The sequence below is a fragment of the Bombina bombina genome, chromosome 4 (genome assembly GCF_027579735.1).
Source record: "Bombina bombina isolate aBomBom1 chromosome 4, aBomBom1.pri, whole genome shotgun sequence".
In the NCBI taxonomy this organism is placed as follows: Eukaryota; Metazoa; Chordata; class Amphibia; order Anura; family Bombinatoridae; genus Bombina; species Bombina bombina.
The window spans coordinates 287,910,958-287,983,046 of NC_069502.1; positions in this window are offsets into that span (position 1 = coordinate 287,910,958).

Consider the following 72,089-nt stretch of genomic DNA (forward strand, 5'->3'; position numbering starts at 1 on the left):
TTTTTTTTTAATGCTTTAAATTGGCTAATCTAGCAAATTAAAGGGACAGGTCTACACCAGTATTTTTTATTGTTTTAAAATATAGATAATACCTTTATTACCCATTCCCCAGTTTTGCATAAACAACACAGTTATATTAATATACTTTTAACCTCTTGTCGTATTATCTTGTTATCCAAGCCTCTGCAAACTGCCCCTTATATTCAGTTCTTTTGACAGACTTGCAGTTTTAGCCAATCAGTGCCTGCTCCCAGTTAACATCACATGCACGAGCACAGTGTTATCTATATGAAATACATAAACTAACACCCTCTAGTGGTTAAAATGCATTCTGAAAATGAGGTGGGCTTTCAAGGTCTAAGAAATTAGCATATTAACGCTCGCTAGGTTAGCTTTCAACTAAGAATACCAAGAGAACAAAGCAAAATTGGTGATAAAAGTAAATTGGAAAATGTTTAAAATTACATGCCCTATCTGAATCATGGAAAGTTTATTTTGGCCTAGACTGTCCCTTTAATTTGCAGCTTTTGAAGAAACCCAATTTTACATAATTTTGCTTCAGGGAATATGGGAAAACACAACAGGTGTTCAGTGTCCCTTTAAAGGATAGAAAAGTAAAAAATGATGGGTACTTGTTTTAAGCAAAAATACTTCTAGTTTTAATGTATTACTGTTTTCCTGCGGCATATGAGGGGCTGTGCACTAATATTCAAAGTCCCCACGGGAATAGGGCCCTCAATATCCTCCTCTATGTGTTTGTAAATGTTATCCTGTTTTCTTACAAGTTTTATATTCATTGTTTTTATTTATATGAATTGAATCCATAAACAGCGCTAGCGGAATATGTTTGCGCTTCATAAATAAATATCATAAAAATAATGCAGCGCAATGAGCTTGCAGTGGTGCGTATTTCTTCTGTGAAGATAATAATTTGTGTCATACAAGCCACCGCTGACTCTCTGCAAAGGGTGTAGTGTTTGAATCTTCATGCTCAGCTTTTTTGTCTAATGGAAGTATATTGCAAAATGCTTTTATTTCAAATTGAAGTGTACCCAAGCACATTTAAATTTGGCATTTCTATCCCTTTAAATAAGCACTTACATCTCTGAAAGTGGAACAATGAGTTGTGGGCAGATGAAGTATAAGGTTCAAATAGCAGATACTGTATATAGGAGAACAGGGATTTAATGATTAGGGTGATCTGTGCCAGTGTGAGCTGTCTGGAAGAGTTGGGGTTTTACGAGAGTAGAAAATAGTTCTGGGAAGAGTTATTAATGGTGACTGTACAGGAAAATTCATAGAAAGAGCACGATTTTTTTTGTGTATTATTTTTAGGTCTCAAGTCAGTGATATAAATAAATACATCTGGGCGCTCTTTAAAGCATATTAAACACTAAATACACGCTAAACACAAAAAAGAAAGGCAAACTTTGGCTGGGGAGAGGGAAGTTAGGAGAGAGGGAGGGGGCATACTTTTTTCCTATACAGTGTTTTTTCCATAAAAATAATAAAGGTTTTGGGCATTTTATGACACAATCTCAGCATATTTTTAGTTTGCAAGATAAACACAGCGGGATCTGTAGTGGGAAAATGTTTGGAGAATGCAAGTCAAACATTTGTCAGACTGGTTGATACATTTCAGCTATACCTATAAGAACGCCCCTGTTCTGCCCTCTAGCATATTATAAATATAAATTTCACAACATGTTTTGCATGTTGCATTGCAGTTGTATTATGATTTCTAGCTGTGCTCCTAAAATAGCTTTTTCCTGGCATAATTTCAATGCGACTTTTACATTATTTCCATAAAATACTTTTTTTTGCAGACAAAAATTGTTTAGGGATTTTAAAGAGAATATACAATACAATGTTTTACTGAATTTTTTTATTTCAATATTTAATTTTAGATTATTTTATAGGACACACTCAGCAAGATTACGAGTTGTTGCGTTATGAGTAAAAAAGCATCGTTATGGCTCTTTTTCACTACCGCTGCTATTAACGAGTTTTTGTAGGTATAGCTGTACCGCACACCTTTTCGGGCCGTCACGCAACATAAGTACCTGCACTTTTAAAAAAGAGTCCTATTCAATGGGACTTCCAGAAGCGCCGGTATTACGAGTTTTGCCTGGGAGGTCAAAAAGTGAGCGGTACAGCCTATTTGACTTTCATCCTATTGGCTGATCCAGTCAGCCAATAGATTGAGCTCTCATTCTATTTGGCTGATTGGAATAGACAATAGAATGCAAGCTCAATCCTATTGGCTGATCCAGGCTTTTTTTAGCCGCTTCTCCCATTGATCTCTATGGGGAAATCATGCACGAGCACGTCAAAACACTGCTTGTATTTGGGTGGCGGTATTGGAGCTCAAACGCAACCATATCGCCCACACAAACCATTTTTTGCAAACCTGTAATAGCAGCGCTATTAAAGGTGAGCGGTGACAATAACTTGCAAGTTATTAGTGAGCCAGCCATAACGCAAAACTCATAATCTGCTGACTGTTCTCAAAGTAAAAATTTGCCTTTATAGAATGAGATCAGGGGGCTTCACAATACTGGTCAATTTCTTATAGAATCTTAAAACCTCAGAGAGCTTAAAGAGACATGAAACCCAAATGATTTCTTTCATGATTTAGAAAGAGCAATTTTAAACAATATCAGGGCACACTGTGCACAGTGGGGAAAGAGAAAACAATTTAAGATAACAATAAAAAAGAAGGTGTGGTTAAATCCACATATAGTTCCCTTTGTCCGGCACCAAAATATATATGGTTAAACATCTAACTAAATAGTAAAATTAACAGGGGTAGGACTTACAGGTATAGTATCTAAATATGCAGAAAAGAAACACCCAGTGCATCATATAAAACACTATAATAGGTTAATCTTATAGGACTAAATGATACTTTATTGCCACCTTAAATACAACAACACAAATGTGGGCCCACTTATATAGATTACTAGAGTTATTCTGTGTTCATTAGATACTGAGAGACCAATAGTGTCAGTCCTGAATCAAAGGAAAACATATTTTCAGGTGTTGTATAAAAGTCTCTGACAGACAGTTCACAATAGAACACGGGCATAAAACATTCCATTGAGTGGGAGATGTATCAAGGCTGTCTACTCACAGGGTTAATTGCGACATATCAAGGGTTACTGATTTTAACAGTTACTGCAGGAGTATGTTATAAAATCGGCTGATTTCTGTGTGATGCAACCCTATCACCTCCAAGGTTTTACGGCTAGAAGGAAGTTTTACGCCTACCTCACCAGGTGAGATATACCATATCGCCATCAAACAACACATAGAATCTCAGTTGAATTTCTGATTGCTTCTACACCCAGGGAACATACCACAGCTCTATATTTAGCAGGTAGGTTTATATATATAAATATATATATATATATATATATATATATATATATATATATATATATAAAAATAAATCTTTCTATATATCTACAGTGAGGGAAAAAACATTTGATCCCCTGCTGATTTTGTACGTTTGCCCACTGACAAAGAAATGATCAGTCTATAACTTAGGTAGGTTTATTTGAACAGTAAAAGCCAGAATAACACCAAAAAAAACAGAAAAACGCATTTCAAAAAAGTTATAAATCGATTTGCATTTTAATGAGTGAAATAAGTATTTGATCCCCTATCAATCAGCAAGATTTCTGGCTCCCAGGTGTCTTTTATACAGGTAACATGCTCCTAATCTCAACTTGTTACCTGTATAAAAGACATCTGTCCACAGAAGCAATCAATCAGATTCCAAACTCTCCACCAAGACCAAAGAGCTGACCAAGGATGTCAGGGACAAGATTGTAGACCTACACAAGGCTGGAATGGGCTACAAGACCATCGCCAAGCAGCTTGGTGAGAAGGTGACAACAGTTGGTGCGATTATTCGCAAATGGAAGAAACACAAAATAAATGTCAATCTGCCTTGGCCTGGGGCTCCGTGCAAGTCCTTACCTCGTGGAGTTCCAATGATCATGAGAACGGTGAGGAATCAGCCCAGAACTACACGGGACGATCTTGTCAATTATCTCAAGGCAGCTGGGACCATAGTCACCAAGAAAACAATTAGTAACACATTACGCCGTAAAGGACTGAAATCCTGCAGCGCCAGCAAGTTCCCCCTGCTCAAGAAAGCACAAGTACAGTCCCATCTGAAGTTTGCCAGTGAACATCTGAATGATTCAGAGGAGAAGTGGGGGAAAGTGTTGTGTGGTCAGATGAGACTGAAATCAAGCTCTTTGGAATCAACTCAACTCGCCGTGTTTGGAGGAGGAGGAATGCGGCCTATGACCCCAAGAACACCATCCCCACGGTCAAAAATGGAGGTGGAAACATGCTTTGGGTTTTTTATGCTAAGGGGACAGGACAACTTCACTGCATCAAAGGGATGATGGATTGGGCCATGTACCTTCAAATCATGGGTTAGAACCTCCTTCCCTCAGCCAGGGCATTGAAAATGTGTTGTGGATGGGTATTCCAGCAAGACAATGACCCAAAATACTTGGTCAAGGCAACAAAGGAGTGGCTCAAGAAGAAGCACATTAAGGTCCTGGAGTGGCCTAGCTAGTGGCCTAGCTAGTCTACAGACCTTACTCCCAATCTGAGGAGGGAGCTGAAGGTTAGAGTTGCCAAACATCAGCCTCAAAACCTTAATGACTTGGAGACGATCTGCAAAGAGGAGTGGGACAAAATCCCTCCTGAGATGTGTGCAAACCTGGTGAATAGAATGCAAGCTCAATCCTATTGGCTGATTGCATCAACCAATAGGATTTTTCCTACCTTAATTCCGATTGGCTGATAGAATTCTATCAGCCAATCAGAATTGAAGGGACGCCATCTTGGATGATGTCATTTAAAGGAACCTTCATTCTGTTTGAAGACGTCAAAAGAAGAGGATGCTCCGCATCGGATGTCTTGAAGATGGAGCCGCTCCGCGCCGGATGGATGAAGATAGAAGATGCCGTCTGGATGAAGACTTCTGCCCATCTGGAGAACCTATTCTGCCTGGCTTGGATGAAGACTTCTGCCCGTCTGGAGGACCACTTCGCCCGGCTTGGATGAAGACTTCGGCCCGGTTGGGTGAAGACTTCTCAAGGTAGGGTGATCTTCAAGGGGTTAGTGTTAGTTTTTTTTTAGGGGGGATTGGGTGGGTTTTAGAATAGGGTTTGGTGTGTGGTGGTGGGTTTTAATGTTGGGGGGTATTGTACTTTTTTTCAGGTAAAAGAGCTGATTACTTTGGGGCAATGCCCCGCAAAAAACCCTTTTAAGGGCTATTTGTAATTTAGTATAGGGTAGGGCTTTTTATAATTTTTTTGGGGGGGTTATTTTATTAGGGGGATTAGAGTAGGTGTAATTAGTTTAAACATCTTGTAATTATTTTATTTTCTGTAATTTAGTGGATTTTTTTTTGGACTTTAGATAATTTTATTTAATTGTAGTTAATTGTAGTTAATGTAGGTAATTAATTTAATTTAATTATAGTGTAGTGTTAGGTGTAATTGTAACTTAGGTTAGGTTTTATTTTAGCTATCTAAGGGTTTAATTTATAGGAAAGTATTTAGTTTTAATTAGGAATAATTTATTTAGATGTATTTAAATTACATTTAAGTTAGGGAGTGATAGGGTTAGACTTAGGTTTAGGGGTTAATACATTTAATATAGTGGCGGCGTTGTAGGGGGCTCAGATTAGGGGTTAATAAATATAATGTAGGTGGCGGCGGTGTAGGGGGGGCAGATTAGGGGTTAATAAATATAATGTAGGTGGCGGTGGGCTCCGGGAGCGTCGGTTTAGGGGTTAAACACTTTATTTAGTTGCGGCGGGGTCCGGGAGCGGCAGTTTAGGGGTTAATACATTTATTAGAGTTGCGGTGGGCTCCGGGAGCGGTGGTATAGGGGTAAAACAGTATAGTATAGTGTGGGTGTTTAGTGACAGGGTACCAATAAAGCTGTAAAAAAGCCGAATAGCAGCAAGATGGCTGTTAGGTAACAACAGTCCGCTGCTTATCGCCCCGTACTTGGTGCGTGGCTTTTTGACAGCTTTTTTGGTAATTTTGGAGAACGTATTCAGGTTCGCGGCAGCAATGTTAGGGCGATCTTAGGCGAGCGAATAGGTGCCGGCGAATGCAAGAAAGTCGACGCTTTGATAAATAGATGACTATAACTTTAACAAGGAAAACTATTTAGCAATTAAAACACTGCAAAGTTGTATTAATGGACAAAAGGGGAGCAAAGAACACTTTTTCCAGTATGTTAGAAGTTACAGATATAGGCATGAATTTTGGAATGAAATGAATATATGCAGATCTGGTATTTAGTACTACAAAGCCCTGAGGTACACCATACAGATCACGTTTTACTAGATATTGTTAGTTGCCTTCCCTAATTCCATCAAATGTGATGTTTCAGCAAATCTCTAGCAATAATCTTGCAACCATAATAAATTACAGATGATATAATCACAAAACGGATATGTTGTAAAGCCTACAGGATAAGAATGGAAGGAAAGCCGGGTAGTTATAATATTCTAAATATTACAGCCCATCCAGTTCACACAGAAACCCTCACTTATTTCTATGGCCAGTGATCCTTCTTTTTTTTTAATTTCATTTTTATCCACTTGAAATACAACACAACATTCAGTTGCTTAATATTTTGCTAAACAAAATATCAATATACTTGTTTTTTTTTAAAAAAAAAAGGAAAAGAAAAAAGGTTCTGTTAATTTAGTTTTCTAACCTATGTAATTGGGTGAATATGCACCATGAGCAATTGTCCACCCAGCATGCGCATGATGTTGTATATACAGTGATCAGACACTTAGATATGCGTTAAGACTGTCACTTTGTTCACTCTTCTGTACTCTCAGTTAGAAAATAGCTATTGGATTATGATTTTTCTACACCGATTATATTGCATTTTTTTTACAAACTATTCTTGCGCTATATAGTGGAAAAATAGTTTTTGCTGGAATGAATCATGGACGCGGAGAGTTATAGATATTGCTGATAATATTGAAGATAATTAAATATCATACACACTGTGTTTCATCACACACATTAAACATAAAGTTTTACTTCATTCATAGACCTTTGAGTACACTCCATGGTATACTATCACCCTTGATTATAATCTCCATAGCAAATCATTTATATATAGATTATATTAAATATAATAGCTAGGATGCCCAGAGAACCATAACCTGGCTAAGTCTCTGCACCCTAAACCTATAGACTGTGAGCTCTCCGGAGCAGTGGCCCTCTCATCCTGTGCTAGATTTGTTTAGTCTTGTTATGTTTTTGTATGTATCACAGATCTTTGTCATTGTATACCCCCATCGTTGTACCCAGCGCTACGGAATTTGGCGGCGCTATACAAATAAATGATAATAATAATAATTGTACAGCTTCCCTTCCATATAGAACCAATGGACATAAATACAAGAATAACACTTACATACTCTGCACTACAAATATAATATTCTTTAAAGGGATACTAAACCCAATTGTTTTCTTTCATGATTCAGAATAGAGTATGCAATTTTAAGCAACTTCTAATTAACTCCTATTATCAAATTTTCTTCATTCTCGTTGTTATCTTTGTTTAAAAATCAGGATTGCAAAGTTAGGAGCAGGGCCCGTTTTGGGTTCAGACCGTGGGTTTTGCTTGCTTATTTGTTTGCTAAATGTAGCCACCAATAAGCAAGTGCTATCCAGGGTTCTGAATCTAAAATGGGCTGGCTCCTAAGCTTTACATTCATGCTTTTTAATTAGAGATAGCAAGAGAACGAAGAAAAAATGATAATAGGAGTATATTAGAAAGTTGCTTAAAATCGCAGTCCTCTATCTGAATTATGAAAGGAAAAAATTGGGTTTAGTATCCCTTTAACTATACTTCTTTTGCAATACTATTGAAAATAGCATGAATATTGGAATCCCTTGGATATCTAGTATGGTTTAGAATGACTTTACAATTTATAATTATTGTTTAGTTGACAGCAGAATATCTGTTATTGATCGTACATTATGGATCTATGTCGTGCTTAGGAGCTACAATTCCAACTTTAAGGAAACTTTAATTTTACAAAAAAAAGTATTGCGTAACTTAGAAGAGAAATGTGTTTTATAATATGCTACAGAGGAGAATAAAAATGTATCACATTTAGTTAAAATAAAAAACACATGTCAATTCTTCTTTATGGGGGAACATTCCTCTGTTATATGGGCTTAGGCTATTCTCCAGGGTTTTCAATTCCCAATAGACCTATTCAGAAGAACAGCAAAACAACTATCTGTAACAGATAAATCATGACAGTATCATACAGGGAGCAATTCATTTCTTCCTGTCCTCAAGAACTGTCAACGGTCTTCATTACTCTGTCAGCCATGAACATATGGTGGGGAAATGACTTTTTTTTTTGGATGGCCACAAACAAAATTAGAATTGGAAATCAGTTTCACATACAAATGTTCACAAGCTTATAACGGGTGAACTTCAACTATACATAAATTGTGTGTGGAAAATATTTCAGTTGCATCTCACACTACAATACAAACTGTATTCTGACCCATTACAGTAGTTAATCTGCTAAATGTATTACAGAATCATGAAACCCTCATGTTTCAGATAAAGCATACAGTTTTAAAACAAGTTTCTAATTACTTATGTATAACAAAATGTTCTTTCATTCCCTTGGTATCCTTTGTTGTAAGAAGCAGCATTGCACTACTGGGAGCTAGCTGAACTTATCAAGAGAATCAATGACAATAGGCAATATATGTGCAGCCACCAATCAGCACTAGTTCTCAATTGCATGTTATATCTAAATTGTGGAAGCTTAATATTGTCCCTTTAAGTTACTATTACGACCATGGTATTCCATATTGGTTTTTAATTCTTAAAGGCTTTCATTAACTTTATTGTGCAGATCCAATTTATTTCTGTAACGAATATCCAAAGGTTTCAACTTTACAAAATGTAACTACTCGCTAGCACATAATTTAATTTATGATGCTTTCTGTACATTAGTATCCTATAATGTAGAAATATAATGTAACAATATGTGTGTATACTTGTCCTTTTTGTAACAAAATATGTTAATCTGATCTATTTATTAGATTAACACAGTAGTTTATAGATTCAATTTCCCTTTATCTGGATAGGTGAAGGAAAACGGTTTATGTCAAGGGTAAAATAATATGTAGTTTAAGCTTTATATATACCCATCTTTTCACTGACTTCCTATCCCATTTATCTTTGAAGCAGTTCAATTACATGGTTATAAATGCTGCAGAATTTATATCTGAATGGGGTAGCTATCCCATAAATTCTCAAGATGTACACTGAAATGTATCAAGTAATATAAACAAAATTACATAGACACCAATTTCCATGCAGTTTGCAGGGATTTCACTAATATAATGGACTAAGCACATTTAAAGCAAACAGAACAATTGTAGTTTAATATTTCTAAATTAAAACTACCAGTAGATATTTTGTATTTGCTTTTTACATTGCAAACATATATATCTGAAAAGTTCTCAACGGAAAAAAGAGAGGAATTAACTTACTTAATCGGCCAGATTACGAGTTTTGCGTTATGAGCTGTGCGGTGCTAACGTGCAGTTTTTTTGTCACCACTCACTTACCTGCAGCGCTGGTAGTTACAGGTTTTTTATAAACCCGGCGTTAAAAAGGCAAGAAGTGAGGCGTAGAGGCAAAATTGTGCTCCATACCGCACTCCAATTACCAGCGCTGCTTAAGTCAGCGGTGAGCTGGTCGTACGTGCATTGTGCAGGATTCACCATAGACATTAATGGGGAGAGCCGGCTGAGAAAAAGTCTAACACCTGCCAAAAAGCAGCGTAAAACTCAGTAACGGCATCCCCATTGATTCCTATGGGGAAACACATTTTATGTTTACACCTAACACCTTCTAACATGAACCCCGAGTCTAAAACACCCCTAATCTTACACTTATTAACCCCTAATCTGCCGCCCCCAATGTCGCCGCCACTATATTAAAGTTATTAACCCCTAAACCTAAGTCTATACCCTAACACCCCCTAACTTAAATATAATTTTAAATAAATCTAAAAAAAAATTAATATTCATTAACTAAATTATTCCTATTTAAAACTAAATACAGGTGGCCCTCGTTTTACAACGGTTTAATTTACACCGTTTTCAGAATAACAACCTTTTTTTTCCAGTCATGTGACTGCTATTGGAAATGCATTGAGAAGCAGTGCATTTATTAAAATAGCCAGTAGGTGGAGCTGTCCGCTTGTGTTGCAGCAAAGCAAGTCAAGCTGAAATTAATCAGTTTAACCAGACCTGAGCTATCAAGCAGATTTCAAAGGAACAAGATCTTCCTGTCCTATATATCAGTCCAGATTGGAATGCTAGAAAGAGACTGTTTTGCAGAAAAATGCAAGTGAGATCTGTGTTGTGTGATTATTTATTAGGTTCATAATGCTGTTTAGCAAATGTTTTTTGTTCATTTAACTTAGTTTAATTATATATTCTGTTTTGTGTGATTATTTTATTAGGTTTATAATGCTGGTAAAGCATTTAACGTCTTAATTTTCAAAGCTTTAAAAATTAATGTATTAGGTTGTTACTTATGACAATTTTGAGAGGAGCCTGGAACCTACAGGGAGTGCAGAATATTAGCAAATGAGTATTTTGACCACATCATCCTCTTTATGCATGTTGTCTGACTCCAAGCTGTATAGGCTCGAAAGCCTACTACCAATTAAGCATTTTAGGTGATGTGCATCTCTGGTAATGAGAAGGGGTGTGGTCTAATGACATCAACACCCTATATCAGTGTTGCATAATTTATTAGGCAACTTCCTTCCTTTGGCAAAATGGGTCAAAAGAAGGACTTTGACAGCTCAGAAAAGTCAAAAATAGTGAGATATCTTGCAGAGGGGATGCAGCACTCTTAAAATTGCAAAGCTTCTGAAGCGTGATCATGCGAACAATCAAGCGTAGTCAACAGGGTCGCAAGAAGCGTGTTGGAAAAACCAAGGCGCAAAATAACTGCCCATGAAACTGAGAAAAGTCAAGGTGGAAGCTGCCATAGATGCCACTTTGCCACCAGTTTGGCCATAATTTCATAGCTGCAACATCACTGGAGTGCCCAAAAGCACAAGGTGTGCAATACTCAGAGACATGGCCAAGGTAAGAAAGGCTGAAAGGAATGACCACCACTGAACAAGACACACAAGTCTGAAACGTCAAGACTGGGCCAAGAAATATCTCAAGACTGATTTTTCTAAGGTTTTTATGGACTGATGAAATGAGAGTGAGTCTTGATGGTCCAGATGGATGGGCCCGTGGCTGATTGGTAAAGGGCAGAGAGCTCGAGTCCGACTCAGACGCCAGCAAGGGTGGTAGGTGGAGTACTGGTTTGGGCTGGTATCATCAAAGATGAGCTTGGTGGGGCTTTTTCGGGTTGAGGATGGAGTCAAGCTCAACTCCCAGTCCTACTGCCAGTTTCTGGAAGACACCTTCTTCAAGCATGTGGTACAGGAAGAAGTCTGCATCCTTCAAGAAAAACATGATTTTCATGCAGGACAATGCTCCATCACACGCGTCCAAGTACTCCACAGCGTGGCTGGCAAGAAAGGTGATAAAAGAAGAAAATCTAATGACATGGCCTCCTTGTTCACCTGATCTGAACCCCATTGAGAACCTGTGGTCCATCATCAAATGTGAGATTTACAAGGAGGGAAAACAGTACACCTCTCTGCACAGTGTCTGGGAGGCTTGTGGTTGCTGCTGCACGCAAGTTGATGGTGAACAGATCAAAACACTGACAGAATCCATGGATGGCAGGGCTTTTGAGTGGTCCTTTTGCGAAAGGAAAGGTTGCTATAATTGGGTCACTGATTTGTTTTTGTTTTGTTTTGAATGTCAGAAATGTATATTTGTGAATGTTGAGATGTTTATATTAAGTTTCACTGTTAAAAATAAATAAATGAAATGGGTATATATTTGTTTTTTTGTTAAGTTGCCTAATAATTATGCACAGTACTATCACCTGCACAAACAGATATCCCACTAAAATAGCTATAACTAAAACAAACTAAAAACTACTTCCAAAACTATTCAGCTTTGATATTAATGATTTTTTTGGGTTCATTGAGAACATGGTTGTTGTTTCAATAATAAAATGAATCCTCAAAAATACAACTTGCCTAATAATTCTGCACTCCCTGTATCTCCCTCACTTCCCATTGACTTACATTATAAACTGGGTTTTCAATTTACAACGGTTTCGATTTACAACCATTCCTTCTGGAACCTAACGCCCAGCTTAAACTGAGGGGCTACCTGTACTTACCTATAAAGATAAACCCCTAAGCTAGCTACAATATAACTAATAGTTACATTGTATCTAGCTTAGGGTTTATTTTTATTTTACAGACAAGTTTGTATTTATTTTAACTAAGTATACTAGGTATTAAATCAATTCCCTAAATTAAATACAATTAAATAAATTAAATTAGCTAAATCACAAACAAAAAAAAATGCCTGAAAAGGGCATTTGGATGGGCATTGCCCTTAAAAGGGCATTTTAGGCTCTATTGCAGCCCCAAAGCCCTAACCAAAAAAATAGTTACATTTAAATTTAGTTAATGATAGTAATTTTTATTTAGATTTATTTAAATTATATTTAAGCTAGGGGTTTTAGGTGGTTAGGGTTTAGACTTTAGTTTTAGGGGTTTAATAAATTTAAGTATAGTGGGTGGCAACGTTGGGGACGGCAGATTAGGGGTTAATAAATGTAGGAGTAGGTGGTGGTGATGGGGTTGGGGGCAGGCAGATTAGGGGTTAATAAATATAATGTAAGGTTTGCGGCGATGTCTGGAGCGGAAGGATTAGGGTTAATAAGTATAATGTAGGTGCGGCGATGTTAGGGGTGGCAGATTAGGGGTTAATAATATTTAACTAGTTTTTGCGAGGCGGGAATGCAGCGTATAGGGGTAATATGTTTATTATAGTGGTGGCGATGTCCTGAGCGGCAGATTAGGGGTTAAAAATTTTATTATAGTTGTTTTGCAGATGTGGGAGGGCCTCGGTTAGGGGGTTAATAGGTAGTCTATGGGTGTTTAGTGTACTTTTTAGCACTTAGTTATGATTTTTATGCTACGGCGTTGTAGTGTAAAACTCATAACGTACTGACTTTAGAAATCGATTAGGGATTCTTGTTCGGTATTGGGTGTACCACTCACTTTTTGGCCTCCCAGACAGACTCGTAATACCGGCGCTAATGGAAGTCCCATAGAAAAAAGGAGGTTTACAAAGTTTGCATAAGCCGGTTTGCGTGTAAGGCCAAACAAGTGTGCGGTAAACCTATACCTGCAAGTACTCGTAATACCAGCGGCCGTAAAAAAGCAGCATTACGACCTGTTAACGCTGCTTTTTTACCTTAACGCATAACTCGTAATCTAGCTGTTAGTTTTTTTCCTAGGTAATATGACCCAGTATACTAAATGTATAAAAACACAGCTATTGTCTGAATACATGCATCACATGTCATTATTTTGATATATTTATGCAAATAGCTCAAATTCATAAACAATACGTGGACATTTTATTCTAAATCTGACACTCCCTGAAATGTAATATTGGACGTACTATTACATTATTATTTAAAAACATTGTTAAAGGTACATTACTCATAATGGGAGCTTTTTTTCTAGCATTTGTTTTAAGAGGAAATAACACAGATGGCTATAGCATTTCAGAATTGTTAAAAAACAACAACTCTCAAGCAAAATAAAATTCAGACTATGGGGTATGGTGCAACGCCGCCACCTGCCAGCAGGGAAGTGTCAATCAACCCGATCGTACTTGATCGGGTTGATTTCCGGCGATTCCTGTCCGCCTCATCAGATCAGGGCTGACAGGGTTATAGAGCAGCGTTCTTTAGACCGCAGCTTCATAACTGCTGTTTGTTTCTGGCGAGTCTGAAGACTCGCCAGAAACACGGCCCACAAGCTCGTTCGGAGCTTGATAAAATTGGCCCCCACTTATTACGTTGTGATCTGACTTACTAAAATAGAAATTAGCTTCCATTCGTTTGCTTCTTTTCTAAAAGTTAATATAGTTGTTAGGGAATTAGTATGAAATCTAGGACATTGGCGCCTATCTTAAATATTAAGAAAAAATGTATCAGTAGGCAACCCCAATGCCAACACTGATGGTGATTTAGTAAATGAAGGACACTAACTCATCTCTAAAGTAAAAAACATAAATTCTACAGCTTTGTTTAAATTGAAAATTGTGAATAACCATTTATGGTTTTCTATACACTAGTTGAGTTCTCTTTAAACTTTTTTTCTCAAGACATAGTGTCATGATACTACATAATTTTGTGACCCTATTTCTAGTGCTTGGTTTCAAAATTTCTAAAGTAATATACAACAAAAATATGTTCATGCTTTATCCTGATTGTAGTCAAACTTGTAAGTGATGTATAAGCTAATAACACACACTCTCAATACAACAAACTTAACATACATCACACACACTCATATAACACACACACACCACACTCATACAGCCCTTACACACACACCTATATAAAACAAACCAGACACATATAACACATACACACACACCACACACTCATACAACAGACAAAACACACCACAAAAATGTATATATCACTGACACACACTCATATAAGACACACACACAGCACTCGTACAGCACACACATACACACTCCTACAACACAAACCAAACACTCATATAACACACACACACCACACTCATACAGACAACACCACACACTTATATAACCACACTCACAAACTCATATAACACATACCACACACACATCACACACTCATTACAACAAACACCACACACTCATATAACACACCACGCACTTATATAACACACACATAAGTTGCGACCAAGTAAACATGTGTTGCGACCAAGTAATGGGTCCGGACACATGAATTTGAAGTACCCTGGCTTAATGTATAATTGTTGCTATAAATAATAGCCCGAAATTGATATTTCCAGTGGCATGTATTTTAGAATTAGGAATTTTGAGACATCTTAAAGGGAAATTAAACACAAATTGAAATCTGCTTTCAAATCTTGAAACATATTGTGATGTATAATGCAGCTTTGTTACTAGCCAATCACAAGCATGCACTTGTAGTAAAAATGAATGAAAATGTATTATAGAACTCATGGGAAAGAGCGGAGAGAAGCCTTCTTCTTTTGTTCTCCGTTTAGGCAGTTAAGCACTGTGTTTGTTCAGTAATTATAATATATTGAATGCCTTTTTAGACAAACTGACACAATTTCATTCACCACTATAGATTTGTATATATTAGCATGTATAGCTTATATTTTAATCTTACATTTATATGACACAATTCATATTCTTAAAAAAACAGCTTGCCAGTTATTGTGGCCAGGACATACTGCTGATTTCTGGCTAATATCCTACAATAATATCCACAACTAAACAGCCTAGTATACTTTTGCAAAATAAGGATTTTGCTTGTTACAGCAGCGTTGATAATTCCTCGTAAGAAAAATACTTGCTGAGAAGGGAGTTAAATGTTTGTTAAATTAAGAATTTAAGTCCCAGCTTTTTCTTACTTGAGTGGAACATAATTTAGAGTAATTTACAGCATAATCAAGCAGCAATGTTGTTTCATTAGTTTAACGTTTTTGAGGTATGTTCAATGTAAGTTTATTTTAAAAAGTATTGACAATCATAAATAGTTTAAATTACAATTTAACAATAAGGGATATTATCCAATCAAAGCAAGTAAAAAAAAATAACAAGATATATTATTTAACGTTCATAAATAATTTCAGCTGAAGAGAACCCATGTTTGTCAAAAAGATGGAAACACATACGGCTATATTTAGAGTTCTGCGGCCAAAGGGGTGCGTTAGCTACGCGTGCTTTTTTTCTCCCGCATCTTTTAAATACCGCTGGTATTTAGAGTTCACAGAAGGGCTGCGTTAGGCTCCAAAAAAGGGAGCGTAGTGCATATTTACCGCCACTTCAACTCTCGATACCAGCGGTGCTTACGGACGCGGCCAGCTTCAAAAACGTGCTCGTGCACTATTCCCCCATAGGAAACAATGGGGCTGTTTGAGCTGAAAAACACCTAACACCTGCAGCCCCATTGTTTCCTATGGGGAAACACTTACTAAGTCTGCACCTAACACCCAAACATGTACCCCGAGTCTAAACACCCCTAACCTTACACTTATTAACCCCTAATCTGCCGCCCCCGCTATCGCTGACCCCTGCATATTATCATTAACCCCTAATCTGCCGCTCCGTACACCGCCGCAACCTACATTATACCTATGTACACCTAATCTGCTGCCCCTAACACCGCCGACCCATATATTATATTTATTAACCCCTAATCTGCCGACCGGCTAGCTCGCCGCTACTCTAATAAATGTATTAACTCCTAAAGCTAAGTCTAACCCTAACACTTACAACACCCCCCCTAAGTTAAATATAATTTAAATCTAAAGAAATAAATTAACTCTTATTAAATAAATTAATCCTATTTAAAGCTAAATACTTACCTATAAAATAAACCTAATATAGCTACTAATATAAATTATAATTATATTGTAGCTATTTTAGTATTAATATTTATTTTACATGCAACTATTGTAATTATTTTATCAACCAGGTACAATAGTTATTAAATAGTTAGTTACCTTGTTAAAATAATTACAAAATTACCTGTAAATAAATCCTAAGTTTACAATTAAGTTACAATTAAAACCTAACACTACACTATCAATAAATAAATTAAATAAAATACCTACAAATAAATACAATTAAATAAACAACTAAAGTGCATAAGAATAAAAAAGAACTAAGTTACAAAAAATAAAAAAATATTTACAAACATTAGAAAAATATTACAACAATTTTAAACTAATTACACCTACTCTAGAGCCCCCTAATAAAATAACAAAGCCCCCCAAAATAAAAAAATGCCCTACTCCTATTCTAAAATTAAAATAGAAAAGCTCTTTTACCTTACCGAGCCCTTAAAAGGGCCATTTGCGTGGGCATACCCCAAAGAATTCAGCTCTTTTGGCCTGGATAAAAAAAACATACAATAACCCCCCCAGACATTACAACCCACCACCCACATACCCCTAATCTAACCCAAACCCCCCTTAAATAAACCTAACACTAAGCCCCTGAAGATCTTCCTACCTTATCTTTACCACACCCGGGTATCACACCGATCCGTCCTGGCTCCGATGTCTTGATCCAAGCCCAAGCGGGGGGCTGAAGACATCCTTCCTCTGGCTGAAGTCTTGATCCAAGCGGGCAGGAAGAGGACATCCGGACCGGCAAACATCTGCATCCAAGCCGCATCTTCTATGTTCTTCCATCCGATGACGACCAGCTGATCTTCAAAGACCTCCACCGTGCAGATCCATCCTCTTCTTCCGACGACTAGACGACGAATGAAGGTTCCTTTAAGGGACTCATCCAAGATGGCGTCCCTCGAATTCCGATTGCTGATAGGATTCTATCAGCCAATCGGAATTAAGGTAGAAAAATTCAGATTGATTGATGAATCAGCCAATCAGATTCAAGTTCAATCCGATTTGGCTGATCCATCAGCCAATCAGATTGAGATCGCATTCTATTGGCTGATTGGAACAATCTGATTGGATCAGCCATCGGATTGAACTTGAATCAGATTGGCTGATTCCATCATCCAATCAGAATTTTCCTACCTTAATTCCGATTGGCTGATAGAATCCTATCAGCCAATCGAATTCGAGGGACGCCATCTTGGATGACATCCCTTAAAGGAAGCTTCATTCCATCGTCTAGTCGTCGAAGAAGAGGATGGATCCGCGGTGGAGGTCTTGAAGATCAGCCGGTCGTCATCGGGATGGTAGAACATAGAAGATGCGGCTTGGATGTTTGCCGGTCCTGATGTCCTCTTCTACCCGCTTGGATAAAGACTTCAGCCGATGGATGGATGTCTTCAGCCCCCCGCTTGGGCTTGGGATCAAGATATCGGAGCCAGGACGGATCGGTGTGATACCCGGTGTGTGAAGATAAGGTAGGAAGATCTTCAGGGGCTTAGTGTTAGGTTTATTTAAGGGGGGTTTGGGTTAGATTAGGGGGTATTGTGGGTGGTGGGTTTGTAATGTTGGGGGGGTATTGTATGTTTTTTTTTCTCCATGCAAAAGAGCTGAATTCTTTGGGGCATGCCCTGCAAATGGCCCTTTTAAGGGCTGGTAAGGCAAAAGAGCGTTTCTAATTTAATTTTAGAATAGGGGTAGGGCATTTTTTTTATTTTGGGGGGCTTTGTTATTTTATTAGGGGGCTAGAGTAGGTGTAATTAGTTTAAAATTGTTGTAATATTTTTCTAATGTTTGTAAATATTTCTTTTATTTTTTGTAAGCTTAGGTTATTAACTATTTAATATCTATTGTACCTAGATAATATAATTACAAAGTTGTCTGTAAAATAAATATTAATCCTAAAATAGCTGCAATATAATTTATATTTATATTGTAGCTATATTAGGGTTTATTTTACAGGTAGGTATTTAGATTTAAATAGGAATAATTTATTTAATAAGAGTTAATTTATTTGTTAGATTTAAATTATATTTAAACTTAGGGGGGTGTTAGTGTTAGGGTAGACTTAGCTTTAGGGGTTAATACATTTATTAGAGTAGGCGGTGAGATCCGGTTGGCAGATTAGGGGGTAATTATTGTAGTTGAGGTTGGAGGCGACATTGGTGTGCGGCAGATTAGGGGTTAATAAATATATTATAGGGGGTCGGCGGGTGTTAGGGGCATCAGATTAGGGGTACATAGGGATAACGAGGTTGCGTGCGGTGTATGGAGCGGCAGATTAGGGGGGTTAATAATAATATGCAGGGGGTCAGTGATAGCGTCGGGTGGCAGTATTAGGGGTTAATACATATAATAAAGGGGGTCGGCGGTATTTGGGGGCAGCAGGATTAGGGGTACATAGGGATAACGTAGGTGGCGCGGTGTGCGGGTCGTCAGATTAGGGCAGATTAGGGGTTAAACAATTTTAATAGAGTGGCAGCGATGTGGGGGGGACCTCGTTTAGGGGTACATAGGTAGTTTATGGGTGTAGTGTACTTTAGAGCACAGTAGTTAAGAGCTTTATAAACAGGCGTTAGCCCATAAAGCTCTTAACTACTGACTTTTTCTGCGGCTGGAGTTTTGACTTTAGATTTCTAAATGCACACTTCAGCCAGACTCTAAATACCAGCGTCAGAAAGATCCCATTGAAAAGATTGATTTCTATCTCTTCTGTTGTGTATCTTGAAAGTATTGGGGTAACCAGGAATTTAGGTTGGAACCAAAACATATTTAGCTATTACTTTCTAACACAATTTTGAGTTTTGAGAGGCTTTTTTGAAATACAGGGGTTAAAAGTGATACAGCTTTAAGGTGTTGCACAGGATAGCTTTGGAAAAAACACCTGTAAGCAATTAGGTATATGCATAAAAGAGGAAGTCCACTGAGGACTCTACATGCCCTGATGATCCCTGTTAACACAGTACTGGAGGTGGGGGGAGAAACGTGCGTTGCACTATGTGTTTATGAGAACCCAGGTACCTGTTGAATGTACCGTGGGCCAGGATTTCTAGTGCACCTGTCCAGGCCTATTCCCTGAATCGTCTTGTTTTTTCAGAGACATTTTTGGCTCTATACATGCAGCTTGTACCTTTAAAGTGTGCTACAAATCTTTCAGGTGTGACTCCGACAGTGGAGTAAGTGTTTGAGGGAGTGTGCTTATGGAGTGCAATGGAAGATGTGCCTATACGATAGGTGAAACTTATACATAACTTTGCGATACAGTCATTTGTCAAAGTTCTTGGCAAAACTTACAACGCAAAATTGAATTCAAATGGATCCTTCTGTCTATAGCCACTCATAGTCCCTGGTGACGAGATACCACTCCCACTGTTGCTGACGTCACACGCCAAGTAATCATCACAGGTGCTTGTAAGCAGAAGACAAGTGGAAACAACAAAAACCGGAGGACTTAAGCTAAGTATATGCTGTGTTTTCCAACTGAATTATTACACTTGCTAGAGACTCTTATCCAGCAGTACTATTTGTGGCACATTTATTTGCCTTAAGAGAAGATTCCCTGGTATATATAAAGAGGAAAAACAAGCGCTTTTGATACATAATATAGTTCACCTCTGTTTGGACTGCAGCCATATGTTTAACATGTATTTTGCCTACTTACTATATATGTCCTATAAACATTAGATTCAATGTAACATTCGTTATAAACATGAGTTTTCTGGTTACCCCTTATTGTTTATGATGTCTTTTTGTAATTTATAGCATAGGGAAAGTATTAGGTCTTAGTGCACTTTAAATGTTTTAGATTTTGCTGTCTTTAGTGGTAACTGATATTGACAGATAAGATATCGCTATATACTTAAGTGTATTTTTGGGAAATTATTATAAATAAATTTTTGAAAAGTCTTCTATGTGTGCCGTTTATTCCCTTGCTGTTCTAGGTAATCTCATATACCCTGGGTATTTTTTCTATCTTATTTTATATTTCACATTTATTAGAGTAGCAGTGAGATCCGGTTGGCAGATTAGGGGGTTAATTATTGTAGTTAGGTGGAGGCGACATTGGTGCGGCAAATTAGGGGTAATAAATATAATATAGGGGTCGGCGGTGTTAGGGGCAGCAGATTAGGGGTACATAGGGATAACGTAGGTTGCGGCGGTGTATGGAGCGTCAGATTAGGGGTAATAATAATATGCCAGGGGGTCAGCGATAGTGGGGGGGTGGCAAGATTAGGGTTTAATACATATAATATAGGGGTCGGCGGTATTAGGGGCAGCAGATTAGGGGTACATAGGGATAACGTAGGTGGCGGCGGTGTGCGGTCGGCAGATTAGGGGGTTTAAAAATTTTTAATATAGTGGCAGCGATGTGGGGGGACCTCGGTTTAGGGGGTACATAGGTAGTTTATGGGTGTTAGTGTACTTTAGAGCACAGTAGTTAAGAGCTTTATAAACAGGCGTTAGCCCATAAAGCTCTTAACTACTGACATTTTTTTCTGCGGCTGGAGTTTTTGTCGTTAGATTTCTAATGCACACTTCAGCCAAGACTCTAAATACCAGCGTCAGAAAGATCCCATTGAAAAGATTGGATACGCAAATGGCGTAGGGGGATCTGCGGTATGGAAAAGTCGCGGCTGCAAAGTGAGCGTTAGACCCTTTCCTGACTGACTCTAAATACCAGTGGTAGCCCAAAACCAGCGTTAGGAGCCTCTAACGCTGGTTTGTGACGGCTACCAGCAAACTCTAAATCTAGCCGATAGATTCAAATGTAAAAACATGCACAGATTTCCCTTGATTAAACTTGACTGACTTTGTGTTACATTGTAATTTTATTGGAATATATGAAATATAATGCACAGGGCTAAATCCTTCATTAGGTTATTTAGCTTAAAGGAATAGTCCTCATCAAAATTAAACTTTCATGATTCAGATAAAGAAATTTTAAGCAACTTTCTAATGTACTCCTATTATCAATTTTTCTTTGTTATCTTGGTATCTTATTTGAATATAAGCTTAGGAGCCAGCCCATTTTTTGTTCAGGCACCTGGGTAGCGCTTGCTGAATGGTTGGCTACATTTAGACACCAATCAGAAAGTTCTACCCAGGTCCTGAACCAAAAATGGGCTGGCTCCTAAGCTTACATTCCTGTTTTTTTTTTTGTTTTTTTTAAATAAAGATACCAAGGGAACAAAGAAAACTTGGTAAAAGGAGTAAATTAAAAAGTGGATTACAATTCCCTGCTCTAATCAGAATCATGAAAGTTTAATTTTGATTAGACGATTCATTTAAGGGAAAGAAGTGTCATCACAAAAAACATTGTATTCGCCATCTTCACTAAGAATCAATTAATATACCCTTTTAGAAATAGTGACTTTGTGACCTTAGGTTTACGGTAATGAAGAAGGTAATATGTAGTTGATGAGGAAGGAGCAGAAAGGGCCCCTTTTTTGTTGTTTATTTGTTTTGATTTTTTTTTTGAGAAAGAGAATGGAAGGGGGAAAAAAAATAAAAAAATTAGATGCTATAAGATTTTCTTTGTGCTTATTTATTGTGTAGTATTTGCCATTGAATATCTAGTGTCACTGATAAGTGCATACTGATTCTGTTGTAAATTTGTTTTATTTGTGTGATCTTATTTGTTCATACTCTGTGAAATATTAATAAAATACTTGATGACAAAAAAAAAGAAATAATATTTACTGGTCATACATTTCTGCATTCTCTACAACTGGTTGCCCAGTAGATTCAATCTTAAAATGTATTGGGGATTAGCAAAAACTTTTTAAGTTTATATGGGTTTGTGGGCAAACAATAATGTACACTAGTTGTGATATCAAAAGGCATTAGTAGATTGACCAATTAATAAATCTTTTAACCTTTGCTAGGTTTGATTTGAGTATAACCTTATTTCTGATAACAGATATTTATGTTTTGTTACTGTAAATCGGTTTTTTATTCCTCATTTTGTTTGTAAATAGCAGTAAAGTATGAAGCTATGTTAGCACTTCCCTACAGATGCTCGCTGCCAGCCTGGTTCTCCCAGACCAGATCCATAAACAAGAAATATTGAATGTGGTCGGCACTGTATCACCACAGGGGATTGCAAGCTGCTGTATTCATCTGTGAAACCTGCCTTCTTTCAACTCTAAAATAAAAATTTCACAATGGTGTAGCACGTTTCAAATAAAATGAAGGGGCACAAACAGGTAATACTCACAGGATTTCCCTTTTAAATCAGCCTTTTATTAAAATCATCACAAGGGTATCTTCAGATGCTGCTTCAGATTTTATTAAAATATAGCTCAACGCGTTTCGGCAAAACAAACCTTTCTCAAGTTGCTTTGACATGATTGTCAAGATGAGAAAGCCACGACAAGTGGTGAAACGCGTTGATGGTTGCCTCACGACACAAACATAACTTTGTCTAACCTTACAAACCTAAAGGGACTAAGGATACAAAGGATTGCATTGGCACTTTTTTCCCTTCTACAATATCCAACATACTCTGTGCAGAGTTGAAGTTCTCCCATCCGGACGGATCTACTTTCTGAAGAGGACGGACGGCGTGTGACGTCACTGACTATCCGTGGGGCTGCAATGATACCTGTGCCATACGGGTGAGTGGACGAGACATACCCACAAACGGACAGGTAGGCATCTAGAGGTAAAGTAGCCGATAGTATGAGTGAAACACACGACCCACCTACAAGCTATCACGTCTTGTTAAACAGGCTACCCTGTATTAACAGAAGAGTACGTGGGAAAATTACACCAGAAAGACTATCAACCACTACATGGGACAAGATATTTAGAACGAATTATCATATATACCACCAACTTTATCCAACAGTGTGACTTTTTGGATATTTGTGCAACACATCACGCACATTATATTAATATTTTTCGCTTAACGTGGAATGGTGATAAGTCTTATTAATATTTTATATATTCGAGAGTGGTGCACCGCTAATATTTGTGTCATAGCTAACGCTCCCTGAAGTTCATTATTAGGTACAATATCAATGCATTATCCATATATATTAATATATTGATATTATGTTTTGTTAATTTTATAGATTTTACTAGGAAGGCTTTTAAATTTTATATGACCGGTCATAGATTTGTAATATTGAACATCCTTTTGTTTATTATAATAAATGTTTAAATATTTTATCCATCAATTGATATATTCATTCTTTTTAAACAGAGTTTGATTCTATATAGAATTTGTCTTTTCTAATAGTTATATTTCAAACCCCTGTTGCTGCCAGCGCACTTTCACCAAATTTGTTACACTTCTTCTTTTTCCTTAATCTATCTGTTTTTGGGAGCAGATAGGTGTTTGTGCAATCTATTACTCCTGCATCTGAAGATACCCTTGTGATGGTTTTAATAAAAGGCTGATTTAAAACAGAAATCCTGTTGAGTATGACCTGTTTGTGCGCCTACCATTTTATTTGAAACGTGCTACACCATTGTGAGCTTTTTATTTTGGGGTTGAAAGAAGGCAGGATTCACAGAGGAAAAGAGCAGTTTGCATCCCTTGAGGTGACACAGCGCCGCCACATTCGATATTTCTTATTCCTCATTTTGTTAACAAACAAACCAACAACATAGTTTCGAAAACATTAAAAAATTTTTACTCCCCAAAAACTGATTTCATACAAAAAGTATTTAGAAGAGATGTGATTAATTTTAGTGGTGGAAAAATGCATATTTGTTGCATTCTCTTTATCTTACATAATTTTTTTAAATATAGATTTTACTTGAGTATTCTGTGAAAATGTACAGTCACCTTTATATAAAATAATCAAAACGTAAACATTTGAGCAAGTTGGTAATTTGCATAATAATTCAGATATGTTATAAAACTAAACTAAAATAAATAGAATAAGAGAATATATATATTTAAATATATATATATATATATATATATATATATATATATATACAGTATATATATATTATTCAATAGATAGCTAAATGGTATGTCCCTCACTAATGTTATATTTGGTGTAACATATAGTGTTAGATCCTACAACAGTACAAATACTTGTTTAAATACAATTATCCATTAAAGTGTAAGGTTTATTTTTATTGTCAAACATTTAAAGGGACAGTTTAGTCAAAATTAAACTTGCCTGATTAAGATAGGACATGCAATTTTAAACAACTTTCAATTTACTTTTATCATCAAATTTGCTTTTTTCTTTTGGAATTCTCTGTTGAAAGCTAAACCTAGATAGGCTCATATGCTAATTTCTAAAACCTTGAAGGCCACCTCTTATCTCAGTGCATTTTAACAGGTTTTTTTTAACAGCTAGACAGAGCTAATTTGTGTGTGCCATATAGATACAATTGTGCTCACCCCTGTGGAGTTACCTTTAATGTCAACACTGGTTGTCTAAAATGCAAGTCTGTCAAAAGAACTGAAATAAGGGGGGCAGTCAGCAGAGGCTTAGATACTAGATAATTACAGAGGTAAAACATATATTAATATAACTGTGTTGATTATGCAAAAACTGGGGAATGGGTAATAAAGGGATTTTCTTTTTCTTTTTAAACAAAAATTCTGGAGTAGACTGTCCCTTTAAATAAAATGTTCAACTGGAATAAAATGTATCCCAAAGTAAAAGCATTGTATCTAATTACAGAGGCTGACATTCTGTAAATGTTATTATACTAATGAATCAAATCTGTCAAAGGTATGAAGAAAAATGAAGTCTCTTTTTTTAAAAGGTACATACATTATACAACTTACAGCACTTTCTTAGACACAGAATTTTTTTTTCCATATAATAAATACATACCTCACTTAGGAGAGGAGATTCAAACAAGTGTAATATATGTTACTAAAATCCACAATTTTACAGAAGTACAGAAAATAAGAATACATGTAAAATTACTTCTTCCCTTTTGCTTAAAATTGTTTCAGAAAAAGACTTATTGTACTAATTAATGTACTGGAGTAATTCAAACTACAGGATTCACCAATCATAATAAATTCTAACTTTACTATAAAGATGGTTTGCATTTCCGGCAGTCAAAATACACTCTTACATCATGTACAGCACTATATTAGCCATACACTTAATTACAGTATTAAGTACAGAAAACTGGCAGATATTAATTTATGAACAGCACTGGCCAATCATTAGGTCAATTAACTGATTCCTAATCTGGCATACTTGGCAGAAAGAGTTTTGCAGAGCTGTAAAAAAGCCAGTCTGCAGTTCAAGTGATGGGCAGAAAGCTGCAAAACCCATATGCATTCCCCAGAGCTCAAATAAATTAATAGCTAAAGCACAAATATAATTCACAACTTTAACTTAAAGATATTATTGTACTTTTACTAGAGGGAAAAAAAACTTTATTTCATCATAATATATGCTTGTTGTTTGTTTTACAGATAAAAAAAGGAATAAGACATTTTACACCATTAGACTCTAATTAAATAACATCTGTTTTTACTGTTCAGTCCAAGTACTTAAGATAACCTTTTACATTATCGCCAGTCTTCTTTAGAAAAAAAAAAAAAAAAAAAAAAAAATGAAAAAAAACATTGCTTTAATGAATTGTTTTCCTGTAAAAAAGAATACAGCGACCAAATTGAAACAAAAGGGAAAAAATAAAACATCTAAACATTTATGCAAAATAATTTATCCTACATAAAGCCCTTTTAATGCCAATTCTGTACATTATAAACTATTTCAAATCAGCAGTGCAAATTTGTTAAAATCATGTTTTGAATAAACAATAAGAAAATGTGCTGGTTATTAGATTTTATTACATGAAATGCCCTGTAAATTGTTTTCTGTTAATGTTTTACAAGTCTAGATACAGTAGTTTGCACAGATTGAAGTGACTTCTTACCTCAACAAAACAGAACTCCACATTAACGTATCAAGTTACTTTCAGATTTCTGCTCAGATGGGGAAGTAAATAAAGCGTTATGTGGACATGCAGTGTTCATTTTTCTGATCCTCCTCAGCCAGCTGTTCTCAAGTCCACTTGAGCTCTGTGCCTTATCCTCCAGATCTTATGCTAGCCACGCCCCTACTGATCACATCTGACAGCCTGTAAAAAAAATGACATTAATAGAAGTGTAATAAAAATGCTCACCATTCTGTCTGTATGAGCAAGCCTAGTGATAATAAATATTAAGGATTAAGGCAAACACATAAATGCCTTATAATATGATGTAACATTTTTAATTGATGGGTAATTTATTTCCTCTAACTAATGGTGTTTTTTTTGTTAGTAATAATTACATCTGAAGAGATTACTGCCTGCCTGACTTATGAAGAATTATTACACAGGAAAATATTAATAACCTATTATAGTTTTGAAAAAAGTTAAGACGCAAGTAACTTATAAAAAGAAGACACTAGCCATGATCACGTACTGTTAGTTTGCAGAAGCATCCCACCACAGGGGGAAAAAAAGATTGTGCCATTTTTATAGTATAGCTGTAATTAAAGAGACATAAAGGCTGACGGTGACATTTTTAATCACATTGCTATTATTATGTATTCAATGCAGCTCTGGAAGCAAATAAGTTAAGTAGAAGACGTAATGCTTGCTGGATTTTTCTTACATATATATCACATATTATATATGTAAGAGTACCAGGAAATAGTGCTTATTGCATTTGCTATGCCCTGCTGTCCTCTCTCAGTAACAAACCCACCTTAGGGACAGAAACTTGAGCCTTTAGATTCATATCAACATCAGATCAAACACTATGACCCTGCAGCCCCCTTCTCAGCCATATAACCAAATCAGGTCAGACCCCTTGTACTGCTGCCTCTCTCTGTCAGTCCCAATAACACATCTGGTGGTCAGACTCTCAGCAATGCAGTCCCTCTGTAAAGCACAAATCCACCTCAGATCAGACCCCTTGTACTGCTGCCTCTCTGTCAGTCCCAATAGCACATCTGGTCAGACTCCCAGCAATGCAGTAACTCTGTGAAGCACAAAGCCACCTCAGATCAGACCCCCTTGTACTGCTGCCTCTCTGTCATTCCCAATAGCACATCTGGTCAGACTCCTGGCAATGCAGTAACTCGTGTCAGCATTCTACAATCTGCTGTTTCTGTCTTGCATGTGCACAGTTTGCTGTCTCTAAAACACAGTTGTGTGATGTCTTTCTGTGCAGGGGGGAGTGAGAGGAGTAGACTGCTTTTGTTATCTGCCACACTCCATGGCAGCCAGGCAAAAATGTGTCACAGGCAAGAATGTGACAAGAGACATGCTTATGCACACTCTGATTAACCCCCAAAAAAATAAAGAACTATGAAATTATGCCAGCATACCCTTGTAAAGATCTGCATCTTTTAAACACATGGAAGGTATTTTTACAGGGTAAAGCAAAAACTTTTGTGTTGAGTTTGAAGTCTATAAAAAACGGTTGTACTCATGCACTACCTCCATATCCCCTACTGCTATATTATGTAGTGGTGATGCTTCTCATGTTAAATTGAATTATCTGGATAGGAAGACATAGGTAAGACTTTCAGGTGTTGTTGATAAGGAGGATGTGTTGTAATTCAAAACACCCCATGAATAAAACATAGAAAAATAAACTTCAAATGATTTAATATTGTTTTAGACGTTCACGCCTACAAGCCCAAATAGTGACATATCAAACTAATGTTGTATGTTTTGCAGATAAAGTAAAATATAAGCAGCCTGTGAACAGAAATAATTAAGTAGTATACAAAAGATCAAACACATCATCATACCAGGATGAATATTTGAATGATTAAATGCATTTGATATGTGATACAGAAATTAAACTTTAATGAAACAGAGTGTACAGATTTTAAAATCTTTCCTATTTCTTTCTTTAATCAAATTTACATCTTTCTCTTCTGTAAATTCTGGAGAAAGTTTAGGAGGGTGCACATATCTTGGATCACATAATACTAAAGACATGGGCATGCTCCTTAGACTTCCTAAGAATGTGCTTTCAAATCAATAAAAGCTACCTAGAGTAAGAGCTAAATCTGAAATTTGATAATGGAAAGGTTTTTAAAGTTTAAAACTCTTTCTGGATTATAAAAGTTTAACATTCGATGGGGCCGATTTATCAATGTCTGTCCGACATGATGCGCTGTAGCATATCATGTCCGACAGACATTGCTGAATGCCGACAGCATACGCTGTCAGGCATTTATCATTGCACAATCGCCCGCTATCAGGGGGTGTCAATCAGCTTGATCGCATAGGATCGGGCAGATTACAGACCGCAGCCTCAGAGGCAGCAGACCATTTATGGAGCAGTGGTCTTTAGACCGTTTACTTCATAATTGCTGTTTCCGGCACGAAACAGGGACATCAAGCTCCATTCAAAGCTTAATAATTCGTCCCCGATTTCTCTTTAACATAAATAATAAAAATGAAAATAAAAATAAATTGTCAAATAAATGAAGTGGCAGAATAATACATATGATTGAAGATTTTTGCGCAATCCAATACAGACGCCCCATCATGTAACTGATCCTCTTCTCTCGTACAACCAATGAATCTAGAATTGTAGTTGTTTGGCTTTCATTGCATTTACACATACATTTTAACTCTTTTTTCTGTGAGGTACCCATACATATTATATGTCACTTTTTCACTAAAGCATTTTTAAAAAATAACTTTAGTTTGCAGCAATGTCATAATATGGGAAAACACCACCATATAAATGGTGTACATTAAATAGCAGCATGGATGGGAGTCATTATTTGTTAAATATTTCAAAAACACATTTTATTGTCCTACATTTAGCATCACTTCACCTTTCCAAAAAAGCAAAATTTATGATTTGATGCTTTTATGGTTCAATTAAAATAACAACTAAAAATATAGAAAAATATAAAAACAAAATTACTTTGCACAATTTTGCAATTTATCCAAAAATATGTAGGTATAAATATCTAACATACAAATATTACATACACTTAAAGGGTCTACTCCAGTTTTGCATAACTAACACGGTTATATTAATACTAGTTGATAAGCCTGCCCAGAGGGCAGTTTATGCATTAAAAATGTAACCCCCAAGCTACAAAAACTTAAAAAGTAAAAATACAGAAAAAAAAAATAAACAAAGCTATCCAAAATAATAAAATTAAACCTAAACGAATACCCCTATAAAAATAAAAAAATCCCCCCAAAATAAAAACACCCCCTAATCTAATACTAAATGACCAATAGCCCCTAAAATGGCTTTTTGTAGGGCATTGTGCTAAATAAATCAGCTCTTTTACATTAAAAATAGACAAAGTCCCCCCTAACAGTAAAACCCCCCACCCACCAAACCCCCCAAAATAAAACTACCCATTGCCCCTAAAGTGGCATCTGTATGGGCATTGCCCTTAAAATAGCACTTAGCTCTTTTTCACTGCCCTTAAAAGGGCATTCAGCGCTTTTTGAAATTGCCCAATGAACCCTAATCTAAAAAATAAACCCCCCCAAAAATTTAAAAAAACCCTAACACTAAAGGCCCAAATAGCTACTCACGGTTTCAGAAGTCCAGTCCAGTGGAGAAGTTCTTCTTCCAGACGGGTCCATCATCTTCATCCACAGTGAAAGCGGTGGTCATCTGTGGCGGCTTTGGCGGACCTCGGTGGCGGCATTCGTCGTGGCAGCGGTGATCCTCGGCGGCATGGAGGCTCTTCTTCATCCGATGTCTGTCGAATACTGAATATTAAATACAAGGTACCGCAATCAATTTGGGGTACCTTGCATTCCTATTGGCTGAATTTTTCAAAACAGCCAATAGGATTAGAGCTACTGAAATCCTATTGGCTGTTCAAATCAGCCAATAAGATTTCAATAGCTCTTATCCTATTGGCTGATATTTAAAATTTCAGCCAATAGGAATGCAAGGTACCCCAATAAATATGGGGTACCTTGAATTCAATCTTCAGTGTGTGGCGGACGATCGCATGAAGAGGAACCTCTCCGCCTTCGCCGTAGAACACCGCCGCCGATGACCGCTGCCGAGGATCGCCACATCTGGGAAGACTGCTCCAGACCTCCGCTCTGCGCACATGTGGGAAGACCGCCACATCTGGGAAGACCACTCCGGACCTCTGCTCCACGCCGCCTTTGCTGTGGATGAAGATGATGGACCCGCCTGGAAGAACACCTTCTCCGCTGGACTTCTGAAACCGTGAGTACCTATTTGGGGCTTTAGTGTTTTATTTTTTGGAGTTTTTCTTTTTTTTAGATTAGGGTTTATTGGGCAATTTGCAACAGGGATTAATGCCCTTTTAAGGGCAATGCCCATACAAATGCCCCTTTAGGGGCAATGGGTAGTTTAGGTTTATTAGTGTTAGTTTTTTTAATTTTGGAGGGTTTGGTGGGTGGGGTGTTTTACTGTTAGGGGGGGGACTTTGTTTATTTTTAATGTAAAAGAGCTGATTTCTTTAGGGCACTGCCCTACAAAAACCCATTTTAAAGGCTATTGGTAGCTTATTCTTAGATTAGGGGATGTTTTTATTTTGGGGGGGCTTTTTATTTTCATAGGGATTAGGTTTATTTTTTTTATTTTGGATAGTGTTGTTTATTATTTTTTGTAATGTTAGCCTTTTTTTTTTCTGTAATTTTATATTCATGTAATGTAATATTTTTTATTTGAATTGTAATGTAGTATTTTTTAAATGTAATTAAGGGTTAATTTAGGGGGTGTTAGGTTAGGGGGCTTAGTCATTAAATTATTTTTTTGCATTGTGGAGGTTGGCGGTTTAGGAGTTAATAGGTAAATTAGGTGTAATGAGTTGTGGGGGGTTGCGGATTAGGGGTTAATAGATGTATTAGGTAGTTTGCAATGTTGTGGTTGGTGGATTTAGGGGTTAATAATTTTTTGGGGTATTTTTTTTCTTTTCTTAAAATACTTTTTGTGGGCGGTTATTTTTTTTTTTTATTACTTATTGCGGACGGTTATTTTTTTTGTAATGCTCCGTTTGCCTTTGCTGCATCCCGGTGGATTCTGAAAATGGCCTTCTGTGGATTATTTCACCACCCTGCCATTTTCGGAATCCACCTGGATGCAGCTAGAGAAGATTTTCAAATGTTTTGAGAAATTGGTCACAATTTTTTTTATATGACTGCCAAACCATGTGACCTATGACCTCCATGCTACAAGTGAAGTATAGCAACATCAGTCTATACCAGCATACTTGCTTTCAAGAGTTTTGGGGACGACAACACAGTTTGAACAACTATGGTTACGGATCAATGTAAAATTTTGCTTCATTCCACTCAGTGGTTTTAGATAAGATACTATTTAAATATTGTCATTAGACTTGAGTTCAGTTAAAAGGAATGCAGTATTTTAAAATTTGGGTCCCCTTTATGTTTTTCAAAGACATACCAAATGCAAAGTATTAAATTATGTGGTATTGCTGTGTTTATTTTATGTTTTTGTTTATTATTTTATTTTACTCATTTGAACAAGACCATGCCCATTCAAATGGGCCTATTTACTTGCAGCTAATAATTAGCAATAAGCACGTGTTAAGTAATGTATGCTGAGGTTGTTAGGGAGGAACTGTGAGAAACAGAAAAACATGCTGATGGTGAGCTGTTTTTTTTTTTTTAGATTTTTTTTAAATAAGTTTTTTTATTGGCAAATATAGTACAGAAACCATTTAACAACGCAATTATCTTTAGACATAGTTATGAACGAAAATATACACGATTAGGCATAGAAGGAATGACATTAGCAGGAAATCAATGCACTTAATAAAGAAGTCAGAAGGAGTATTTAAACATACCCTAGCGTGTATCTGTGTGTCTTGGTTGTTATGTTTTGGCTATTCTATAGGAATATTTAAGTTTTTATATTTTAAGTGTCGTACGGCAATAAATGCCACACCTAGTAGGCCTGACAATCGTGAGGAGGAGATACTAGGCATACGTAGTATATATGTTTAGAAATTAGGGGGTGAGACTAGTTCACTCACACCCCTATGGGAAGGGGGGGATGGGAGAGAAGGGAGGGAGGGTATCAAAGCGGGGAGGGGGGGGGGAATCTTATGGGCGGGCACCTCAGTCTCAATCACAGCAAGGTGCTTCCTCTAAGTCCAGGTAGGGTCATGATCAAAAGCAGGTCTAGGGGTCTGTTTAAGGTGAGCCTCCCAGGGCCCCCAGATTTGGCTGAAGAGGTCAGGTTGGTGTTGCATCCAGAAGACATAGTATTCCATGGATTTAATGTAGTTCAGGTAGTTGACCACAGCTTGCCATCTTGGGGTATGCTGTTTCTTCCAGTTCCTTGCTATTAACATCTTGACAAATGTCAATAGGTAGACTAACAAGTATCGCTTATGCTTGGGTATTTTCTTTACCCCGATATGTAGGAGGGCTAGGCCTGGATTATCTGGCGTCGTGAGCTCTAGGGCCGCACAGGTCGCAGAAGTCTTAGACCAAAGTGGTCGGAGTCTGTCACATGACCACCACACATGGAGCGGGGTGCCAATCTCACCACACCCTCTCCAACATAGGGGTGAGTGAGCAGGGTACAGAGTCCGAAGCTTGGTCGGCACTAAATGCCATCTAGTAATAATCTTAAAGTAAAGTTTGTACATCGTGGCACAATGTAGTGCAGATTTAGTCAACTGTATCGCCCTGGACCAGTCTTGGGACGTGTAAGTCAGTCTTAATTCAGTTTCCCAGGAGGTCATATGTCTTGTTTTTATAAGGGTGGGAGGCCCTAGGAGGGATTTGTAGTGAGCGGTAAGGGGTTTGTATAGTTGCAGATTTGCTTTCCATCTGATCTCCCAGATGGTGGGGGTCCTGATCTTGTCGGTCAGAAATCCCCAGGCTTTCATGAAGGATCTAAGTCTCATAAGATCAAATTCCAAGCGACGAGGGATGCCAAACCTGGCTATTATATCTTGGGCTGAGAGAAGTTTCTCATTTAAGTAGAAGTCGCTTAAAGTAATGATCTCAAGGGTCTTCCAGAGGGCTAGTCGGACATTCGGCAGCCCTTGTAGGAGTGACGCGACCGGGTGAATGGGAGATGAGTGTGGGGCTATCAACTGGTTGTGCCGCAGTTGGAACCAGGCTGTTTGACAGCCTTTGATGAGTTGGTTAGAGACAGGTATTCGTGAAGCTAAGTGCGGGGGGACCCAAAGTAGGTCTGAGAGTTCAGTGTATGCAGGTAGGGAAGCCTGTTCTAGCTCCTTCCATCTTGTGGGGGGTAGGGCTGGTCCCCACGCTGAAACATGCAAAATCATAGTCGCCTGATAGTATAGTTGGACGTTGGGTAAACCCAGTCCACCTCGGATTACCGGAGCCTGAAGCGTGGCCGCTGCAACTCTCGGGCCGCTTGTTCGCTCAAACATAGGAATTAAATGATGCTTGGAAGCCGCGCAGGATCCGCTCCGGCACTGGGATAGGGATACACCGCATGATGTAAGTTAACTTGGGAAGGATCATCATTTTTAATGCGGCAATTCTGCCCGTCCAAGAGATTTCCTCATATTTCTTAGATTTCAACCTGCTGTCAACCTCCTTTAGCAGAGTAGCATACTTTTCCTGTATCACTATATCCTTCCCATGGGATAGGAAGACCCCCAAGTGTCTAATCCCGTCCACTGACCACCTGAACGAGTAATACCATCTAAGGCATCTCTGTTCAGCCTGCCCAACGTGTATCGTATAGGCCTCAGTCATAGAGACATTAATCCTATAGTTCGTTATTCTACCAAAGGTGTCAATAGTCTCCAGGAGGGGAGGGAGCAATTCCAGCGGATTCGTTAAAAACAACGTGAGGTCGTCAGCCTGTTTTAGTATTTTAAGACTGTAAGTTTTGTTATTTTGTTTGACAGTGTGTGGTTGGGGAGTGGACAATCCACCCAACTTTGGTTAGGTTATGATCATATTGTTTCATAAGCATTATGAAGAAAGGTTTTGTTTTTGCTTTATTTATACTTATACTGATGTAACATTCCCTTGAATTGCAAGGTGGCACATCCAAATCAGTCTACAATTTATTTAAAAGGGCTTTTGAATGAACCTTAAAAGGGAGAAGAAAATAGTTAAAATGTCAATACAAAGTACAAGTTCACTAAATGTGGGAAAAGGTACTGTATGTGTAAGTAGCCCACAAGAAGTGCCTAACATATAACAATACATTAGGCTGATCTGGAACTCTAAAAGCATCAAAAATTCTGTCTTAACCTGGAGCTACTAACACTTGAATCAGCAATGTTGTAATTATATGGCTCCCGTTTCAGTTATGTCTCCTTTATTCATGCAAAACATTGACAAAATGGCACCGAAAACAACAGATCAAATCAAAGGAAAAACACCACAAACAGAAATATAAAGCCCCTTTCTATTCCTTCAGAGCATATAATACATGAGAATAAAAGTATAATACCTGCAAGTTTCCAGATTAACAAAAGTAAGAGTCTCTGTATTAGAGATGTTCATTTAATTTGTATGAATGCAAATAAAATTTAGTTTTTTTATTGATTTTGTGCAAAAACGAATAACATCCTGCCACCTACATGAATTGATGCATCATTACAATTTAACCCTAAATTAACCGTAATCCTTCCACCACACTTAACCCTCTAACCACCAAACCCCCACCACACCTAACTTCCTAACCTACAACCCCCACTGCAATTAAACCCCTAACTGCTGAGCTCACACTGCACCTAGCCTCCTAAAGTAAGACTATTCCATTTCACTTAAATCCCTAGCCACCAAAACCCTCACCGTACCTAACCCACCTAACCGCAAATACTTTCACCCTACCACTACAAACCATGACCCCTCACTGCACTTAACTCCCAATAGCCTAAACCCCTCACATCTAATTTCCCTGGGTTATGGTTAAGAATGTTAAGTGCCATGGTGGGATCATGCAGGGTCCTGCAGTTAGGAGGATAAGTACACGGTGGGGTCATGGTTAGGGGTTAGATGCAGTGGGTGGTTCAGGGTTTAAGTGTGGTGGTAGGATCCTGCAGTGTCCTGCAGTTAGGAGAATAAGTACACGGTGGGGTCATGGTTAGGGGTTAGATGCAGTGGGCGTTTCAGTGCTTGAATGTTGGTGAGGGGTCGCAGTTAGAGCACATTAAATAATTGTGATGGTGGCCTGGTTAAGTGTATGTTTGGTTGTATTGGTCATTTGGGTTTATTGCAAGAGAGGGCTGGTGGTTATGGGTTAAAAGTGCTTAGGTTTAGGGGATTAGTCTGAAACAAATTAATGGGACATGAAACTGATATTTTTTCTTTCATGATTCAGATAGAGAATACAATTTTACAAATTACTACTATTATCTAATTTGCTTATTTTTCTTAGTATTATTTGTTGAAGAAGAAGCAATGCACTACTGGGACCTAGTTAACACACTGGGTGAGCCAATAACATGAAGCATATTTGTGCAGCAACCAATCAGCAGTTACTGAGCCTACCTAGGTATCCTTTTCAACAAAGGATGTCAAGAGAACAAAACAAATTAGATAATAGAAGTATATTGGGTTTTATGTCCCTTTAAGTATATACTTATATTAATTGAAACCAATTTCTTTAAAAATTTGGGACAAATTATTTGCTTGAAGTGAGATTTTCTCCCATGCACATCTCCACTACAGTAGACCAACCTATACCTAAGGACTGGAAATAAAAAAGACACAAACGTAGCCCTTTACAGCTTCTGAAGAAAGTGTTGCCCTTGGTTTCTCCATAGGGCTTTTGGTTAGACCTGCACTTATTAGTGAACTAACATTTAAATTATTTAATATGAGTAGAGGGTAACAATATTATTGACTTTTTTTCCAAATATCTCTTCTTGTCAAACTTTTTTTTGGAACTCAAAAATTTAAGACTTGGGCCTAGATCCTATGCAGCTATCTATAATAGAGTTGATACAAAACTACCTATGATTTTTCATAATGACTTTATTATGGTAACAAAACATACTTGTAATATATATTTAGTGATGCTATTACATATGCAGATTTTCTGACCCAATTTGTTGCAGCTAAACAAGGTCTCCGCTATTGCCTGTTTTAGTGACTGGTCTCAAAACATTTTGTTCAAATAAACAAAATTAAAAATAAATAAATAAAATAGTTATAAATAATGTTGCAAAAATACTCAGAGTACACAAGTAATTCACAGTTAATATACTATAATCCAGCCATACAATACTAATTGCAATGGATTATATGTCATAATCTGAACAAACTATCCTGTACTAGGATCGGATTTAGCCACTCCCCATGAAGTCTGCACACAAAGTGAATCAGGCAAGGGGCATAATAGAAAGATTATTTACCACTAACAAATATAGTACGTTATTGGTGTGAAAGGATCTGCTTGTGATTCTTCAATATAGTACTTCACCATATTCAATGTGTTTTTTTTCTTAGTTTATTTTATGCTGAGTATACTGAAGTCTAACAGTAAACAGAAACTATGCATTAGAATTAGCTCTGTGTTAGAAGACATGTGGGTTAAAATTATTTGGTCATACTATATACCAGATGGTACTGATTGTTTGTATCATAATATTACATGGCTTCTGATTCAGTATTAATAACTTTCATGCCTAGTTCTAAAATATGTTCATATTGGACCTATTTATCCTCATTTCTATAAATTTGAAATGTTTTTGTTATATACACCACTTTGTTTATTGTCTTTTTATGTAAGTACCTATTGTGGCTTCCTACGTCTTCCAATCTGGATGTTATTAGAACAAATCATCACCTTGTTTGCTGAAATTGTTTTTCAACTGTCAAAATACAGCCATTATTTTCCAATTGGAGGGGCCAATCTGGACTTGAGTTTGGAGAACACAAGGGTTCCCACTGCCATTTTAGTAAAAAAATATCTCCTTTGTTTGGCTTCAATAGAAAAGTTTGTCATGTGGTCTTTCAGGTTTATTTTTACAGAAAAAAGAGAGAAATAAATATTGAAAGTATACTGCAAAGTTCCTTTACTATGTATAATTAACTTACCACTAAATACAGTAGAATTTAAAAAATGGCAAATACACAATAAAAAGACAATGTAATTGCACTTTAAATTTGAAATGGGCAATAGAATGTTTTCTGACAAATTTCAAAGTTAATCAGCCCCGCCATATCCCTCCTATCATGTGACAGCCATTAGCTAATCACACAATGCATACATGTATACACTGTGCTCTCTTGCACATATTCAGTAGGCACTGGAGCCTTAAAAAGTTTGCATAAAGAAACAATGTGCACGTATTGCTTATTTTTTAATATCATTGTGATGATGTTCAGACTCCTAACCAAACCCAGATGTCATATGTATACACGCGTTTACAGACTACTGCTGGCTCCTGTTTATGTTATATGTTTTTCATATGCAGGGAAGGGGGGAGTTTCTGCTCTTCTTGTTTTCCAAGCACCTTTCACTGGGTGTCCCAGTCAACCTCATTAACAGTGCTTAACTAGGAGCTTCTAAGTACGTTTGTAAAAGGTTTGATACTGGATTTTTAGATCAGTATCTGCGCATATTCTTCTTTATAGTAGTGTCTATTACATGCAGTTATATGAAAATTGTTGTACACTGCCCCTTTAAAGCATTTTAATCAAGTGTTTGCGGGCTCTTTAACTTGTTAAAGGTTAAATATTGTACCCCCATATCTTATATTTTAAATTCTTCCCAGCTTCCAGTCAGGTGAAACTCACTAACATGTTTTCTCCCACTTTTCACGAGACAAACACTTGTAAAGTCTCTCAAACATTGTTTATCTTATCTCTTTTGCGGCACCCTGGTAGGGACAGCTACAAATGAGATCCTGCGTTGATCAATTATTCACTGTGTTGAAGAATGTTGCAGGGTCAATTTTCTGTCTCATGCAAGATCCACTTCTGGGATTGTACAAAATTTCAATTATCAGAGGTAAATTACAGGGAAATCAGACAACATAATGAATGTGTATTACAAAGTTGTTATAATGCGTAATTAAATATTTTATAGGGAAATCAACTTTTAATGATCCTTTTTTTGTTCCTTTTAAATATGCCGGCCTTACATTCATGTCAATGATCTTTTATTCAAAGAAGAAATGAAGACCTCTAATTTAAACATTGTAATTCAAATGGAGTCTAAACCTTATTCCATTAGTGGTCTTTCTCCCCTGTTAAATAATTAGCAGCCAATTACACATAATTAAATTGTTGAAATTTCCTCACATTCAGCATCAGGAAATTCAAAACTGACCCCCAAAGTTATTCCAAATTAGAGTGAAATATTTTTTTTGCTAATTTCCAATTAGTTGATTATATATAAAAAAAAAGTTCCAGTGCTTTTGCATAAACACGAAGGAAAGGAAATTGTCACAGTAGGATTAGTGATTATTAATGTTCTAAAAAAAGAGTTTTATTCTTCAATTGCAACAATAAGTGAGTTTTCACAGATGTTTCTTCTGCTTTTTGTGATCATCCTGAAACTGCTGTCTTCAACTGCAATTATTAACAAGTATATGACGGCAGAATAGTCATTACTGTGCTTTGAAAACATCTAGTTTAGGAATTAACAGTGTGTCATTAACAAAATCTTCCAATTGAAAGGAAATAACAGCTTGTGCTTTCCAGTGGGCCAAATACTTATAGTTCTCTCTAACCATTTAAAACTGACATAAAGAAAGTTGAATAAATCTGCATTGCCTTTTACAGCTGTATATGCTCTGGTATATTTCGTTTTTATTTTATATGTCCCTGGGTTAATCTAAGATTTTGAACTCCCTAAACACTTGCACCTATCTAGGACTCAATATAGAAACATATTAAATATATTACTGCTACAGTAACTCTAGGGGACACATCTGGCCCTACGTTTAGTAGTGGCATTGCTATAGGGGAGTCTGGTGGGTCCCAGACTCTACCTGCTTCCTCTCCGGCCTCCCCTAGTCAAAAAAGATGATCTTTCTGGAGTCATTCTGAAGTAATCAATGAATCCAGACTAGTCATCGGAAGCCATCCTGAAGAATTTTAATGAGATGAAACTAGATTAATTCAGTGGGGTCGATTTATGAAGCAGCGGATGCTGCTTCCAACCCACTCTGCTTCAGTTCCCCCTGAAGTGGAAGTTAAGAAGCAGCGGTCCTAAGACTGCTGCTCCTTAACTCGTCCGACACCTCTGAGGTCGCAGACAGCAATCAGCCCGATAGAATACGATCGGGTTGATTGACACCCCCTGCTAGCGGCCGATTGACCGCAAATCTGCAGGGGGCAGTATTGCACCAGCAGTTCACAAGAACTGCTGGTGCAATGATAAATATCGACAGCATACGCTCAATGTGCGTTGGACATGATATGCTACATCGTATCATGTCCGTCCGCACAATAATAAATTTACCCCAGTGCCTGTTCATGCTTGTGATGTAATCAGTAAAGTAATCTGCTAATCATTGTGAAGTCATCACCCAGAATTATTTTTATTTTAGCTGATGACTGCACAAGCCTGATGATGTCTGATGATGTGTAAATGGCTTCAAAGTAGTTTGATGATTACCAAATCAGTCCAGGATGGTCTCTAAAGCAATCCTGTTTGTCATAGATCTCTGTGTACCCTCAAAACAGAACTCAAAGTGCTAGGAAAGTGTGTTTGCCCTTTTAAATATGGTGACAGGGGTTTCTACCACAGTGTTACTGTAAAGAAAAGCCTGCCACCATATTTGTACAGGATGTTAATATCTTATCTATGGACTAACCAGGCAGGAATAATAATTCACAGTCATATAGAAGTTTCAAATGAGCTGCCAGCTTAGCTTCTGCTGGCTACAGCCAGAAAGGATGCTTCTGAAATGTTGGGGAATTCAAATGTGGGCATTTGAAAAGTATGCACATAAATAGCACTCAACACCACTAAAGAATGAGAGGCTTAAGGTTCAAGGAGGACCCAAACGGGGATCTTCCAATAAAAGGGGTGAAGGGATAAAACTTAACTTTTAATAAGGTAAAAATAAAACATAATGTGAATTAAAATCACAGTGTGATACAATAAGTGAAGCACCAATCAGGTTAAACTTCCAGAGAATAATACCTCTTGAAAATAAAATTGGATACCCTCAAAATTGAGTAATTAAATAAACCATATTAGGCTGAATGCATTGAAGGGAGCCACAAAATGGCAAGGAAGTTCAATAAAGTTAATAATCGTATTGCTGCCAAGTGCCCCTTTTAAATCTCAGCAGAAGAAGCTATAACTTTAAATGGTAGTCACATCCTATATGGGTTTCAAGCTTGCTCGTTATATAAGAAATCTGCAATTTTTGTTGTGGTGCTAAACAAAATATTGTATATATGATATCAATTCCAATTATTGGAAATGGGTACAAAGATGAGCTAAGTGTGTCAGGATATTCCCATGTTACCCTTTATGTTGGTTTATGGTAATGTTGTGATATAGTTTATTGACTTCCTATGTAAACGGTTAATACGGTTGTATCTAATATTTACACTAGGTTGGATATACAGTTAGGCATATTTCACCCTCCCCATGTAGAATTAAACGACACACTAGTCACTTCTGAGGGGAGTGAATCATAAGATTTCTATGTGTGTTGCTGTCTATTACATACACTTGGGTGGTGAGCTGAGATTAGACACTACCAATAAGAAGCAGCGTTGGCACCTAAATTATACTCCACATTATGTACCAATAGCTTCCGTTCTAATAAGCTATACTAACAGGTTAATAAGAAAGAGTGAGATTGGGTTGTGTCTCACATATACATGCTAGTAAGGGTTTAAACAAATAGCAACAAATAACAACGTACTCCACTGTTGTGTAGTCTTGTAGAGGATTTAACCATAGGGCGGGAAATAATAAAGCTGTTGAATTATAAGGGAACGCCCAGTTGTCAGCTGTGGTTGGCGGTGGTAGGTACCACAAAATAATATACTAATAATATACCCACTTCCTTTCATGCTGTATTAAATGTAAAACAACCCCACATCGGGATACAAATACTGATATTTGCTTAATAACAGCGTTATCGCCTAAATTGTACTCTATGTTTAAGTATCAACAGCTTCCGTGTTAATAAATTATAACAAATGATTAATGTGCTTCTGAAATGTGATGCACCACCACAGCACTTGCCCAGGAAACAATGAGGTCTAGTTATGCCCCTGGCTTTAACCATTATAGCTCCCTTAGGCCTAGATTTGGAGTTTGGCGGTAGATGGGTTGTTAACGCTACGCAGGCTTTTTTCTGGCCGCACCATAAATTTAACTCTGGTATCGAGAGTCCAAAAAAATGCTGCGTTAGGCTCCAAAAAAGGAGCGTAGAGCATTTTTACCGCAAATGCAACTCTCGATACCAGAGTTGCTTACGGACGCGGCCAGCCTCAAAAACGTGCTCGTGCACGATTCTCCCATAGGAAACAATGGGGCTGTTTGAGCTGAAAAAAAACCTAACACCTGCAAAAAAGCAGCGTTCAGCTCCTAACGCAGCCCCATTGTTTCCTATGGGGAAACACTTCCTACGTCTGCACCTAACACTCTAACATGTACACTGAGTCTAAACACCCCTACCCTTACACTTATTAACCCCTAATCTGCCGCCCCCGCTATTGCTGACCCCTGCATTATATTATTAACCCCTAATCTTCCGCTCCGTAAACCGCCGCAACTTACATTATCCCTATGTACCCCTAATCTGCTGCCCCTAACACCGCCAACCCCTGTATTATATTTATTAACCCCTAACCTGCCCCCCACAACGTCGCCGCCAGCTACTTACAATAATTAACCCCTAATCTGCCGACCGCAAAGCGCCGCCACCTACGTTATCCTTATGTACCCCTAATCTGCTGCCCCTAACACCGCCGACCCCTATATTATATTTATTAACCCCTAATCTGCCCCCTCAACGTCGCCTCCACCTGCCTACACTTATTAACCCCTAATCTGCCGAGCGGACCTCACCGCTACTATAATAAATGGATTAACCCCTAATCCGCCTCACTAACCCTATCATAAATAGTATTAACCCCTAATCTGCCCTCCCTAACATCGCCGACACATAACTTTAAATATTAACCCCTAATCTGACGACCGGAGCTCACCGCTACTATAATAAATGGATTAACCCCTAAAGCTAAGTCTAACCCTAACACTAACACCCTCCTAAGTTAAATATAATAATAACACCGCCAACCCCTGTATTATATTTATTAACCCCTAACCTGCCCCCCACAACGTCGCCGCCAGCTACTTACAATAATTAACCCCTAATCTGCCGACCGCAAAGCGCCGCCACCTACGTTATCCTTATGTACCCCTAATCTGCTGCCCCTAACACCGCCGACCCCTATATTATATTTATTAACCCCTAATCTGCCCCCATCAACGTCGCCGACACCTGCCTACACTTATTAACCCCTAATCTGCCGAGCGGACCTCACCGCTACTATAATAAATGGATTAACCCCTAAAGCTAAGTCTAACCCTAACACTAACACCCCCCTAAGTTAAATATAATTTAAATCTAACGAAATTAATTAACTCTTATTAAATAAATTATTCCTATTTAAAGCTAAATACTTACCTGTAAAATACATCCTAATATAGCTACAATATAAATTATAATTACATTGTAGCTATTTTAGGATTAATATTTATTTTACAGGCAACTTTGTAATTATTTTAACCAGGTACAATAGCTATTAAATAGTTAAGAACTATTTAATAGTTACCTAGTTAAACTAATAACAAAATTACCTGTAAAATAAATCCTAACCTAAGTTATAATTAAACCTAACACTATACTATCAATAAATTAATTAAATAAAATACCTACAATTACCTACAATAAAACCTAACACTACACTATCAATAAATAAATTAAATACAATTCCTACAAATAACTACAATTACATAAACTAACTAAAGTACAAAAAATAAAAAAGAACTAAGTTACAAAAAATAAAAAAATATTTACAAACATAAGAAAAATATTACAACAATTTTAAACTAATTACACCTACTCTAAGCCCCCTAATAAAATAACAAAGACCCCCAAAATAAAAAAAATGCCCTACCCTATTCTAAATTAATAGAGTTAAAAGCTCTTTTACCTTACCAGCCCTGAACAGGGCCCTTTGCGGGGCATGCCCCAAGAAAATCAGCTCTTTTGCCTGTAAAAAAAAACATACAATACCCCCCCCCACATTACAACCCACCACCCACATACCCCTAATCTAACCCAAACCCCCCTTAAATAAACCTAACACTAAGCCCCTGAAGATCTTCCTACCTTGTCTTCACCTCAACAGGTATCACCGATCCGTCCTGGCATCCGGTGCTGAAGAGGTCCAGAAGAGGCTCCAAAGTCTTCCTCCTATCCGGCAAGAAGAGGACATCCGGACCGGCAAACATCTTCATCCAAGTGGCATCTTCGATCTTCTTCCATCCGGTGCGGAACGGGTCCATGTTGAAGCAGCCGACGCGGATCCATCCTCTTCTTTCTGCGTCTCCCGACGAATGACGGTTCCTTTAAGGGACGTCATCCAAGATGGCGTCCCACGAATTCCGATTGGCTGATAGGATTCTATCAGCCAATCGGAATTAAGGTAGGAATATTCTGATTGGCTGATGGAATCAGCCAATCAGAATCAAGTTCAATCCGATTGGCTGATCCAATCAGCCAATCAGAATGAGCTCGCATTCTATTGGCTGTTCCGATCAGCCAATATAATGCGAGCTCAATCTGATTGGCTGATTGGATCAGCCAATCGGATTGAACTTGATTCTGATTGGCTGATTCCATCAGCCACTCAGAATATTCCTACCTTAATTCCGAGTGGCTGATAGAATCCTCTTCTTGCCGGATAGAAGGAAGACTTTGGAGCCTCTTCTGGACCTCTTCAGCACCGGATGCCAGGACGGATCGGTGATACCTGTTGAGGTGAAGACAAGGTAGGAAGATCTTCAGGGGCTTAGTGTTAGGTTTATTTAAGGGGGTTTGGGTTAGATTAGGCGTATGTGGGTGGTGGGTTGTAATGTTGGGGGGGGGTATTGTATGTTTTTTTTTACAGGCAAAAGAGCTGATTTTCTTGGGGCATGCCCCGCAAAGGGCCCTGTTCAGGGCTGGTAAGGTAAAAGAGCTTTTAACTCTATTAATTTAGAATAGGGTAGGGCATTTTTTTATTTTGGGGGTCTTTGTTATTTTATTAGGGGGCTTAGAGTAGGTGTAATTAGTTTAAAATTGTTGTAATATTTTTCTTATGTTTGTAAATATTTTTTTATTTTTTGTACTTTAGTTAGTTTATGTAATTGTAGTTATTTGTAGGAATTGTATTTTATTTATTTATTGATAGTGTAGTGTTAGGTTTTATTGTAGGTAATTGTAGGTATTTTATTTAATTAATTTATTGATAGTATAGTGTTAGGTTTAATTATAACTTAGGTTAGGATTTATTTTACAGGTAATTTTGTTATTAGTTTAACTAGGTAACTATTAAATAGTTCTTAACTATTTAATAGCTATTGTACCTGGTTAAAATAATTACAAAGTTGCCTGTAAAATAAATATTAATCCTAAAATAGCTACAATGTAATTATAATATATATTGTAGCTATATTAGGATGTATTTTACAGGTAAGTATTTAGCTTTAAATAGGAATAATTTATTTAATAAGAGTTAATTAATTTCGTTAGATTTAAATTATATTTAACTTAGGAGGGTGTTAGTGTTAGGGTTAGACTTAGCTTTAGGGGTTAATCCATTTATTATAGTAGCGGTGAGCTCCGGTCGTCAGATTAGGGGTTAATATTTAAAGTTATGTGTCGGCGATGTTAGGGAGGGCAGATTAGGGGTTAATACTATTTATGATAGGGTTAGTGAGGCGGATTAGGGGTTAATCCATTTATAGTAGCGGTGAGGTCCGCTCGGCAGATTAGGGGTTAATAAGTGTAGGCAGGTGGAGGCGACGTTGAGGGGGCAGATTAGGGGTTAATAAATATAATATAGGGGTCGGCGGTGTTAGGGGCAGCAGATTAGGGGTACATAAGGATAACGTAGGTGGCGGCGCTTTGCGGTCGGCAGATTAGGGGTTAATTATTGTAAGTAGCTGGCGGCGACGTTGAGGGGGGCAGGTTAGGGGTTAATAAATATAATACAGGGGTTGGCGGTGTTAGGGGCAGCAGATTAGGGGTACATAAGTATAACGTAGGTGGCGGTCGGCAGATTAGGGGTTAAAAAAATGTAATCGAGTTGCGGCGATGTGGGGGGACCTCAGTTTAGGGGTACATAGGTAGTTTATGGGTGTTAGTGTACTTTAGGGTACAGTAGTTAAGAGCTTTATGAACCGGCGTTAGCCCAGAAAGCTCTTAACTCCTGCTTTTTTTCTGCGGCTGGAGTTTTGTCGTTAGATGTCTAACGCTCACTTCAGAAACGACTCTAAATACCGGCGTTAGGAAGATCCCATTGAAAAGATAGGATATGCAATTGACGTAAGGGGATCTGCGGTATGGAAAAGTCGCGGCTGAAAAGTGAGCGTTAGACCCTATTTTGAGTGACTCCAAATACCGGCGGTAGCCTAAAACCAGCGTTAGGAGCCTCTAACGCTGGTTTTCACGGCTAACGCCGAACTCTAAATCTAGGCCATAGAAAGGCAGATATTGTATTTATGTGTTTATAGGTCTAAATATGTATTTAAACCCTTCTTAGTCAAATACCTTGAAATATGCAATATCATTTTAACCATTTTAATGGGTTTTAGAATAGAAATACTTTCCTGTTTTTCACTTAGAAAAAAATGTGTTTTTTTAATAAATATTTATATATTTATACAGTATATCTCTATATATTTATATCTCTATATATTCATACTATATACTTCAGCAGTAACCTCCAAACGATGTGGGTATATTTACACAACAATAATTCCAACTGAAATTTAACATTTAATAATTAGTTCTGATCAGTTACCTTTATATACACATTAAATAAATGTATGTAGAAAATAAATTATGAATCAATTATATATGTCTATGCTGTTACAATTTTATATACAAAGCAAACCATAAAATATATTTCTATAACTTAACATTAGCTCCAAATGAATCACCTATTAAGATATCACAAATGAGAATACCAGAACAATCTATAATTAGCCGACAACTCTAATTTACTGCCATTATATAAGTCACTAAGTTACAATACTGAATATATAAAAAACCAGAGAAAATGTATATTATTAACACAATAACCAATTTATATGCAATATCTGAGAGATTTCACAAAATCTTTTCCAGCAATACAATCATTTAGCACCAATATAATTATTTCTAAACTACACAGGACTATGGAACCCCTACCTGTACTTACAATTTACACTTACAAATCACAGCTACCATTTAGCTATAGAATACCTTTGTTAAATCTATTAAAATATAAAATAACCATATACATCACCAGCAAACCAGTATGATAATTCAATATCCTGTGGCTTCTGGTTGGTCATACGTGAAGGAATGTATGTGAAGGGTACAGGCCTCAAAGTTATCTTTCTTATCCCAAGAAAGGGTCCAAACAAAATGGAGTCAGAGAAACTAGTGTGTATCTCTGTTTTAGTCCAGTGAATGAGTGCCAGCCAAGTGAGTCTGCAGCCAAAAAGTCTCCAAGAGGTTTTGTCTCTATGAATCTGAGTCTATATCAGTCCCTCTCACAACTAGTGTAGCAACTTTTATCAGTGATAAGCCACTCCTTCACTTCTATTCATTCCAACAGAAATTGTTTACGCCCTTAATTGGAGCTTGTCTCTCATTGGCCCTTTGAGAATGCACATAGCTATTTTAAATTCCTTGATAATCTAAAATACCTTTAGGTTGCAATTCTCGCACAAAACACCAGGGGGATGACAAGTAAACTGGAATGCATTTTCATTTCATATAAAAAACATTCTGTTTCTTAGTCTATATTTTTATCAAATGTCTATATTTAAATATACTCATATTTTCTAATATTAAAGGGACAATCTACACCAGAATTTTCATTGTTTTAAAAGATAGATAATCCCTTTATTACCCATTCCCCAGTTTTGCATAACCAACACAGTTATATTAATATACTTTTAACCTCTGTGATTATCTTGTATCTAAACCTCTGCAAACTGCCCCTTTATTGCAGTTCTTTTGACAGACTTGCAGTTTAGCCAATCAGTGCCTGCTCCCAGATAACTTCACGTGCATGAACACAGTGTTATCTATATGAAACACGTGAACTAACACCCTCTAGTGGTGAAAAACTGTTAAAATGCATTCTGAAAAGAGGTGGCCTTCAAGGCCTAAGAAATTAGCATATAAACCTCCTAGGTTAAGCTTTCAACTAAGAATATCAAGAGAACAAAGCAAAATTGGTGATAAAAGTAAATTGGAAAATTGTTTAAAATTACATGCCCTATCTGAATCATGAAAGTTTATTTTGGACTAGACTGCCCCTTTAATAAACTTTCTGGTCAACATATATGTGACTATCTGGCTTAATTGAGCATGTGTATTTTAATACCAGACATGAGTATATTTAGAATATATATATAAATAAATATACATATAATAATATTTCCTCCTATTTTATATTTTAAAAAATATATTTAAAAGTCATATTTTTAATGAGTGGACTAGTAGTATAAACCAATAATTACAGTATGACATCAGTCAACCTTTCAGGAACCCTAATAATATTTAATTTCATATTTTTCTGTTATATTGCTATAATTTTGAGTATATCTCTAAATATCATACATACCTGCAATAGAGTTCTGTAGCAATTTAATAATGATATATATATATATATATAGAGAGAGAGGAACAAGGAAACTCCTCGGCACACCAGGGATAGGTAAAAAGCCAGTCTTTATTTAGTAAATAATAAAAGCAAGATCCTCATACAGCAACATGGTAAAAACAATAAATGAACTGGAACAGGGGGAACAACACCTCCTGTGACATCATACGCGTTTCATGCCTCTGTGGCACTTGTTCACTGATAGAGAACAGGTGGTGTAGGTGCTCTTAATATACAGATTTCTGTCCAATGACATAACATCAATCAAAACACATTTCATTAACCCCTGAAGTTCCTGTCACAAACAAAAAATTCTAGTCTATATAGCCTCTCTATGTGGTACCTATTACAGAAATGTGTGCATATATATATACACTGTAACATGTATTTAGTTCACAGTGTCACAATTTAATAATGACCATATATACTGTTGTTTTTCTTTGCATCAAACAATGAAATATTGAAATATTAATGCTATAAAACAAGAAATGAAATAAACTCAAGTATAAATGTAGGTATATAATTAAATTGGACATCAAGACCTAATCCTCACTGTAATGTAAATAACAAAAAAAGTTTATAATATGTTAATTAAATAGTATTATATATATAAGGAAACTTTTTTTCCCCATAACAATACATTATAGTCGATTGGTCAACGTTGAACAAACATATTTACATCCATTCTGGAATTCAAACCCGTAGGTACCCTAGTTTTTAAATGCAGAATCCAAAAGACCTCTCTTTCATCCAGTTTCTTTTCCCTGTCTCCACCCCGGGGATGTCTAGGGATAAAGTCTATGCCCTGTACTTTCAACAGAGATTTGTCAGAATTGTGAAAATTTCTAAAATGTTTGGCAATGGGCGTTCTTGAGTCAGGGTCCTCTATGGACCTAAGATGTTCCATGACCCGGTCCTTCAAGGACCGTTTAGTACGTCCCACATATTGAATATTACATCCCTGACAAGTCAATAGATAAATTACGTGTGTACTATTGCAGTTTATAAAATATCTTATATCACTTGTCTTGCCTAATGCTTCTGATCTGCAGGTGTTACCCTGAACTATATGAGAGCATGTTTTGCATCGTGAGGCATTACATTTGTAACACCCCTTGCGTTTTTGTAACCATGTGTCATTTACGACTCTGGGCAGCATAGAGGGCGATAAAATGTTTCTCAGAGTCTTAGCTTTACGTGACACAAATTTGCAACCTCCCTCCAGGACTCGATTTAATTTTTCGTCACTCTCTAGGATTGGAAGACTCTTTTTAATTATTTTACAGATCTTTCCATACTCCATACTGTATGGTGTAGCAAAAATTGGTACAGAAGTAAAAGGTTTCTCATTACTCTCCTTTGTACCCCTTCTGTCTTTTTTATAAGTCAGAAGTTCTGACCTAGGGACCTTATCTACTTCAATTTTTGCTTGTGTCAAAATATTTTTTGGATAGCCTCATGATTTTAATCGCTTCACGGTGTCTGCAGCATGCTCTTCATAGGTTTTCGGATCAGTGCAGTTCCGTTTCACCCGAATGAGTTGGCTTTTGGGGATGGAGGCAAGGAGATGTGATGGATGACAAGAGTCATATTTGAGGATACTATTACCCGACGTGGGCTTACGGTATAGTTCAACCTGAATTTCTTCATCTATTGGTCTAATGGTCACATCCAAAAAGTTTAAAGAATCTACACTGGATTCTATTGTGAAAATGAGGTTTAACCTATTGTTTGACACATATTGGTAAAAAGAGTGAATAGATTCATTGTCTCCATCCCAGATAAATACCAGGTCGTCTATGTAGCGACCATAGTAAATAATAGATTGCCTGAAGGGGTTTGTGCCTCCAAAGATGTGGAAGAGCTCCCACCAACCTAAAAATACCAATATGTGTCAAACAATAGGTTAAACCTCATTTTCACAATAGAATCCAGTGTAGATTATTTAAACTTTTTGGATGTGACCATTAGACCAATAGATGAAGAAATTCAGGTTGAACTATACCGTAAGCCCACGTCGGGTAATAGTATCCTCAAATATGACTCTTGTCATCCATCACATCTCCTTGCCTCCATCCCCAAAAGCCAACTCATTCGGGTGAAACGGAACTGCACTGATCCGAAAACCTATGAAGAGCATGCTGCAGACACCGTGAAGCGATTAAAATCACGAGGCTATCCAAAAAATATTTTGACACAAGCAAAAATTGAAGTAGATAAGGTCCCTAGGTCAGAACTTCTGACTTATAAAAAAGACAGAAGGGTTACAAAGGAGAGTAATGAGAAACCTTATAATTCTGTACCAATTTTTGCTACACCATACAGTATGGAGTATGGAAAGATCTGTAAAATAATTAAAAAGAGTCTTCCAATCCTAGAGAGTGACGAAAAATTAAATCGAGTCCTGGAGGGAGGTTGCAAATTTGTGTCACGTAAAGCTAAGACTCTGAGAAACATTTTATCGCCCTCTATGCTGCCCAGAGTCGTAAATGACACATGGTTACAAAAACGCAAGGGGTGTTACAAATGTAATGCCTCACGATGCAAAACATGCTCTCATATAGTTCAGGGTAACACCTGCAGATCAGAAGCATTAGGCAAGACAAGTGATATAAGATATTTTATAAACTGCAATAGTACACACGTAATTTATCTATTGACTTATCAGGGATCTAATATTCAATATGTGGGACGTACTAAACGGTCCTTGAAGGACCGGGTCATGGAACATCTTAGGTCCATAGAGGACCCTGACTCAAGAACGGCCATTGCCAAACATTTTAGAAATTTTCACAATTCTGACAAATCTCTGTTGAAAGTACAGGGCATAGACTTTATCCCTAGACATCCCTGGGGTGGAGACAGGGAAAAGAAACTGGATGAAAGAGAGGTCTTTTGGATTCTGCATTTAAAAACTAGGGTACCTACGGGTTTGAATTCCAGAATGGATGTAAATATGTTTGTTCAACGTTGACCAATCGACTATAATGCATTGTTATGGGGAAAAAAAGTGTCCTTATATATATAATACTATTTAATTAACGTATTATAAACTTTTTTTGTTATTTACATTACAGTGAGGATTAGGTCTTGATGTCCAATTTAATTATATACCTACATTTATACTTGAGTTTATTTCATTTCTTGTTTTATAGCATTAATATTTCAATATTTCATTGTTTGATGCAAAGAAAAACAACAGTATATATGGTCATTATTAAATTGTGATACTGTGAACTAAATACATGTTACAGTGTATATATATATGCACACATTTCTGTAATAGGTACCACATAGAGAGGCTATATAGACTAGAATTTTTTGTTTGTGACAGGAACTTCAGGGGTTAATGAAATGTGTTTTGATTGATGTTATGTCATTGGACAGAAATCTGTATATTAAGAGCACCTACACCACCTGTTCTCTATCAGTGAACAAGTGCCCCAGAGGCATGAAACGCGTATGATGTCACAGGAGGTGTTGTTCCCCCTGTTCCAGTTCATTTATTGTTTTTACCATGTTGCTGTATGAGGATCTTGCTTTTATTATTTACTAAATAAAGACTGGCTTTTTACCTATCCCTGGTGTGCCGAGGAGTTTCCTTGTTCCTCTCTATGTGCAGCGTCTGGACAGAGACGTAATCCCTACGTGCACCCGCAGTGGCCGAGGAGCAGGACACGTGGTAACGCAGAAGAACGCCATGAGAAAGAGTTGATTGGAGCATCCTACCCTTACCTGTTGTGTTCCTATATATATATATATATATATATATATATATATATATATATATATATATGAGCATAATTAGTATTGACTATATATATTCCATTTTATTATGGCACATCTCTCAACAATGTTTAAAATATTGAGCCCTATCTATGACATATTAATAGGAGAACATATTGCATCTGTATTTATTCATATTTGGAATCTCACTGGTTTATCAGATGACTGGAAGAAACAAAGAAGATGGTATTTATCATGAAGAAAGTTGGTTAAAAATTTTAAATTTGGGGGCGGAGCCAGCAGCCTACAGGAACGGTCGCAAGCTTTTGGAGCTCTGGCTCTAACTGCTATAAAATACAGCATTTAACTACCCATTTCCCCTAAAAACAAAGAGCAAATCTATGGTTTGACTGCCTGGCCACAGACTGGATGAAGAGCCGATTTTATTTATAAATTAAAAGTGAGGCCGGTGGTTTAAATTCAGCCTACGCAGTCAGCAACCATACTTGTGGCCACAAGAGCTAGTGACTTATTCACTATGGAGAGCGCTCACTGGATCTTGTTTGAGCTTGGTAAACTTCTAGAAATGTATAGACTTATGCCTGACGCCTCTTTTAATTCACTGCCGGTTTCCGTGCTTAGTGCCGGGACCCCACCGGAGGGCTGCTCGAATACAGTGACCGAGAATGGAGTCAGTGGTGCTGCTTCTGAGCCCCGACATGCGTTGCGCACCTCTGCTTCCACCGAGCGAGTGTTTGGCAGCTCCGCAGGACAGAGATCTAAGCAACAACTAGAAATCTGCTCAGCAGCTCAGGGCAGAGTGGGCTCACGAGAAAGTGACGGGAGACTGAGACACATGGCTACGGATAAAAGCCTACTCCCTCCCTGCAGCATATTCAATGAGGGGCGAGATGCGAGCACAGCTAGAGAGAAAACTCGCAATAGTATGCCTGCCGACCATGCTAGGCAACAAGGCGACACACACCAAGAAGGCAGGTATTCACTAGGCATACCCGGGGTCACGTCTGCCATTGAAGCATCGGTGACACTGCAAGACGCAAAACCAACCCGGCAAAGCCTTGAGCAAAGGGGGAGAGCGGTAACTCGTCAGGTCTTACACTCATATCCTTCTCCCGAGCCGTCCTTTGTTTGTGATTTACCAGGTGAGCTCGCATACTTCAGCAGCTCTATGAAGCTCCGCTACCCACTCACTTTATACACAGGGGCAAGGAACTTGGAACTCTCCCTCAAACGCCTACAGGCCCACAGTGAGTCTCCCTCTATCACTCCACACGATCCGCTTCCTTTTCGTGCTCCTCCTGCCTTGGGTACTAGCAGAAGAGGAGTAGGTTAACTGCTCTCTACACAGCGGAATCGACTGCCGAAGCTTGCCGAGCAGGCTGGGTGCAATCTGCACTGCTGACTGTATCTCGTCCCCCATCTCTCTTAATAATATGTATGCTATTAGCCAGATTTGTGAGATGTTATTACAGGCCTGTATGCTACGTATCTCCCTTCATTATACAGCCTTGCTCAGTTAGTTTGTGGTTTCATGTTAGTTAACATGGTGTGCTGTTCATTGTTTTATTAGATACTTCATATGTAGATGTGTATGGAATGTAGTTAAATGTTAGTTGCTAAAATTTACCAATCAACATACCATTATCTGAGCGGTAGCTTATTGAACCTAATGTTTCCTAAAAAGAGGTTATCTGACATGGGTTATTGTATATTTGTTACTGCACTGTGTGGCTCGGCTGCTTTTTAACTATGCCTATTTCCTACATATTATATGACTAGAGTTTGATGCTTAAAATATATTCATATAGCTCTCCCTAACACCATACTTTTAGGTGTCTACTATACCGTGTTTCCAACTAGACAAGTTTACTATGTTAAATAGCTATAGATGCTCCCCTGAATGTTGTTTTCTTCTGTACTGAATGGGATGTGTACTACAGTATTATTTATGGCTCAACTAAATTACCAACCAAGGTCCTGTTTCCCTCCCTCTACATGTGATTGCCTGCTATGCATACCCTTCCAAGGGGATCTCTGCTATGGTGCTCCCTACTAGTTTAAATGCAACTAGGAGCTTGGATATCTGCGGCCGAGATGTCTGAGCCTTCCACATTTTTAACTTGTATACTGCCGGAGGACCTCATGGCAAACTAGGATTAAAAAATTTACTTTTCTCTATGTGACCACACCTTGGTGGATAGACCCAATTATCTGATGCCTATTAATGCCAAATATGACACCTTGGAAACTATTTAAATGTGGTGGCAGGCCAAACAGCACGTTCGCATATCTATGCACATATCTAGGTTTCTCTGGTATTATATTTACTATGGGTTGAGCTCCCTACCTGTAATTCTGACCATCCCTATCTTATGATGCGCTGCACTTCCTGTCACTGTTTAGTGTGGTACTCTAGGGCGGGCCGGACCTGCACTATTGCCACCACATATAACCTTTCTCCTCACAATACCGCAGCTGGGCCCCGCAGTCCATAATGTATTTTATCTTAGAGTTTTCAATCTTTCTAACCCAGGTATAATGGAGTCCTGACACACAACTGACCCAATTTCATGTACACATTAGTTCCCATATGCCTGTAAAACCACTCACACAGACATACTGCCTAATTGCATAGAAACTTATGGGCACTATTTCATCTACATTACCTCCTTCTCCCCCCCACACAATGAATACACCTCCTAGGTGTGGAGGATTATATATACAGCTCATCTAGTCTATGCCGCACCCTGCTCATACTTGCTAATATCAAATCTTGCAGTATACCTCGTTATTGGCTTTGTTTCCCCTCTTTGGCATTGCACGATAACCTATCATCTTCTCCTCTCCCATGTTAAAATTTCAGTTTTCTTGCTAGTCACCGCAACATATCAATATAGTTCTTCACATTACTCATATATAGGAAAACATTCCTTCACTACAGTATTTACACTCTACTAGGTTGATAATTAACCATCCATGATAGTGGAGGACAGCTCACTGGTTGAAAAGAACCCAATATGTCCACAACATTTTTTTTTTTTTTTTTTTCACGTAGCGTGGGGCTTGTGCTTCCCCCAGTCCTGATGTGGCGCTTAACTCATACAATTGGTCCACCCTATGTAACTCATCACCTCCCCCCCCCCCCTTAATATATCTCCTAGTCTAGGAGAGTGAATTATGTGGTTTCTCTTGTCAATACCACACCGTATTTCCCCCCCCTTTTTACAATTATATCTTGCACAACAAAATTATATTGGTACTACTTTCCCTCCCAAGCTGTACAAGATTGTTTAGTACTACTTTTTTTTTTTTTCTCTTCCTCGCATATTATATATTTAGTTTATATCTGATATTCACCTTACTATTTTATTTCCCTAAGCAATTCTTTCATCAATACTGAGCTTACAATTGAGGTTTACCTCATTGTTACATCTCCCTGAGAAGCTTCTTTGCATTTATCTAATCTATTTGATAATCACCTTGTTGTTATACCTCCCCAAGTAATGCCTACACAATTATTTAGTTTGCATTTGATATTCACCTTGTTTTATATCCTCCTAAGCTGGCGTATAAGTCTATTTGGTTTACATTTGATGTCTACCTTGACATATCTTTCTAACCAATCCCTATACAGATATTTAAATACAAGATGATTTGAATGTTCATTAAGGGCAATATCTCAAGAAAGAAATTTGAAAATATGAGGTCCTTCATCTATCTATGTAAGAATTTTATGTGTATAGCGTCAGATGAGACTGTAATAATTTATTAGGACGTTTGATGTATTTCTGTTTTAGATCCCAGTGACTCCATTGGAGTAGAGTTCATTAGAGAATGTGTTTATTTAGATGCATGATACATATTACCATTGTGTTACGTCCTATACTATATTGTTAGCAATTGTCTGTTTGCTCATTTGAGAACCTCAATAAAAATTACTTTAAAAAAAAAATAAAACAAAAAAAAAAAAAAAAATTTATCAATGCAGCTAATTATTCAATATCGGTACATTCACCATAATCTAAGTATTTTACTATATGACTTAAGCTTTAACGCAAGTCATTTCAAATGAATTTTAAGTCACAGCATTTCCACATGCCTGCAAGTGTCTTTCTTTGTTTCCAGACAAGATGTGTATTTTGACTTCAAAGAGGACCTAGTGAATCATCATTTTGATTATCACATGTATCTGTTAACTTAACATATCCTGGGATTCTGAGCATATCTCCACTTAAGTACAGACTCAACGTCGCTCTCGCCCCAGGTAGCATCCTGATCTAGGTACCATGTTTATCTTGTTTGAAAAGATCTAATCTCATTAAGTGATGAGGTAAGGAATCTTTTGAAGTTTCTACTTTCTAGTTAGGGAACAAATGTTCTCTTTGTAATTTTGAAACATCTTGTCTGCATTGAGCTCTGAGATGTGTATTCAGAAATCTGTAAGAATTGTAATCTTACAGTAATATCTGATAAAATATAGCTTAATATATAAATTAAATCTTTTGACTTATCATATATATATATATATATATATATATATATGGGTATATATATTATTTAATGACATTTATAGATACCCTGTATTTAGTTGTCCTTTGATGGTGATGGTCCAGTCCTGTAAGGCATAAACCAGTGTGGGATAGACTAAGGGGGTCTGGAGGGGTGGTTATGAGCGGTGGTGATGTTCCCATGCAGTAGATCATCAACTAATGGGAATATGATGCTGCAAGAATTATAGGCTACAGATTCTTGTGGTATATGTCAGTAGCATTGGGGGAAGATCATGTAGGAGGATAATGGGACAGTAAACACCTTGAAATTTGTATATAAAGTGTTTAGTTATGTGCAATGAAACAATTATTTATTTTGCCTCCTTTTCATGTAATTTAGCTTTGAGCATTGAGCAATTTTTTAAATGCACCTGTTGACTCATCAAAGCTAACCCTACTACAAATTTGTCCATAATTGGCTTTATAAGGTAACAACTGCAAAACTTTGCATTTTATCTTAACTTTATGACAGTGGCTAGTCTTGTTACACAGGCAGCACCAGTTGCAGCTTTAATTCAGAGGTTAATTGGAGTTTATTCATTCAGCACTGTAAACAGAAAATACCAATAAAAAGTGACAGCATGAGTACACTGGGTAAATGCACATGACACCAATATACCACTCAAAAAGGCTAAAGCAGCCTTCATTAACACAACTTGTATTGCTGCCGGACAGCCCCAGTATGCTACTGAATTTTATGTTCCTTTAATACTGACTCATTAGATCGTTAGCTATTTCTTGGAGCAATGCTTTTACTGACATTGGATGTAAGAAATACAGATGATCTGACAAATATCAAAGGCTGTTACATGTACAATGACTTGAGTTATGCAAGATTGAAATCATCATAAAAAATAAATGGGAAAATCAATCAAGCTGGAAATAGCTATTGAGTGTGATATAAGTGTAGATTGAAATACCCATCCCAAACAGAAATTCATTTTTAGAACTGGAATATAGTATTTGTAATATTTTCATTATAAACATATGTTCTGTAAATAAGGAATTGGACTAAGGCAAATAATAATATGATCTACAAAAAAACAAAACAAAACAAAAAAAAACAGGAATACAGGTGGCCCTCGTTTTACAACGGTTCAATTTACACCGTTTCAGAATAACAACCTTTTTTTCCAGTCATGTGACTGCTATTGAAAAGCATTGCGAAGCAGTGCATTTATTAAAATAGCCAGTAGGTGGAGCTGTCCGCTTGTGTTGCAGCAAAGCTAAGCAAGCTGAAATTAATCAGTTTAACCAGACCTGAGCTATCAAGCAGATTTCAAAAGGAACAAGATCTTTCTGTCTATAAATCAGTCCAGATTGGAATGCATAGAAAGAACTGCTTGCGGAAAAATGCAAGTGAAGTCTGTGTTGTGTGATTATTTTATAAGGTTTATAATGCTGTTTAGCAAATGTTTTAACTTAGTTTAATTATATATTCTGTGTTGTGTGATTATTTTATTAGGTTTATAATGCTGTTTAGCTTTTAAAGTCCTCATTTCAAAGCTTTAAAAATAATGTATTAGGTGTTACTTATGACAATTTTGAGAGGGGCCTGGAACCTCTCTCTCTCACTTCCCATTGACTTACATTATAAACTGGGTTTCAATTTACAACGGTTTCGATTTACAACCATTCCTTCTGGAACCTAACCCTGGCGTAAACTGAGGGCTACCTGTATAGCCAGAAACCTAAATACTTTTTTTTTTTTTTACCAGTGTTTAGGTCATGCAGCTATAGACAGACTATATATATATACATACATTTACAGGGACTTGTTAACAGTTTTTTTTTCAAATTCTGTTCATGTTATAAAAACTGCACTATTATTGAGTAGTGAATAGTTAATATATGGTTGTGGATTGCTTTGTGTTTGATAGTTTTTGACTTATTAATGGTAATGTGTATACCACAATAAAGCAGTCTGTGATTTAATCATTGAAATGCATCAGCGTTTTTCAGAACTAAGATTTTATGCTTTTAATGTCCCTTGAGAAAATGATCAAAGTATAAATCCCATTATAAACTCTTTAGCTTACATAGTGGGGCTCAGTACATTTCTGGTTTAGGAGAGAACAGTACAATTCAATTAATTAGGGAATAAGCTGCAAATTCTATTAAATGCAAACCTTGTACTTTGTAGCTAACATGACAATATATGTGTATTTCAACTTATTCAAATTATTCATAACTAAATTACTATATAAAAATATAAGATACAAAAAAATCTCATGTTAATACATTGTGTACTATTTTATAGTCAATTAAATTAACATTGCATTTACTTTTAACTGTGTATTAAAGTGCAAAACTGCTTGTGGGAGTATGAATGGGTTAATATTAGCAAATGTGAAACATTTTTAAAACATTTATAACAAACACACATACAGTATTATCATTTAAAGATTTAAGAACTATGTTCTATATATAACATGCACCTATAAACATAAATGTAACATATATTAAATCATGAAATAAATATATATTAAGGTAATAAAGAATTTATAATGATAGAAACAAGATATTGTTTTTAATGTAAAAGTGATGCTAGGATTTACCATTGAAACATATAAAGGGGACTTTCATTCATGAAGTATAAAATCCTTCATTCTGAAAGCTCCTACATTTGTTTGCAGCGTTCGCCAGATTTCCAAGCCAGATTTCCCGCACGGCTATTGGCTAAGAGGTGGAAACGTCATCTCTCAGCCAAATAGCGTTCTGCCGTGGGCTGTCTTAGCAGCTCAGTGTAGCGAACGCTGCAAACAAATAAAGAAGTTTTCAGAATGAAGTATTTTATACTTCATGAATGAAAGTCCCCTTTATTTGTTTCAATGGTAAATCATAGAGTTTCATAAACGCTAGGATTTACCATCACTTTAACTAAAGATATGAATCTATAAACAAGAAGTTCCAATCAGCATTGTGGTGAACACAAACTAATATGGTCCCCATTTATCAAGCACACTTCCGTGTTTAATAACAAATGCAGGTAGTGACCCTTTGTCTACTCACTGCTAACTAGTGATGTCGCGAACCTAAAAATTTCGGATCGCGAACGGCGGACTCGAACTTCCGCAACTGTTCGCGAACCGGCGAACCGGGTGAACCGCCATTGACTTCAATAGGCAGGCAAACTTTAAAACCAACAGGGACTCTTTCTGCCACAATAGTGATGGAAAAGTTGTTTCAAGGGGACTAACACCTGGACTGTGGCATGCCGGAGGGGGATCCATGGCAAAACTCCCACGGAAAATAACATAGTTGATGCAGAGTCTGGTTTTAAGCCATAAAGGGTATAAATCACCTAACATTCCTAAATTGTTTGGAATAACATGCTTTAAAACATCAGGTATGATGTTGTATCGATCAGGTAGTATAAGGGTTACGCCCGCTTCACAGTGACAGACCAAACTCCCCATGTAATGCAAACAACCGCAAACAGTCCATTTGCACAACCACAAGATAGATAGATTTAATAGATAGATAGATACATAGATTACATAGATCAATAGATGCAATATACATTTGATAGATACGATTGATAGTTAGATAGATTTGATAGACAAATAGATAGATTTGATAGATATATAATTTCCCAGACAGAGAATTACAAGACGTGCGGTCTGGGACCCATGGTAAGGTTCCCAGAGGCAGTTGCGGTGCCAGGGGAGGTGTATATGGCAGGGATTTTAGGAACCGGGAGATGGAAAAAGATGCTTGGTCGGTCCTCCTACTTCAAATTTGGGGCACTGCGCGTGCAATCTACTGTGGCACCAGATATGAGTGGTGTGTTAAGTAGTACTATTCTGATCAGTTTAATACCTGTTACTCCCCCGTATCGGGGGAGGTCTATATGGCATGGATTTTAGGAACCGGGAGATGGAAAAAGATGCTTGGTCGGTCCTCCTACTTCAAATTTGGCCGAAACACAAGTGGCTGTCACAAAACAGTCTGGCCACGAGATAGATAGATTTGATAGATAGATACATATATTACATAGATCAATAGATGCAATATACATTTGATAGATACAAATTACATAGATCAATAAATGCAATATACATTTGATAGATACGAATTACATAGATCAATAGATGCAATATACATTTTAAAGATACGAATTACATAGATCAATAGATGCAATATACATTTGATAGATACGATTGATAGTTAGATAGATTTGATAGATAAATAGATAGATTTGATAGATATATAATTTCCCAGACAGAGAATTACAGGACGTGCGGCCTGGGACCCATGGTAAGGTTCCCAGAGGCAGTTGCGGCGCCAGGGGACGTGTATATGGCATGGATTTTCGGAACCGGGAGATGGAAAAAGATGCTTGGTCGGTTCTCCTACTTCAAATTTGGGGCACTGCGCGTGCAATCTATTGTGCCACCAGATATGAGTGGTGGCACTGAGCAAGTAGGCAAAGTATATGCTGTGAGCCTGACACACAGGCTGGCAGTGGCAACTGAAATTAGATTACACTAGCAGACTGATGTAAACGTTTTTTTTTTTTAAATTTACACTAATGTTACACCAGATATGAGTGGTGGCACTGAGCAAGTAGGCACAGTATATGCTGTGAGCCTGACACACAAGCTGGCAGTGGCAGGCTGGACTGGCAACTGAAATTAGATTACACTAGCAGACTGATGTAAAAGTTTTTTTTTTTAAATTTACACTAATGTTACACCAGATATGAGTGGTGGCACTGAGCAAGTAGGCACAGTATATGCTGTGAGCCTGACACACAGGCTGGCAGTGGAAGGCTGGTCTGGCAACTGAAATTAGATTACACTAGCAGACTGATGTAAAAGTTTTTTTTTTTTAAATTTACACTAATGTTACACCAGATATGACTGGTGGCACTGAGCAAGTAGGCACAGTATATGCTGTGAGTGTGACACACAGGTTGGCGGTGGCACGCTGGCCTGGCAACTGAAATTAGATTACACTAGCAGACTGATGTAAATTTTATTTTTTTTAAATTTACACTAATGTTACACCAGATATGAGTGGTGGCACTGAGCAAGTAGGCACAGTATATGCTGTGAGCCTGACACACAAGCTGGCAGTGGCAGGCTGACCTGGCAACTGAAATTAGATTACACTAGCAGACTGATGTAAAAGTTTTTTTTTTTAATTTACACTAATGTTACACCAGATATGACTGGTGGCACTGAGCAAGTAGGCACAGTATATGCTGTGAGCCTGACACACAGGCTGACAGTGGCAGGCTGGCCTGGCAACTGAAATTAGATTACACTAGCAGACTGATGTAAAAGTTTTTTTTTTTTAAATTTACACTAATGTTACACCAGCTATGAGTGGTGGCACTGAGCAAGTAGGCACAGTATATGCTGTGAGCCTGACACACAAGCTGGCAGTGGCAGGCTGGACTGGCAACTGAAATTAGATTACACTAGCAGACTGATGTAAAAGTTTTTTTTTTTAAATTTACACTAATGTTACACCAGATATGACTGGTGGCACTGAGCAAGTAGGCACAGTATATGCTGTGAGCCTGACACACAGGCTGGCAGTGGCAGGCTGGCCTGGCAACTGAAATTAGATTACACTAGCAGACTGATGTAAAAGTTTTTTTTTTTTAAATTACACTAATGTTACACCAGATATGAGTGGTGGCACAGTATATGCTGTGAGCCTGACACACAGGCTGGCAGTGGAAGGCTGGTCTGGCAACTGAAATTAGATTACACTAGCAGACTGATGTAAAAGTTTTTTTTTTTTTTTTTAATTTACACTAATGTTACACCAGATATGACTGGTGGCACTGAGCAAGTAGGCACAGTATATGCTGTGAGTCTGACACACAGGTTGGCGGTGGCACGCTGGCCTGGCAACTGAAATTAGATTACACTAGCAGACTGATGTAAAAGTTTTTTTTTTAAATTTACACTAATGTTACACCAGATATGAGTGGTGGCACTGAGCAAGTAGGCACAGTATATGCTGTGAGCCTGACACACAAGCTGGCAGTGGCAGGCTGACCTGGCAACTGAAATTAGATTACACTAGCAGACTGATGTAAAAGTTTTTTTTCAAAATTTACACTACTGTTACACCAGATACGAGTGGTGGCACTGAGCAAGTAGGCACAGTATATGCTGTGAGCCTGACACACAGCCTGGCAGTGGCAGGCTTGCCTGGCAACTGAAATTAGATTACACTAACACTAGCAGACTGATGTAAAAGTTTTTTTTTTAAATTTACACTAATGTTACACCAGATATGACTGGTGGCACTGAGCAAGTAGGCACAGTATATCCCTCCTCTCACTAAGAATGCAGGATCAGAATGAATCTAAAATGGCTGCTGCCCAGGAGCTGGGAGGGTCTGGGAGGGAGTGTCTGCTGCTGATTGGCTGTAATGTGTCTGCAGACTGTGAGATACAGGGTCAAAGTTTACTCAATGATGACGAATAGGGGGCGGATCAAACATCGCACATGTTCACCCGCCGCGGCGAACGCAAACAAGCTATGTTCGTCGGGAACTGTTCTCCGGCGAACTGTTCACGACATCACTACTGCTAACATGGATGGACAGGTGCCATAGCTGGAACCTCTGCCTTGCCTGCCCTATAATAAAATTAGCATGTATATTATTCTTGTAAATGTAAAGAAAAAATGCCCTCAGCACCCACCTTAAACTGAACTTTATGTCACTGTATTCACATTAGCCTAGTTCGTCTCCAAATAATTAGAAAGTGACACTAATAGTGAGATACAATTGTGACAGACCCTTCTGTCAGGACTGAAAGAGTTAACTGTGTTTAGCTTTAAGAATCTAATTTATAAAGACAGGTTTTCTGGCCTCAGCTATTGTGTGCTATAATTACATTTAAGTAATAAACAGGCCATTGTTTAATCACCCTCAGAGAACAGAGGCTAGGTGATAAGACAAGCCAAATGTGTTTAAGTTGTTATCTGCCTAAGTAAAGTATTTAAGTAATATAATTCTATTGTATCATGTCAAGGGCGCTTCTCCCTTTTATCTAATGTACAACATTCTTTCAACCCCCATCTGAGGGGGGGTCAAAAACCTGTATAAATCTGTGTGCTGCCTTCAAATAAAGTTGTCATTCTGTTTTAAACCTGAAACTGGCTGGGTTGTGAATTGCTGATTGTCTATGCAGGACATTGTTCATCTGGGGTTAACCCTTGGTACACAGTTGGTACCGTAACATTGGTGGCAAGCGACGGGAGAATCCTTATCGCCCAGAAGAGCAACTACACAAGCCAGTAACCTCAGGAAGAGGGGGATTATTACAATACTGACTAAGATGGAAAGAGTACCAGGGACAGAAGGAACCAATGGGCCCAGCATAGCAGACAGAACCCCCGCAGAAGCAAGCTTTGATCGGGCGGTTAAAATAAGACTGGCACATTATGGCCCCAACCCATCTGCGGAAATTATCGACCGGGTCATAGCAGCTGTGGAGGCCAACCTACTTCGCCAAAGCGGCGCTGCAGCAAACCCAGTGGAAAAGAGAAAAGTAAATTTTGCAGCTTTTAAAAACTTCCTGGAAACAGAAGGAGAGATTGATGGGTACCTTGCAGATTTTGAGAGGCAATGTGCACTACACAAGGTACCCGCAGAGGACTGGGTCACGATATTATCCGGAAAATTATCCGGCCGGGCCAGTGAGGCTTTTCGGGCCATTCCAGATGAGGAAGTCGGGGATTATAATACTGTAAAAGAGGCTCTGCTCTCCAGGTATGCGGTTACACCGGAGGCATACCGGAGGCGGTTCAGAGACACTGTTAAATTGGCTGGTGATTCCTACCTTGAGTGGGCATGTAAGGTGCACCGCACAGCAGCTCACTGGATAGCGGGGTGCCAAGCCGTATCTGGGGAAGAGGTGCTGCAGCTATTCCTGTTGGAACATTGCTTCGACAAGTTACCCGCAGGAGTTCGAGAGTGGGTTCGGGACCGTAAACCCTCCACCCTGCATGAAGCGGCTCGCTTGGCAGATGAGTATACGGATGCCCGCAAACTGGACACTGCTACCACTAAGCCCCCTGCCAGAGTGGAGTACAGACCCCCAGTCACCCCAGCACCTGCCAGTTACCAAACCCCAGCACACCGCTATACCACACGGTCTCGGGCCACGAACTACCCTCAGAGAGCCTGGTTCAATTTGCGGGGCTACTCACAACCTATTCGGTGCTTTGGATGTAAGCAACTAGGGCACAAAAGACCAGAGTGTCCCCTAAACGCAGCGAACCAAGTACAGTCCTGGAGAAGACCCGCTAGCGGAATCCCACGTAATCCTCAGCCTGCGGCCCGCTATGTAGAGGCGCAAGAATGCTGGGGCATCCTACATGAGGCAGACCTTGTGCAAGCTGCCCACCGGAATAACCGGCAACTGGTTAAAGTGAATGGGAAGGAGGTCAGTGGTCTACGGGATACTGGTGCTACCATGACTTTGCTTCGAAAGAACTTGGTGTCTGAGAAACAGCACACAGGAGACACTGTGGCTGTGAGGGTAGCAGGGGGCACTGTGTTCCGCCTACCTGTTGCCAGGGTGCATTTGGATTGGGGAGGGGGCGCTAGACCTGTGAATGTGGGGGTCATGAAGGATTTACCAGCTGATGTTCTCCTTGGAAATACCTTGGTCCCCCTTGTTTCTGCCTATGCTCCCATGGGTCCCGCTGATGTTAACCCTGTGACTACCCGTGCTCAGATCCGTGCAGCAGAGACTGACCCCCCTGCTGCTAAGCCCCAGGACGCTGAGCTCAGTAAATCTCTATCCACTATTGATATGTGGGAGTCACGTTACAATGCGCTGATGAAGGAGAAGAGTCACGTAGAGGATAAAATGGTCACGTTAAATAATCATGTAACAGTGCTAGCGGGAGAGAAGAGGAGTGCAGAGGAAAAAGCACGTTTAGAACAGGAATCTCTGCTAGACAAGCTGCACCGACAGACTGCAGAAAACACCAGCTTGAGAGTGGAACATGAAACATTAAGGACAAACTTAGTGACACTGGAGGAGAAGCTGACGCTGGCTCATAGGGAGGTGCAGCAACTCAAGGGCACCCTATGTCAGTATGAAGGGATTGTGGATACCTATAAAGAGCAGGTACAAAAACCACGTAAAGAAGCCGATGATATTTTGAAGGACTGTCTAGCCCTAGTCGGGGCACTGAAGAGGTTGAACCCTTATTTATACAGACAGGGATTCTCTCTCATAACGGGAATACAGATGGATTGTCCCAGCAAACTGACATGCCTACCACCTCCTAGTCCGGTCATCCCCAGGTTGACCCGCAAAAGGGTCAAGCCGGGTCTGCCGGAGTGTTCCACAAGGGGGGAGCTATGTGACAGACCCTTCTGTCAGGACTGAAAGAGTTAACTGTGTTTAGCTTTAAGAATCTAATTTATAAAGACAGGTTTTCTGGCCTCAGCTATTGTGTGCTATAATTACATTTAAGTAATAAACAGGCCATTGTTTAATCACCCTCAGAGAACAGAGGCTAGGTGATAAGACAAGCCAAATGTGTTTAAGTTGTTATCTGCCTAAGTAAAGTATTTAAGTAATATAATTCTATTGTATCATGTCAAGGGCGCTTCTCCCTTTTATCTAATGTACAACATTCTTTCAACCCCCATCTGAGGGGGGGGTCAAAAACCTGTATAAATCTGTGTGCTGCCTTCAAATAAAGTTGTCATTCTGTTTTAAACCTGAAACTGGCTGGGTTGTGAATTGCTGATTGTCTATGCAGGACATTGTTCATCTGGGGTTAACCCTTGGTACACAGTTGGTACCGTAACAACAATATACTTAATTTTTAAGTGTACAACAAAACATACACTCTTCAGAGCTGTAAACTTCGCTCTAAGTATATAGCATTGGGCACAAATAATCACAATATTCAAATACAGCAATAAAGTATCTGTCCATGATTGACATATAAAACAATAAAATATGTAAAACTTGACAATTATCTCATTTTTTTTTTCAAGTATCCAATCCCAGTTCATCCACACTTTTGCATCATGGTTTTGTTGGATATTCTATTGTATTCCAATTTGTTTAATGTCGATTTTTGTAATACATATATAAAAAGTTTTCTTAAGAATTAATTGTCAACATTCAAGAACACTTTTAAGCACTTTTAAGAACGCATTTGTTTGCAATAATAACTCCTTTGTTTGAAAATAAAAACGTTAGAAAACTGGGTACTGGCAGACAGCTGCCAGTACCTAAAATGGTGGAAATGCAGCTATAGAGAGACTTTAATTGTGAGGAATGTATTAGTTATGACCTTCTACTGTTGCCTACATATACTGTGTATATATATATATATATATATATATATATATATATATATATAAGTTCAGTATGGCCTAGCACTCTCGACGAGCGTTATTGTACCGGGGTGCACTACAAATATGTAAATTTAGCAAAAAAATAGAAGGCACTCACCGGATTTAACAAGGGGTGAAAACACTTTATTCCCTTATGTGTAACGTTTTGGGGAAACACTCCCGTCTTCAGACAATCAATTTAACCAAACCTTAAGCAAGGATTTAAAAACCCTCTTACCTCATTAACAATCAACCCACATGTGAAGTCCAGCAGGTGGGTGTCCCGGTGCGTGTGTCAGATGACGTCCGTTGCCTAGCAACCTGCCAGCATTTGTCTATAACCATTACCATGTAATTTTAGACATAACTAACACCTGTGCTATGAAACTTTACTTAAAAACAAATTACTAAATACTATCAGTGTGCACTACAACTAATTGACTAGACCGTATTTTAAATATGTAAATAAGTAATAATGTTAAATGTTAAAAATGTCTGCAAACCATACAAAAGATCAACTAATTTACTTGCAGAACAGTTGTACCGTCTATTCGCTAATAAATATGTTAAGCAATGAATGCTAATAACTATGATGATAATATTCGCTGCACGCTCTCAAGGCATATCATATTTCACATATGCTTAAAGGAGGTATAGCATGAAAATACTAATATAGATACGCAGAGGAACAAGAAGTAAATTCGAAATAAACTAAGAAAAAATATTAACAAGAAATAAAGTACAAAATAAATAAATAAAAAAATAAAATAAAAAATAAATAATAAAAACGGGCAAAAATTAAACAAAAAATAAAGCTAAAGAGCATACAACAAGAAACATATAGAAAAAACAAAAAAAAAATACAAAAAATGCACAAAATTATAGGGAGATTGAAAAGAGGTGAGACTAGAAAGAAGATAGGAAATGGAAAATAAGAAGAAAAAAGAAAAAAAGAAAAGAAAAAGGAGAGAAAAGAAAAAGATAAGGGGAAAGAAGAGAAAAAGAGAAAGAGAAAGAAAGTGTAAGGCTCGTGGGATACTCCTCTATCAGACCAAACTCGGCCAGTAGTCTTGTTATCCCGACGTCGAGCCGGAAAGATAGGATATATCCCAGAGCAGAGAATATCAGGAAAATGAGGAGTGTGGCACTCACAACAGGCAGGACAGCACAAGGCAAATTTGGCAGACAGGAAATGGCAAAAGAAAACTAGTCCAGCAAATCAGGGGTTAAACAGTTAGTGTAGTGAGACAGGCAGGGTTCAGGCAACAAGGTAGCAATCCAGCAGATTAGGGGTTAACCAGTTAGCGTAGTGAGAAAGGCAGGGTTCAGGCAACAAGATATCAGTCCAGCAGATTAGGGGTTAACCAGTTAGCGTAGTGAGACAGGCAGGGTTCAGGCAACAAGGTATCAGTCCAGCAGATTAGGTGTTAACCAGTTAGCGTAGTGAGACAGGCAGGGTTCAGGCAACAAGATATCAGTCCAGCAGATTAGGGGTTAACCAGTTAGCGTAGTGAGACAGGCAGGGTTCAGGCAACAAGATATCAGTCCAGCAAACAATCTGTCACTCCCAAGAGCACAAGAAATAGCAACTATACTCGGGCAATGACAGGTCGTTTGCTACCCGCTTAAATACCTCTGGATTGGCACCAAGAGACCGGCCGGCATCAGGAGCGTGCAGCGATAACATCAGCACCGCACGCATCTTGAACCAACACAGCCCTAGGCAACGAGCATGAGAGGACACCGCGCCCCTAGCAATGGCGCGGCGTTACAGAAACTGAGAAAGAAAGAGAGAGAGAAGGAGAGCCTGGCACTTTCAGAGCAACAGTTAGGCTATATTATCCAAATGGAACTTTAAAGGAAACTTTGCCATTCCAGTTTCGTATTAAGGCCCTTCGGGGTAATAGTGTCCAATCAAAGGTCCATCTTATTTCTTTCTGTAGGAGTATCCTATTCTTATATCCTCCACGTCTGAGTGTAGGTACATGGTCTATAATATGATATCATAAGTCTGATACGTTATGACCTCATTGTAGGAAATGTTATGCTATCAGTTGGTTAGAGTCTCCTATACGTAATGCTTGTCATATGACACTCCGATGGTTAAACATCCTTGTTCTTAAGTTGTCACAGGTTTTACCCACGTAAAACAAACTACACAGGCAGTAAAGCAGGTATACAATGTATGGGCTGGTGTAGGTGACCCTGTGTTTAAGGTAATACTTCTTCTTGTGCCTGGGGTGATTGAAATATCTACCCACCTGTAATCCGTTACATGTTGTACAGCCGCTACATCTGTAGCAACCCAGTTTAGTCGTTTTCTTATTCAACCAGTTTTTTGAGTAGCAGTGCACTGGGTCAGCCATCTGAAGACAATCTTTGAGCAAATAAGATGAAAGACGGTTGTTCCTTTTGGAAAAGACGGAAGTGGAGACGCTAGTTGTACAGATCTCACAGATCTCCCTTCCGTTTGGTCGTTTGCCGCCCGTGACGTAGCTGGGTATTCTCCAATCCCATCAAAAGAAGGAAACACTGGAAAAGAGAACATAACAGGCGCAGCCCGACTCAAGTGCAATAAAATTTAATATAGCGTAAGTGCGCAAAATACAAGTGGCTACTTACAAGAAAACAATGCATTATGGGATCGGCATCTGTTCCAAATCAGAGAGGGTTAGTCCTGTATGTCAATTCTACCTCAGCTGTAGTGAGAACCAAGTGAGAGTAGGGTGCAGGATCTTCCTTCAGATTATTTGCAGTAACTGCCGAGTGTAAGAGTCTCTATGCGTTTCATCTGAGAACGCTTAGACTTTTTCAAGAGTGAGTTCATTGGTGGCTCTAACCAGCTTTTTAAAGAGCCAATGGAAGTTAATGTTAATACAATGACCAATCACATATACGTATACATCTGACATATGTTACATATGTTACACTTGTAGCAAATTCGCATTAAAAAATAGTAAAAATAGTATCGATAAAAGTATACAGGCTTTGCATAAAAACAGTACACAGCAGAACACAACAAAAGCATCCACTATATAAAATGCAACAAACTGTAAGAATAATCTAAAAATAATTTAAGATCAAAGGGATATTTACATCCTATTACCACTGTCAGCATATTTGTGTGTATATATGTATACTTCATCACTAGAAGTACTTTAGACTTCACACCTATACTAATCCCGTGAGGTATTTTTAAATTCTCATTCTAATAAATATGAACAATTTCAACTTCGGAGACTGCCCAAATAGACATCATAGGAGAAGAGCGTTTGATCTATTAGCACAAACAGATATCTTAATAACTCAGACAATACAGATCCAAATGAACTCTTTAAAGAATTAGAGAAATTGCTCAATAATGACACTAGGGAATGGCAGGACCTCATTCTCCTTGATAATTATGTGTTACACGATATAGTTCCAAGGGGTTTGAGATTATATATAAAAACAGCATTTGAACTAGAGGAAGTGGAATATAGCACCGAATGGGATAATGCCTTTCATGACTGTTCTCTAACACTTAAATTCTCATTAAATATAGGGAACATAAAGTTGAAAAAATCAAAGGCTCCCTGGATAGCCTATTACCAAAAATTATACATTTTAAAACAGACGCAAAATGGAGAAAACTTAATGACAGCATGCAAGAAAGGAATAAGAGGTTTGGTTTGGATTTGATGAAAGCCAAACATAAGAAATTATGCAGAGATAAGGAAGATTATAGAAATGATATACACATATAAAAACAAAGATGTAACAACCAGCAACACAAATAGCAATAATCCCCATAATCAAATTGATAACAATGAGGATAGCTGTACGATCCCTAAAAATTCTAAAAATGTCCAATTTAATACTACTAACCATAATCAGAGGACAACATATACTTATGACAACAAGGCCATCCATAATAACAATAGTCATAAGAGTAATAGAAATTTTCCATCCAATAACCAATATAATTATAATAATAATAGGGATTATCAACCCCATACTCACTATGGAACAAACTATAGAACAACACAATATAAACGAGGGATTAACAAACCCTCTAGAGAGAGCTATCATCATAACAATAAAGGATATAACAATATAGGACATTTTAAAGGACAAGGTCCAAATCATCAAAGGGAAAATGGACCACCATGTATGGGAGGCGGTTATCATTCACCCAGGCAACATACGTGGAGAAATAACAAGTCCATTTGTTTTAACCCCCCTATATGAAAAACGATAGATCTAGGAACAATCATATCAATAGTCCATTACCTATACACACTAGCAATAGATTTGAAATATTAGTAGACCAGGAACAAGTTAATCATCAACATCTTAATTGGCATACACAAGGAGCAAAACCTAAAATGTCACAGTACTGAGAAGGACCCAAAATCAGAAAGATCATATTCAAATGAGCTTAATCATCAACTACATTTTTTAGATCTTGCGATTCCTCCAACAGGGAGGTTTCAAAAACCAATAGAAGTAGAGGATCCAACCAAGTGGGATTTAAGAGTTACTCCGTGCAAATGAAGAAGGGCAAGCGGGGATGTAGAGGGGGGAGAAAAATTCAGTACCTCAAATATAAAAAGAATGAGATAGAAAAGAATAAAGCTAACATTTTTAACCTTTCAGACACCCTATTAGGTAATAATTAAATACATTTTTTAGCTAAGTGCTTAAACTTTGCACTTAAAAAAGCCCCAGATAAATTTCAGACATATATAGATATACAAAAATATATAAGAAACCTCACCTTGAAGAGATATTTTATAAAAAGTGTACCGAAGGTGATTCCCTCCTCTCCCATAAAGTTTAATCATTTAGATTATCAGACATTAGGAGTACTTAATCACTTAGATAATCACTTGGATAGTTCGGCTATACCTATATCTGACCAAGAAATTATGGAAGATCTGCTAAATTTAAGCATCCATGATCATGATGATTCCATAAAACATAGTAATTTCAAAAGAAAGTCAAGCTTCTATCCCTAT